The 50,801-nt window shown below is 39.6% G+C and overlaps 3 protein-coding genes across 4 annotated transcripts; 1 reads left to right on the top strand and 2 right to left on the bottom strand.

The window, feature by feature from the left end:
* Positions 1–1,630: 1,630 nt before the first annotated feature.
* On the bottom strand, positions 1,631–30,913 carry pacsin1b (protein kinase C and casein kinase substrate in neurons 1b). The gene is made up of 10 exons (XM_030728622.1): positions 30,740–30,913; positions 12,239–12,364; positions 7,259–7,415; positions 6,414–6,649; positions 6,148–6,303; positions 3,449–3,624; positions 3,241–3,361; positions 2,839–2,954; positions 2,383–2,579; positions 1,631–2,188 (listed from the first exon to the last, which is right to left on the bottom strand). The coding sequence occupies exons 2-10, from the start codon at positions 12,296–12,298 to the stop codon at positions 2,079–2,081; spliced, it is 1,329 nt and encodes a 442-aa protein (XP_030584482.1). The 5' UTR covers positions 12,299–12,364; positions 30,740–30,913; the 3' UTR covers positions 1,631–2,078.
* Positions 30,914–32,644: 1,731 nt separating this feature from the next.
* On the top strand, positions 32,645–37,044 carry rps10 (ribosomal protein S10). Its single transcript, XM_030728629.1, has 6 exons — positions 32,645–32,721; positions 33,178–33,327; positions 35,036–35,210; positions 35,636–35,713; positions 36,650–36,705; positions 36,961–37,044. Exons 2-6 carry the CDS (start codon positions 33,178–33,180, stop codon positions 37,000–37,002), a joined length of 501 nt encoding a protein of 166 aa, XP_030584489.1. The 5' UTR covers positions 32,645–32,721; the 3' UTR covers positions 37,003–37,044.
* A 4,468-nt stretch (positions 37,045–41,512) lies between these two features.
* On the bottom strand, positions 41,513–50,479 carry nudt3b (nudix (nucleoside diphosphate linked moiety X)-type motif 3b). Of its 2 annotated transcripts, none has more exons than XM_030728627.1 (5): positions 50,102–50,479; positions 48,787–48,897; positions 43,001–43,045; positions 42,810–42,894; positions 41,513–42,488 (listed from the first exon to the last, which is right to left on the bottom strand). In XM_030728627.1, the coding sequence occupies exons 1-5, from the start codon at positions 50,198–50,200 to the stop codon at positions 42,292–42,294; spliced, it is 537 nt and encodes a 178-aa protein (XP_030584487.1). In that variant the 5' UTR covers positions 50,201–50,479; the 3' UTR covers positions 41,513–42,291. The 2 variants fall into 2 exon arrangements, with proteins under 2 accessions (XP_030584487.1, XP_030584488.1); XM_030728628.1 differs by lacking the exon at positions 50,102–50,479 and adding an exon at positions 49,926–50,053.
* Between the last annotated feature and the right edge of the window lie 322 nt (positions 50,480–50,801).

The raw sequence follows: 50,801 nt of genomic DNA, 5'->3' as shown, positions 1-50,801 counted from the left end.
GGTTTGAAAATGCTAATTCAGAGACATGCTGTAGAGTGGCGCACGAAAACAAGTCAAGGCATTAAAGAATTAATTCAGCATTCTGGGAAAATATGCTTCTCGCTTTCTTGCAAACGGTAAGATGAGAAGACTGATACAACTCTGTTTGTATTCTACATTAACTCAAAACCTCTAAATAACCTCTTGTGCTATTACAACCCCTAAAGGGGATTTGTCCAGAGACACAAATCCCCTTTAGGGGAAAGTAGCTTTTACTATTTCAGATTTCCCATGTTTTAGTTTAGCTTCTGTGGTTTGAGTGTCCCAGTATCAGAAACTACCTGTTGCATGCACTAGCTGTGTGTTAAACCACTGCTGAAATCTGAAGCCACTGCAGAACTGCCAAAAAACTGTTTGTGCTGTTGGTGCCATTTATAATAGAATTATCTGACAAATAATATGACTTACTGTGTGGTTAAGTACACCAACAGCCTGTCAGAGAAGCCCACGCTCCTGTTTTGTTTTTTTTTTTGTTGTTGTCTTTTTCTTTTCTGGTAGGTTAGCAAGACAATACTAACCAAGATCGCTCATATTAGCTCAGGTAGAGCAGTAGCCACTGAAACAGCTATTACTGGGTTGTTTAGACACCCTGAGCTGAGATGAACCACATCGTGTTTGTAGCGTTCATGTTGTTCTGACTTAAAAAAAATACAACTCTGAATATACAATTCTTTAAATGGAGAAGGGACCATTGGCGGAGCAAAGAAGCGAAGGCAGATACAGCTGCTGCAATTTCTGACAATGTTGTTGCTGACAATGGCTGAGTCACATGAGCATAAACAGGACAGCAACTTTGTTATGATTATGAAAAAAAAAAAAAAAAAATCAGTGGTTGCCTGGTGATTGCATTTAAATTTTTTGCTGTCAGAAACTAACTGAAAGCAGGTATGGTGACCAACTGGTTTCCCAAAGCCTGAGCATGCAACACCGTCAGCTTCAGTGGGCGGCCACTTTCAGTCACATGGTGATTGCACAGGTCACCTGGTGGGAAGCAACCTGTCTGCAAACAATTGCAGTCTGACTTGGGTTGACTGCAATCACTCTCAGACAGCTTGGTGAAGGTTTGCAAATAACTGCCATCTAATTTATAAACACATTGCAAAAATGTTGCAATCAGTCTGAGAAGAATTGCCATCCTGCAGCAACTGTGTCACTATTTGTGGAGGAATTTCTGTTTCAGATCTTTGAGGTTCTGACTGGACTGTGAATGTTATTTTCTGTGTATGTAGACAGCAACAGATTTGCAATTTTTGCTGATTTATCATAACCACTGGCAACTGACTGCAAACGGTTGCAGACCTGGTCATGGTCTTCAGAGCAACAATTTTGAAGTCGACAAGATTGCAAGTTTATTGCACACAGTTCCAATACTTTTGGTCTCAAACCACTGTTTTCCCTACTGTGACTACAGCATAACTAAGACAACAAACTTGGTGAGAGTATTATTGTCTCGTCTCTCCGGATAAGACACAAAAGATATGCCTATGTCTTTGTTACCTTTGAATAACTAGCTGTAGACGCACATTCAAGCGGTATAAATCTTCTCATCTCATCAGTCAGGACAAAAGCGAACATACGCATTTCCCAAAATGTCCTCAAAGGCTAAATGTGTAAATACTAATAAAGAAAACACTCAATGAGGAAAAAAACTGTACAAGCATTCTGACTGTTAAAAAATATATACATGAAACGCACAATGCATAGCTCATTCTCACTATCCAGGCACAGCTGACAATACCATATCAATAATACAGTGAGAAAACATCCTGTATGGCGTGTTAGTGTCACAACTGGTGCCAAACACAGCTACACACAAAAGACACAATAATATTTTGCTTCAGTTGCAGTATCTGGAGGTGAAGTGATCCTGAACAGATTGAGCTTTCAGTCTTCTCCACGATGAGTGCAGAGATGAAGGCAGCTCACTGTGCCTGACAGGAAGAGAAGGCTTTGATTTACTTTGAAGTCTCTGGCAATGTGCAGTTATGACCGGATGGTTCAGTCCGGGTTTGACAAGGAAACGTCCTCAGCCTGAACGTTTAAACTGGCTCCACGTAATTGGCTGGGTAAAGGCCCAGCTGGCCGTTGTCTAGGCGACCTTTACACCAGCCCTGTTCGTCCTCATCCTCCAGTTTCGTCAGCTCGTCGCCTTTAACAGAGACAGAGATGTGCAGCAGGTGGAGATTTTGAGAAACAATGCCAGCACTATAAAATTACAAAAACACTGTTGAGCTCATGTGAAATAAAAAGTTATGGTATCACGCAGGCAGCAGATCCTCAGAAACCTTTCCAGTGAAAGCTTTATGAGTGTTTCTCACAACACCAGCAGTCTGTCTCACTCACCTACTCTGAAGCTGAGCTCGTCCTGCTCTTGGCCGTCGTAGTCGTACAGCGCTCTCACTCTCACACCTGTGCTCACATCTTCATCGAAGGGGTTTGTCCCTCCATTGGTGTCGCTGCCTGAGTTTGGGGCCATCTGGTCCTCATCTGACCACTCTGTGGAGGCCGTGTATGCCTGGTTTTTATCGTAGCTGCTTACACTAAAAGAAAATGTTTCAGAAACACATTTGACAATCAATTTTTCTAAAAACAATGGTATCAAGTGACAAATGCATATGTTTGGTGTGATAGAGAGATATTTTTTTGAAACATGTACAATGATATCATAAACCCAACAACAACAAAAATCAGACACCATATATTCAACAGCACAATAGGTATTTCGGAAACAGCACAATAGATGATAGATGATTTGTATAGGAGATACATTAAAAGCACTGCTAACTGGTAAAATGTTACCTTCCTCGGTCTCCAGTGTGCTCTGCTGCTGTAACATGAGTCAGCATGACTCCATCATTTCCTTTCTTTGATTTTTCTTTCTTAGTGATGTTATGGACAAGGTCTGGGTTGTATTCCTGCAAAACGGCACAGTGACTGTTGTTCAATTCAAGGTATAACTCAGGATGTTGCAATTGATTAGAACTTGATTTGAGCCCCATTAGTAACCATTAGTAGTATGTCCATCAAACCTGCAGACCTTTTACATTGCAACTTAGCAAAATGGCTCATCTCCATTTAGTGTTTTCAACACAATCATTTTTTCTCTGTAATCATCTATCAAATTAAAAATTTAGTATCAAAGCAACCGGTTGAATTCTGGTTGCCCAGCACACGTCCAGCCTGTTCTGGTATTTTTAGTACCTCAAACTGTGGCCAGTTCATGTGCATGCCGGGGCCATGAGTGTTACTGAACCACTTCAGATCTTCTTGTGGGCTGGCTGATGTGATGGTACGTTCAAGTTCTCTATACACTGTAGCGTAACTGTGAACAAAGAGTGGGGATTTTGTGAATGAGTAATGTTTAGCTGATGACTGTCTTATTATCTTAACAGTTTCAAACATGTCAAACCTTTGGTTCTCTGTGAGGTTGAGATGGCGTTTGATATCCAGCAGCACCTCCCTGAGGAAACTCAGCCTCTTCTCTTCAAACTGCTGGCACTGGTCGAACACCTGCTCCATATTCTCCATGTATGAAGGGGTGCACTTACTCAGCTCATCCAGAGCCTTCTCATACTTCTCCTTTGCCTAGGTTGTAACACACATGGGCATAACATGATTAAAGAATAATTCGAGAAGCACATGCTCCTCAGGGTCTCATGCTTACACTGTATAAGCCAGTGTGGTCCCTCAGGCCCTCTGCTAGTCATTCCAAAGTACAGGACAAAAACATCTGAGGAGGCAGCTTTCAGATTTTATGCCCTAAACTGCAGCATCAATCTGCTGGAGGACCTGAGAGCAGCTGCAAGTGTTAAAATGTTTAAACGTACCTCTTTGGTTTGGCTTTCGACTGAGTATACTTTATAGACATCACTGTATTTTTATGGACTTTATTCATTTGATCTACATTGTAGTTTCATTATATTTTGTTTTAAATATTTAAGCATTTTAATTTTTTATTGATCAATGCCTTATTGTATCCACTGATTAAATCTACTGATTAATTCAATTCAATAAAATTTTACATATATAGTGCCAAATTATAACTCGTAGTTGTCTCCAGGCGCTTTATATTTTTAAGGTAAAGACCCTACAATAATTACAGAGAAAATTATTGTCAAAATGACCCCCTATGAGCAAGCAATTGGCAACAGTGGGAAGGAAAAAAACTCCCTTTTAACAGGAAGGAACCTCTGGAAGAACCAGGCTCAGGGAGGGGCAGTCATCTGCTGTGACCGGCTGGGGGTGAAGGGAGGGAGACAGGACAAAAGCCAGAGATTAATAATAACTCATGCTTAAATGCAGTGTGGTGTATAAACACACAGAGAGTGAAAAGAGGTGAATAAAAAAACAAGCAAAAAAAAAAAAAAAACACTGCATCATTGGAACGCCCCAACAGACTCAGCCTATAGCAGCATAACTAAGGGATGGTTCAGGGTCACCTGATCCAGTCCTAACTATAAGCTGTGTCTACCTCCTGAATCCAAACTGGGAGCTGGTTCCACAGAAGAGGGGTCTGAAAGCTTAAGGCTCTGCCTCCCATTCTACTTTTAAGTATCCTAGGAACCACAAGTAAGCCAGCGGTCTGTGTGCAAAGTGCTCTATTGGGGTGATATGGTACTATGAGGTCTTTAAGATAAGATGGGGCCTGATTATTCAAGACCTTGTAAGTAGATGGATTTTAAATTCTATTCTGGATCTAACAGGGAGCCAATGAAGAGAAGCCAATATGGGAGAAATATGCTCTCTCTTTCTAGTCCCTGTCAGTACTCTAGCTGCAGCATTTTGTATTAGCTGAAGGCTTTTTAGGTAGCATGTATAGTGTAAATAGAATTGGTCCTAGCACAGAACCCTGTGGAACTCCACAATTAACCTTAGTGTATGAACAAGACTCCTCTGCAGGTGATCAGTTAGCTGTTTTACAACTACTCTTACAAGAATTTTTGAGATAAAAGGAAGGTTGGAGATTGGCCTATAATTAACTAAGACAGCTGGGTCGAGTGATGGCTTTTTAAGTAATGGTTTAATTACTGCCACATTAAAAGCCTGTGGCATATAGCCCATTAATAAGGATTGATCATATTTAAGAACGAACCATTAATTAACACTAGGACTTCTTTGAGCAGGCTTGTAGGATTGGGGTCTAATAGATACAATGATGGCTTGGAGGAAGTAACTATTGAAGAAAGATCAATCAGAGAAAGAGTCTACACAAATATCAGTGGTACTGAAAGTAGCCATGCACAAAGATATGTCTTTGAGATGGCTATGAATAATTTTATCTCTAATGGTTACAATTTTATTTGCGAAGAAATTCAGTGCTAGTTAAAGTTAAAGAAATACTTAGCTCAACAGAGCTCTGACTCTTTGTCAGCCTGGCTACAGTGCTGAAAAGAAACCTGTGGTTGTTCTTATTTTCTGCAATTAGTGATGAGTAGTAAGATGTCCTAGCTTTACGGAGGGCCTTTTTTTTTTCATAAGTCCTCCATGAATCAGTGAGTAAATCAGTTTCTTCTAAATCAGTGAGATGCCATATCAGTGGAAATGGATATTTAATTCTGCTTAACAGAAATGGTTCTGCTGAAAGAAATGTTTCAAGTTACTCCACTTTTGCTGTTGAAAACAGTCTGTCACTAATGTCAGCTTTACTCCTGTTTGAGCTGCATTTCTAAAAAAAAAAAATAGATAATGTGACTGAGCTGCTTTTAAAAAAATAAAAATAAAAGCATTTATATTTAAGTCTGTAATAAGATTCAAAGAGCCTGGGATGGCCATTGTTTTAATGATATTCATCAACCACATGTTCATATTTTTCATTTATGGAGCCAAATGTAATGAATAGCCTTGAGACGCAGTATAATGTCTTCCAGGACAGAAGAGAACCACGGTTCATGACAATGAAGGTTGTATGGCAGTAAAATGAGACTAGAGTCCACTTCAGGAGTAATGAATGAGAATTACTGAGTGAAGGAGTGGCATACTGTCACATATTAACAATGCTCCATGGGCTCCAACTGCATGGCCTTAAAATAGCCTTATTTGCCTTTGGTTTTAAAGGAGGAAATAGCTTTAGCATAATGATGTTGGCGCAGCAGCAGCTGATGTTCTCACCTTCTGTGAGTCCTGTTTGCACTTGTCCACTTTCTCATGTAGTTTCTTCTGCTGATCGGTTGTCACAGACGTCTCTCCCTTGCTGTTGGCCTCTCTGGTGGTAGCCAGTTTCTCCTCTTTGCAGGCCATGTGGTATGCCTTCTTGGCAGCCTCGAGCTGAAAAAGAAAGTACAACACAAACAGAAAAAAGAAGCATCTAATCAGACTCTTCTTGCCACAAACACCAGAGGGTTGGAACTTAAGATTTAAAATTCAAACTCACTCACCTCTTTCAGCTTTTTGGCCCAGGGTTTCTGAGCCTTCTTAAAACCTTCCTCTGCCTCTTTGGTTTCCTTGAATCCACCCATCATCTGTTTGTGATACGAGTCCTTCTGCCAATTCTTCACCTTCTCAAAGTCCTCATTCATCAGGTAGTTCTTTATGTCCTGATGAAGCTCGCTCACCTTCTCCGCCTCCGTCATCACCGCCATCCAAGCTCGTTCTACTGTGCCGTACTGAGGCCCTAGTGAAGGAATGAAGAGCGAGTAAGGCACCAAAACTTTATTAGAAAATAAAAATACCAAACCCTATATAGATCAATGTGCAAAAGTTTGTGGTACTTCAGATCTTATTATTTATGGCAATATTTATTCTATATGTTTATTCTGCATGACAGTGAGGCAAAACATGTACCTACAGCCATAAATAACTATCTTCATTGACAACAAGAACAAGCAGCCCTGCAGACCCTTTATATTGTAGGGTCTTTACCTTACAATATAAAGTGCCTTGAGGTGACTGTTTGTTGTGATTCAGCGCTATATAAATAAAATTGAATTGATTCCAATATCATGTAGTCAGTCTGGGACGTGAAAGACGGCTCAGTTCAAAATCCTGCAACTCTGATGGCATGTGGGTACATTAGTGCATATGGAATTGGCAGCTTGCATTATATATTATATACATTTGCAAATATACATTTTCAAAGTTTAAACATTTTGTATGTTTTCTGTGTTTTGTTGTGAATAAAATATGGATTCATGAGATCTGCAAATCACTGTATTCTGTATTTATTTACATTTTACACAACATCCCACCTTTGTTTATGAACTGTGCAAAATGATAGTCTTACCCTTGTCTACCAGCTGCCTCCATCTCTTAGACCACTCGGTCAGTTGTTGTGCGTAGGCTTTCTCGATTTTGGCACGCTCCTGGATGCAGTTCATCAGATCATTGCAGAGCCGATGACCATCGTCAATCCGTTTCACTGTGCGTTTGTAGTTCCCAACCTTATATAAAATACAAACGACCATCACAGTGAGAGTCAGGTTACACATTAGACACACCCACTACCACTTACAAATATCATTCCTACTACATATTATTATTAGTATCAGTATTTATTCTTATGTTCAAATATTTGTGCTCTGCCTCATCGGGGTTCTTGGACAGTTGGATTCTCGAAACATCACAATCATCAGCAAATTCATCATATGAGAATGTAGCTGAATCACAGTCGGTTCAGATCAATCAGTTTCCTATGAGAAACTGATTGATCTATCTAAAAGATTAGATAGTTGTTGTTTTTTTTTCTTTCACTGATTAGGTTCACTGACCAGCTGATGTTTGCCTGTAGTAGATAATGGCAAACATTTCTGAACAAGGATGGTTCAGTGTAACAAACCATTAAATAGGTAATAATCAGGAGTCATGAGTAGGCATTGCTTTGTTTAAAAATAGCAAACAAAATGATTAAAAATCACTGATTATTGTCTGTGGCCACTCACACAAAACCAGCTGTGTATAAAGTGAAAGTTGTGCCAAAGAGGTCTTACTGTGCTTTTCCTTATTTTCTGTCATATATATGTATTTCCCTTATTCCTTAATAACACTGGCAAATAGGACTGGCCTTGAGCACAGCAGCTCCACACACCTGCTGTTCAAACCTTCTGTTCGTGAGTGCCAGCCAATCAGACGAATGTTGACTTAAAGGGAGGGGGGCTAAAACAGCTGGTTTCAGTCAGAGGGTGGACAGAAGTGCAGCACAGAATAAATAAAGACTATTCTGAACTGTGTATCATGCAAAGTCATTCTGTTAGGGTCCAAGGTTAAATGGGGTATTTTAACTTATAACATGTCTTAAAATGTTCAAATCAGGACAGCAGAAGTCCTTTAGGACAGCAGAATCTTTAAGGTCTCGATCAGTGGGTCATTAGGACCCATACTCTGTGATTTCAGATAGTTTTCAGACTCCGTCTTTGTTTGTAAAGAAAAATGTTCTCTGACACTAGCTAAAGTCAAATATAGGCTTGGTATTATAGTGTTAAAGGACTTAAACTAGTGTCTACTTCTACTCTTATGTGAGGTGCCTGTTAAAAAAAAACACGTTTTCGCAGCCTGCAGGTGAAGCAGGAAGGATCAGCAGGGAAATGGCTGCTGCTGTTGTGTGAAGTTATGCAATGAAAGCAGGGGGTGGGTTAATGTCATATAATTTACAACTCTCCATGGATGCAGGAGCAGCAACCTCACACAGAGAGCTTTACCCAGAGACAGAGCCTCAGAGAGAGAGAGAGAGAGAGAGAGACAAAGAGAGCTACACAGAGGGTGAAACCCCAGTTTACGGATTTATTTCACACCTTTAGCGGAACTACATCTTTGCTGAATATGTAATAGATGTTTACCCTTAATGCACCCTGAAAGTAACACCCAACAAACCCCAAATCTGAACTAAATAAAAGCAGCTGGGGGTGCAAATGACTGTATTCCACACCAGGCCTCTGCTGGAACAGCAGTAAGCCGAGTCAGCAGGCAGCACTGCAGCAGCTCCACTGTAATGCAGTGGCTGACTGTGATAAAGTGACTTTCTGTTGGAAGCAAATACCTCTGCTCCTCCGCCTGACTCCTGAACACACCGCCAGGCTGAAGAGACACGATGAGGATAAAACTGAATCAAATCTGAGAGGAAATCGATTATAAAACCCGAATGTATGAAGTGACAATACCTCTGTTCTGTCTAAAGCACCTCCTGAGTACATTCATCATACATAATCCTGCATCTGAGCATAAAGCAGCACGACAGTCTCTACTGATGAGGTGAATGTTTTCAGTGTTAAAACACCGAATTGCCACCTCACCTGAGTCACCACATCTCATATATAATAAATGAGCTTCTTGGAGCTTGGAGCTCAAATTACTCAGGGCTGATTTTGCTCAGGATAGGTTTCTGTTGATGTAATCTTGTGGGGATAAGCCCAGAACAACACACTGCGATCGAAACAATAAGCAAACAGACATTTATACTTTGATAAACTACTAAAATTTTAAGCCATTTTCTAGCGGACATGCCAAAAATTGTCAACTTACAGCATTTCAGTTGTAACAAAATGCTGCTAACATTTGACTTTGCAGATGATATGCTGAAAATCTTTGGTCTGGGCAATTCCTGTTTTTCATATAGTATACTATTTGGGTCCTCTTTCTGCAAGTCCATGACTAAAAATTAATCAAATAAAATAAGACTGAGTTATAATGATAAACTATCAACCTGTTGGGACAAGTAACCACAGCATTTTTCACCAGCATGATGTGGAACTATGTGATGTGCCCCACAGATTACTCATGCCTGTGCCAGTCACACTGCACAATATTTTTTATTGTTGTACTAGATTCTGAGATCAGAAATTCTTACCCTCATTTGGCTGGAACACATGAAAGATTAGCCAGTCACAGCCTGCCATCATGTTAACAAAACAAAACAAAAAAGTAGAAAAAAATAAAAGTAAAATCTGCGAATGTTACTGTCATGGTCCTGGGCCTTTTGCCCAGTGTTCTGTGTTTTTTGGTCTTTGAAGTTCTGATATTGGTAACATTTATTCAGTTGTGTTTCGTAGTTTGCTTATAGTTTCGATTCTTCATCTTTGTATTTCTCTGTTTAATTTGTTCTTAGTTCTGGCCAGTTTGAGTTTTGTATTCTAGATTATTTCTCCATGATTTTGTTCTCAGTGTTGCCTCTGTCTCTGTTGTAAACTGCAGTTATGGTTAATTCCTTGAGTTTGTTTTCCGTCCCTCCTTTGCTCTGTGCCAAGTCTGCATTTCTGTTGTGTTTAGACATTTCCTGTTTTATTTTGCTAGTCTCTTGTCCCATGTGCCATCATGTTTTGCTTCCTTTGTCTTGTTTTCCCTGATTGGTTTCAGCCATGTATCCTTGTGTTTCTCATTTCCCTAATTACTCCTGTATATATTTAAACCCTGAGTTTTCCCTCTATTCTCATGTTGTCTCTCCTAGGTAGTGTGTTTTTTTTTTAATTCTGTGGCTTCCTTAGATGCCTAATCTGTTGGATTATTTGCTCCTGTTGAGCAACAACTGATAAAGCTGTGTGTTTCTGAGTTTACACTCAGTATCCCGAGTCCTGCATTTGGGTCCTATTTTGCCTGCCAAGTCCCATTGTTTACATCTTTTTGGCTGGGCTATTTTTGTGCCAATAGTGTGTATTCTTAACCCAGCATAACCCTTCTGTTATTTCAGATTCTGCCCTGCATTAAACCCAGTCTTTCCAGTCTTTCCCAGTCACGTGATAATTCACATCCACCAGCTCACCTTTTCCTCTTCCCTCATCAGCCTCTTAGCAAATATGCTGCTCAAATTCCACTAGCATTGACAGATTGTCCAAGATTAATTTACAGCGCCAGAAAGCTTTAATTTTTTTTTTTTGCTTCTGCCTGTTAAATTCACCCCTCATCTAACCCCTTCATTTTAATAGGTGAACTATTTACTTTTTATTGGTGTGTCTGAGCTGTAACAGATGGGGGCATTTCAAACTACTCACTACAGAAAGCAAACAGCACAAGCCAAAAGAGTGAGTGTCGAAGCAAAAGCGATGCCACTGCAGTGGTTGGAGGCGAAAACTCCAACCACTGCTTGTGCAACTTGAATCACAGAGAAAACAGCATAAAAACAGACAGTTTCACCTGCAGTAAGGCCGGTTGTCCTCAATAGCAGATAGGTGGCTCCACATTCATTGGTGTGTGTGTGTGTGTGTGTGTGCATGTTTGTGAAGTCTCTTGTGAAATGCAATGTAAAGTGCTTTTGACCACTAAGTTTAATTAATAAGTTAATTAACAAAGATAATCACATCCCAAGCAGTGTCCTCATGTTCTATGGACCTGGGGTGATCCAACCTTTGAGACCATGGCACCTGATCTGTTTCAGACTGAATATACCCCAAAGGTTTTGCTGTTTCTGTGGCTTGTTTTAAAAGCCAGCTAAAGACCCATTTGTTTACAGAGCCATTTAATTAATAGGATATGCAGTTTTAATTTAGATAGACAGATACTTTATTGATCCCGAAGGAAATTAGGGATTTTGTAGTTTTTGTGATGATTTTATCTGTAGTTTCATTTACTTTTCTAGCTCTTCATTTTCTGATCCTTTTAGTATATGGAACAATTTTACAGGCGGCACATTTCAGCTTCTCTCATCAGGGTTGCAGTTTGGCAATCAAACAGATAAATAGGCCGGCATTTATGCAGCACTTTTCTAGTCTAAATGACAACTCGAAGGGGTTCGAGAGCACTTCAGCATGCACAGTGGAGGATTCAGGTTTGAACTACCTTCTGATTAGTGGTGGACTAGGCCCACTTCCTGAGGCACAGCTATTTAGGTGACTTGTCCACAGATACACAGGACAAAAAAACTGCAGGTACTGATGACAAGTTCTTAATACACTGTGAGAGCAACCTGTGCACAGGTTGGACAAACAATGAAATTTGTCAGTCACAGTTTCCGACTAGAAGATGTAGCTTGATTAATCGACTCAATAAGGAATAGCGGCACCAACATGCAGCAATTTGTCATGCTGAGAAAATGTGTGAGTGTCGTTTACTGATCTGAGTGCGAAGCACCCGCAGCTCGGTGATCCAACCCTCTCAATAAGTCTGTTGCTATGCGTACTGGCACGTACATGTCTGATTTACTTGCAAATCTCCACACGGGTGATAAATAAGGCCCCATATCTTTCTCTCAGATGAAGTAGGTTCACTGACAGTTCATTACTAGGCAGTGTCACTTCCCAGTTAGTTTTAATCTGTCAAAAACTGCTCCTAGCTGTCTCACCTCCCAGAAAGTGTCTGTGGTCTCCTCCAGAATGGCTGACTCGTCGTAGGCTCCAGACATGGTCCCAGATTTGGCAGGGTGGCTTTAAGCTGTGGTGATCTGCAGCAAAGTAACTCTCCTCATGCACTGTAAGAGAAGATGAGCACAGAGGAATGTAAATGCTCTGAACAGCGGGATACGTGAGATGCATAAAAACTCAGATTAAAGCTCCTTCAGAATTTATAAATCTCATTAGAAGCTTCTGCTGTTAGATATCCAGCATCTACAGTTAGATTCATTAAAAAAAAAGCATAGTTTAAAACAAGATAATGCACATTTTATTTTCTGCTTATGTGATTACAATATTGTTGACTTACTCTAAAAGCTTTATTCAAGTTATTTCACATATTTCAAAGTGGAGGCAAAATATTGACCAGAAAACATTTATGTAAGATGCTTATTAACAATTAACTACACAGAATTAACACAAGAAAAGTTGCATTTTACCATGAGATGGAACAGTGGCTCTGTGGCGACAAATTCATATAATACAGTCCCAGGAATGTAGTAACAAAACAGTATATTGATATCTTCAAAATGCTTTTGTCTGATTTAACATTTCCTCTTCCAATTACATTTACTGACAAGTAACAAATACTTGCAGGTGACCAATGGCAGTGATATACTGTGCCAAACAAATTTATTAGACCACCTGTCATAAAAACATGAAAACACAAATATTTCAGCAATTTGTCAAAAATTGTTTAAAAATAAAAAATACATTGTTATTTATCAGGCAAATAACAAAGTGAATACACATTTTACACCCAAATTTCAACCGGCATGCTGAGGAGTCAGAAATTAATCAGGCATACCATTCAACCACTAAAACTAATTTTTCTTCTGCAAGTAAAAGTCCAAAATTTGGCATCTTAATCAAAAAATAATGTGCTTTCCTACTTTTTCAGCTTTTTTGTAAAACCATACATTTGAAAATTCATGGATAACAATAATAATTATATTTTAGCATTAAAAATATTATTTTAATTAGAAAGGTTGAACATACTGGTGGATTAACCATTACAGAAAAATAAAAATTATTTTGGCAATAACCAAAGTCATTAACCTGTTTGGCTGGTGGTCTAATAAAGTTGTTAAGCCCTGCACAATGAAAAATTGAGGCTGATTTAGCACCAGTTAAATCTTCCTTAAACCAAAGTGGAAAAACTATAATAATGAGCTAATACACCTTACACAAACCAAAGGAAAATGAGTGATTGCCATCAAGGAAAATCAAAGGTTAATGGACAGAGCATTTTACTTTGTCCAGCGCTGTCCACATGATGAAAGAAGGTGAGCTCAAGTACAATCACCTTCATAACCAGAGTGCTTCCAGCTATTTTCTCCCTGCTCCTCTGAGATGACTCTGTCAATAGATGTAATGACTAGCTATTCATTTTCAGTGCCATAGACTCAGGCAGCTATTATCAGAACACTTGTATAATTACTGGTAATCTTCACTCAATGTGGTCAGCTAACATTATCCAAGGCCTCACTGGAACACCTGCTGCAGGAGTTAATAGTTGTGACGTGACTGCTAATGACAGCACAAGATCTATTTACGTATCTAAAAATATCTAATATTTACATGTACACCTGACTGCAAACCTTCAGTATAACTAACCACACAGGCTAACAGTAATAATGCTAACACTATCCCAGTGTTGCTGCAGCCTCACACCCACCAGCTTCACTTCACAGCACAAATTGCAGTTTCAAAATGAACTGTGCTGTTAAACTGCCACACAGCGTACTAAAATTTGAATGGGCTCTCACTAAGGGCTAATTAGCAGAGCCAATGCTGTGTGTAAATATAGTGCAGTTATTAAAACCTACTCACAGAGAAACTCTGTGTTTTCGAGACGATATTTTTAGTAGTTTCCTTCCTGACTTTCGCTCCATCTGAACAAGTTAAATTAAACAGAGAGTAAACTGACTGATAGAAACTGAAAAATCCATTCAACCAGCAACAGCACCCCTACTGACAGCATCATGAGAATTTCATTTGAGCAGGCCCTGGGGAAGATTACATCTCTCAATGGATGGATGGATGGATATTTTACAAGAATTTGTCTGATTTTAGTTTTATATATAATGTGATATGCTTACAGTACTGGTTCTCAAACTGGAGGGGACCAGGGTAAAGTGAAAACTAAGTTAAATGAATATGGGTTTGTTTCTTGTTTTTGTTTGTTTTTATGGTAAAATAAACTGTCATTAGTGGTGCTGAGAGGACCCAAATGCAGGACACATAGGTAGTTTCAAATAAAAAGTCCAAACAGTCTATACAGAAAATCCAGGGCCAACAGAATGATAGAATGAGATGTAAGAAATCAACGTGGATTAAACAGGAGGAGATGAAAAGGGGAGAGACAGGACTGTATATACACAGAAAGATACTTTGGGAAGCAGGACAAAGATGAGAGGAGAACAGGAGGAAACAATTAACTGCATCTAAACTAAATGCAGGTAGCACAGATTTGGAGACAGTGAGAACTACCACTCCTACTAAAAAATAATAATCCTGCCACTGAATAAAAGCACAAGATTCCAAAACAGAAAGTGATCACTAGAATAACCAAACATTAAAAAAAAAAAAAAGCCAACAAAGACTTAACAATATAACATGAATCCAAAACTCAAGTAAAAACCAGAAGAATCTACTGAACTTAAAACAAGAGTCCCAAACTCAGAAGCCGCACAAACCCTGGCACCATGACATAAACAAAAAAGCCTTTAACTAAAATTCAACTTGGATCATTTTTTTAATTGTTGATAGATAAAGAATTTTTGAGAAAAAGTGTGTGTTTCACTGTGTTGTGTAACATCTGCAGGAAAATTAAGATATTTTTTCAAATAAGACGTAAAAGCATCTGCCATAGTACTGAGATATCAGTCTGGTACTGTAGGTATTTATAGTCAGATAAAATATGAAAGACAATATTTTTAGGAAATCAGAAGACAAGAACGCACTTCTAATCATGCTGATTAAATATCTAAATATTTAAATTTGATGGTCAAGAAAACTTATTTTGTTGGCAATGACTTGTTTTGCTGACACAAAAATGTTATTTTGAAACATAAATTGAGTTGCATCATTTACCAGGTTAGCTACAGTGTTCTGCTGCAGCTCCTTGAGCTCTTTTGGGAAATATATTTTCAGCGGTGAGAAATTCAATGATGTTTTGAGAAATGTGCCCAAGCAAGTGAGAGAAACTATAAGATCAATGCTCAGTTTTACTTTTGTAATACCTAAATTATCATAAGTGCTGGCTTGTGTAATGAGAAACTCTCATCTTTTGAGAAAATACATCACTTTACTGTTTGTTTGGGTTGGCTGTCTAACAACTCACGAGTCGTGCTTGGCACTCTTTCAGTCATCATTCTTCTAACTATGGAAGTTTGGGAATTTGGTAAGCTTCAGTTTTACAGACAGTCATTTAAATCTCTTCAGTCTGGATAAAAAGAAACATAAACAGAATTATGGATTAGATATTGTAGCAATAACTACAGAGTGATCTCCTCTGGGAGAAACTAGACTGCTGTCTAAGCATAGGCTGCTAGTTTCTTCCACTGCATAATACTGCCAAATCTAACTTGCTTTAGATATTTGCAAGCATCACAGATGCAAAGGCTTTTTAAAATAAATAGATGGAGGAAGACATGAATGTGTTGCATATGAGACAAGAGTACCAAGCCAAAAAAAACAAAACACACAAACAAACCACCATATGCAGACCAAGAACAAATGCAAATGATGCAAATGATATAAATATCAAATGAACGTGAAATGCCAGCTACAGCCACTGTTGGAAAACAAAACATCAACAGACAGATGACATTACTGTCAGAACATCTGTGATGCTGTACTGATGCACTGAGTATTTTAGGAATGCAGAGAAATGGGCCAGTGAACCTGTCACGAGCCACAAACTTTGTATGTTAAATGAACTGTTTGGCATTCTGAGAAATATTCTCATTTGCTCTCTTCCAAGAATTGGATAAAGATCAATGCTGCTTTAATAGCTCTTGCTAAACGTGAAGCCAATGGCTTGGCTTTGCAAAGGAGATTGGAAACAAGGTGAAACAGCGAGCATGGCTCTGTGCAAAAGGGAAAATCCATCCACTAAATCTAACTTTGGCTCCATCTAAAACAAATGATATCATGTTTGTTTAATCTTTACAAAAACTGACATGTGCAAGTTTATTGTTTTAAGAGGTGTTATTTGTGATTGCCAGCTAACAAGCAAAGAAACAGTCCTGCATTTAACTTCACATTTTACCACAGCTTGTCACATTTACACTTTGTTTTGTAAGGATTAGACAAACCTGATATATAATGTGGATGGATAATGTGTTTTGGAGAGAGCAGGCTGGCTGCTTCAATCTGCTTACAGTGTTTATGCAAACCTAAATGTTCAGTGACCACATACAAATGAAAGTGGCAAAAAATCTTCTCATGTAATGCCTGGCAAGAGCAAGCACTTTATTTTGTTCCACACACACCACACACTATGGAAACCACACAAAAACACATATTGGAAAACCAGAGACTAGAAGACAGATTATTGCTGTATTAAACAACAAAAACAACATGTGACATGTTTCATGCCTCAGAGAAAAATATGAAACAATGGAAAGAGATGCAGCAGTTATGTGTTTTGATAAGAGGTCAGGGGGAGGGGCAGAAGCTGCATGGTTATTTGGGTCAACCCCGGAGCAAAGGATAGAGGAACACCTTTGACAATGAAAGGCAGAGATGAAATGAGGGAGGAAAGTGGTTGGACACCCCCACCCCCTACCTATCCAACAATAATCAAATAATCAAGTGGAATTTCTACTATGATGTAACCTGGTAATTCTGGGCAAAACAAATGCACGGGCAGCAATGCAGCGTGGTGGGTGAGATAAAGAAGTGGGTGTTTATCATGCTTGGTTAATCCATTAGCTACATGCCGAGAGGGCTTTTGTTCAGGATAGCCCTTTGCTTCGCGTGCAGAAAGGCAGATCGTAGTGCAGGAAAACAACCGCTGACCAGCTTCTTCCACTTTTCATTAAAGCCAACAAGTAGAGATAAAACTGACACAGAAATTATTACATTATTATAACTGTTTCTAAATTAGAGAAACATGATGCATTGAGTCATTCATTGTAGACAGAAACAATACACTGATACCGACCCACATGCACACACACAACCTCAAATGGTGGCAGCAACCTCCAAGGTTTAATTACCACCACACTGCTTTGTTCCATTCTTCACTCTTTCTTAAGTACAACCTGCAGTCTCGGATTCACATCCTCACAAACAAGCAGGAGCATCAGGAATTCCCATCCCTCCATCGCAAGTGCACAGGCATCAAAAAGCACCACAACTCCCAGGACGCCGAGCCAGCGGCATCAACACGTCAAAAGAGTAAAACCCCCAGACAAAGGCCGTCAAGACACCCCAGAAGTGGGAGAGCACAGCCCCCCGAAAAGCAACAAAAGCTTACCACAAGTCCTCCATTAACAGCGGCTAACAGCTAGGAGAAAAAAAAGACACGTGGGCTCCTTCAGAAGGCAGCCCCTCTCCTCCTCGCCTCCCCTCCTATCTGTTTATTATTACTCAGTGCTGCCTCTCTGACAAAGCCACGGTGCATCAGCGTGCAGAGCAGGGAAAGAGGAGTCGGTAACTCAAATCTCTGATCTGATCAGCAAACTTTGTGTGTGCCTGCCGTGTGGAGTGAGGGATAATCCTGTGGTGTTGTCCCTGAGTGGCTCAGACAGAGGACAGAGATGAGGGAGAGAAAACACAGGGTGGGGGAGACGGGCTGCAAAGCTGGAGATGCTTTACTTTGGTGTGTCAGAGACCAAATTTACATGGAAATGATAATGAATATGCATAGAAAGAGAGAGACAGATCAAAATAAGATTACACACAAGAACACTGAGACATCTGAATAATGTAATAAAAGCAGGAAATGACTATAAAATTACTACTGAATCACATAATTATGGACTTTTTTTTGTTTCATGGGGCTTTACCATACTCCAGGTAGACACTTAAAGTCACATATCCTTCTGTAGTAGTGGGCCAATTTGGAGCAACTCTTTTGTTGGACAGAAGCCAAGCTTATGAAGCTCACAAAGTCCAGCTCTGAAGCAATCCTGGCAGATCAGCTGATCTCACTTCTGTACATACATCTAGCAAATATTTAAGCTGCCCACAGTTGCTGTGCATCTGCAAGCCACTTTTCAACCCACCTCCACTCCAGCTCCTCCTTTCATACTCTATATGGCTTAATCTGTTAAAATCAGTGGCTGCACTGTTATTTGATGTTAATCTGAGGTTCTGCCAGGTGGTGTTGTGGTCTCAGGTTTCTGTTTGTGGGTTGCTTGTTTAGACTGTTCCAGAGATGGAGCAGTCTAAACAAGAGAGATACATATGGATAAGATTTCAGTGACACCAATGCAATTATCAACTCCACAGGTGTAATTATTGATTGATTGCCATATTGATTCCTGATGAGTTTTCTATGTAAAAGTTCACCTATGGAGGTTTTGTTAAGCGAGTTTTCTGAACACAGTGGAAAAAGAGAAAAAAAGACTCGGGTCCACAAAAACGCCACTGCTGATGCTACTGTTTCTCAGTGTCTGTTAGAAACAACACTGATAAAATTGGAGGTATATAATGAATTAAACACTTTGAAACATGTCTAACAAGCCATGGGGAGGAGGATGCAAATGCAGGACGCACAGAGGCAGAGTGAAAAGCTAAGAGTTGAACAGATATGAAATCACGGCCTACGGACCAATCAATTCTCAGGAAAAAAAAAATCCTAGAAGATCCCTTGGACCACTGTGCATGGATAACAAGTCTTTCCGTGATGAGAATCAGTAATAAAGACAGCTTCTCAGATGCAACTTCATTCCTCGATATTTTTTTTTCCTGCTCGCTACAAACCATTTTCCAGCAATTTTACTGTTCTATAAGCATTAATATACAACCCTAAAACAGACTGCCTCTCTGTGCTTGTGAACAAACCAAATTTGTACATAGACTATGCCTACATGATATTTTTCTAATACTGCAGTTTTATCTTTCTAAGATCAGCCACTCTTCCACCAGTAGATCAAATGCTTTAGCGATGTTATCGATGCATGTGACCGATCAGATGCTGTCAATCGGAACACTTTCTTGTGAATGTACTCATAGATTGATTGAAAAAACCTGGGTTGACTTATCTAGTTGATAACCACCTTTATGTGCCTTTTGTATGACCTCACTTATAACATTATGGTACGCGAAGCCAGATAACACAAAGATATTCTGGGTATTTCATAGTACAAGGCCCTGGCGGGGAACATAGGTCAAATGCAGCATCTAAAAAAGAGAAGCACCACTGCCAATTAATTCTGCAAATCAAGTGTGAAACTGACATTAGTTCTCAACTGCTGGTTGGCATGTGTAGCACATGCTCTGGAGATTCATGTCAGAGGTAACACAAACTTTTTAATAGCCAGAATTACAATTTGGGAGTTGTGTTATTTTTCTGTTTTGTGGTTCTGTGATCTGTCATCATAAACAGACTAAGCAAAAAAAAAACAAAAACAAAAAAAATAAACCCAATGATTTAATCAGTTCATTGCTACTCCTACGCCAGTTCAGTGAGTCCTTAATCATAAATTGTCCAAGTGATCTGCTATTGACATTTAAAATGGGTGATCACAGTGTTAACTGAACTGCTCCACAGCCCACACGAAGGCATCATAGTTTCACAAAGGCTGAGAAGAGGATGCAACATAAAGTTAGTTTTTACTGACTTCTGAATAAAAGCAGGAGAGGAACATCAGAAGGAAAAGCTTCAGAATTAGAAAGAACCAAACTCTTTCAAGATTTGACTTAAACTGCTTGGAAAGTTTTTTCTTTAAAAAGAAAAAGGCTTAATTTTATTACACCCCAAATTCTTTTAGTAGGCTGCAGTAAAAGGAAAGTATTGATTGCGTAATGAGAGATTACAACGATATGAAGGGTGGAGGTGACTCTGAGATAGACAGACGTAAGCTGCTGGGAATTTACATGATGGCCAGAGAGCATTCCTGTGCTACTGACATGGAAGCCATAAAATGATTAATAATTAACAAAGCATTCAGAACAAAAGTTAAGCTATACAACTGTACAGTCGTTTATATTTTTGCTTATTAGTGGGTGGGTGGTTGCAGCTGGAGATGCCAGGCCTGTGAACCAAAGGAGTCCCAGCCCCCACATCCCAGATGTGCTTAACAGGCGTTTGCTGCTAACGGGGCTGCACCGTCTTATTCTGGCATTGGAGGTTGGAGGGGTAGTTAATAATTTAATTGGCCTTATTTTTTGTTAAGTAACAGCAATTGTTTAAATTACTTTTCTTTAATTATTCCTTAGTACAGTCTTGTTAGCTCACTTCTGTTGGTGCTTGAACTCAGTTTAAAATCACCTGTTTTATGTGCTAGAAGTCATTATCAAAATTGTTTTGTATTCATTTTTTATGTATATAAAGCTAAAACTCCATTGTGGGATAATGTAATGCAGGCTAACAGCTCGGTCCCTCACAATCTCTGTATGTAAGACCCGAGGCAGGAACAGAAAAACATTACAAATGGCTCCTTACAAAAAGTTGACAACAAAACTTTAAGAAAAGATCAGCAACATTGCATCTTGCCTTGAGAAGACAGTTAGTTGGACAAAGATCAATTAATGAGATCTACTATTTATGATATCTTCATGTACTCTCACACACATCCTCTGGTTCCTGTGCAGTCCACTTTATTCACATTCTGCGGCTCTTTTTCTTTCCCTCAGAACCAACCTGTTCATGCTGCCCTCATCACATTAAAGTCCTATTAATAGAACCACATTCATCAATAATTTACACTGCTGTGTAAACATTTGGAGGGGATGAAAACCCCACCTCACACGGAGAAACTCTGTGATCTCACAGCGCTGTGAAGACCAAAAGATCAATGTAACACAGGTGCACCTGGACAGGCCTGAGCACAATATTTGTGTAGAAATGTGTTTAACACCATGAATAAAGTTGGATATTTGCATCCAGGAGTCTCAGCGCAAACTACATCAACAGATCCCTTCAGTCTACAAACAACATCACCCCAGCTCTGCGAAATATCCTGGATTCACAGGGGACGTCTTGGCTGAAAACGTGAAAGTCTGCAGGTAAATAAAATGTGAATAAACACAGAATCTGGGCATCTCTTGCCTCCCTTAACAGCTGTTATTTCAAAAGAAGTCTTGATGAGAGGCACTTAAATCTCAGCTGCTCACATAATTTGGGTGTTATGCCATTCCCCGGTACAAACATGGAGAAAACAGTGTTTATGCTGTTGCAACGCATACTCCAAACCCAAAGAGTGCTAAAAGAATGAACTTAAACATCTGAAAATCAATCAGAACAAGGCAGGCTGGCAGCTCAAATCTCATAGCCCTAGGTTTGAAGCATATCTATTATGCTCATTTCCACCTCTGCATTTTTATACTTGCACTTTACTATAGCAGCTTTGCATGATTCACAATTCGAAATAATCCACATTTATTTTGTGAAACCCTTCGCTTCATCCTCTGTCTAAAACAAGCAGTTTTAGCTCCACTCCCTTTAAGGCCACCTTTCTTTTAAGCCCATTTTCTTCTGATTGGCTGCCCCTCCCAACAGCAGGTGGGAGAGCTTCTGAGCTCAACCAGAGCTGGGTGTACCAGATATTAAGGATTAACCATAATAAGGATGTTCACTCACACTGACATTAAACAGAGCCTAGAGTAGAAAAAAATTGTCTGAAGCCTGAGCATCTGGCTCATTTGTGCCACTGACTGACATCATATTTGAAACTTAAACCATGTTTAATATGAGCATCCACCTTTATAACAGTGCATATACGACAGGAAATAAGGAAAAGCATAATAGGTCTACTTTTCAGGCGTGATCAATAAGACACAGACTGTTTATAGCAGCTACAGCCCTTCTACAGTACAGTCAAGGTCTAATTGATGAGTGGAACAAAAAGGTGTTTTTTAACTCCGAGGTCAGTTATCCACAAAGGGAATATGGCTACAGATGGTCAACAACAGAGCCAGAAAATAAACAAAATGAGACATGAGTCATGCAGCAGCTGGAAGCACCTTATTCACACTAATCTGTCTATTCCCTTTAATTTAATATTGAGATCATCCAAGGTTATGCCACTGAGAAGCCACTGTGAATACTTAAAGAGGAGCTTCAGATCAAAGTCTGGTTATAGGCATTTTATATAGAAAAAAGTTATAGAGCCTCTTTTGGCTCCAGTGGTGGCTGTGTGCAGTCTGATATCACTCTAGTGGGTATAGAGTCAGAAAGAAAGGAGTTTACCAGATATTTCTGCCATAGGCTACACTAGCCACAAGTAGCAAATAGTAACAAACATATTAAAGTCAAAATTATAAACACAAAGTTGCATTATGTAATAAGAACTATGAACAAAATTGTAAAAACAACAGCAACGGCAAAAACTGTTCTCTGACAATGTTACAAGTTTCAATTTGATTAGTTAATACTTATATTTCTAAAATACACAAAAACCCCCTATTCATTCCTTTGAGTCAGAAGTCATAATTTAGGCTTGACACAAAATCATGAGCTTAAACTTGACACAAGAGCAGTCATAAAAACCATGGAACAAACCCCCCCAACTGTAATTTGAAAAGCGGCAGACTGAAAGGAGCTACTAAACCTGGCCTGTCCTCTCTGTGGCCTCTCGGTCCTCGACAGCGCTGCTCCGAGAAATTCTGACAGACTTCAAGAGAACTGGCACCTGAGACCGAAAGACCGAAGAGTCTCTGTTTACCTGCAACACTGACACATCCTGCAGTCTACCACGCCTTTTCCACACACACACACACACACACACACACACTGCAAGAGTGAACTTTGACGTATGACTGAGAAGGCACATTAGGCCATCAATAATTAGCTGACTGCGGGAAGGGGGGGGCTGTCATTCCCTAAAATGCACCTTGTAGCCAGACGCAAGAGATACTGCATATCTAAAGCAAGGCTGACTGATAGAGAGAAGGCAGAAAGAGGCATAAAATTACTCATTGCAGGGATTAAAACGGGCAGAAAGGACAAAGGGAGGAGACAGTCGCACAGGTGGTCAGATAAAGCCTGATCTGCAGAGCACAGACAGGAATGAGTCAACATCGGGATATCATTTCAGCCTTGCTGCATCCACTTAATCAATACAGATTTGCTGATGTGAATGCTACAGTCTGAGCCACAACATTTTTTTCAAAGGGTGCGTGAAAAATGAAAGTATAACGAATGACTCGGGAAAATTTTACAAAGCTCTTTTGTCATTGACGGTGATGCTGAGAATAAGAGGACTCAGAGCGGGTGTGCGTGTGTGCTTTAACAACAGACAGAAGAGTGTTAGACATCAGCCACACACAGCCATGGACAACAGCACGCAGGGATGCCTGAAATCCTTCAGGTCATCAGAGTCAAAGAAAGCCAACTGCCTATCCGCACAGGCAGACGCTTATCTCCCCTGTATGTGCCATCTGTGCATCATCTAGTCATGCTTCTCCCAGGGGGTGTTTGCTCTGTTTGACCCCAGTGTTATGTCCCATTACTGCACAAAGTAATTTACGACCAGTGTGCTGGCAAATGAAAACTGAAAGGGCTACAGGTCTGGCTTTATTCCCCTGTACAAAAAACACAATCTTATAATGGAGTTTTTTTTTTCCTGCTGTAATTTGTGATTTCCTTTTTATTGTTGTGCTGGGACATGGACAAGTGCGAAGCACTGCTAGTGGTGATGAAGGTGTAAAACTCTTTTAATGTTTTGGTTTTATTGATTCATTGAATACATAAAAGTAGCCTACTAAAGTCTGGCTAGAATGAGAGTCACAGAACATTTACTTTCACCATAATACCCAGGAGCTAGTTCCTCTTTACTGTGAAAAAAAAACATGTTTTAATAACAAGCAGTAAAAAAAATAGTATGCAACTTTGTGATTTTAAATACCATTTAGTGCTCAGAGCAGAGCCAATTTCTGAGACTCAAAGAATTCAATCAATAATCTCGGGCAAGTGTGGAAGACCTCACTTTGCAATGAATATATATATATATTTTTTTCACCATCCACAGCAGAGAGGCAGTGTGGGCTTTTTATTGAAGCCTCTGGTTCAGCTGCTGGGGTTAAAGTGTGCACTACACATACTGAAGTCTGAATCAAGCAAAGCTGATGCTGGGCGGGAAAATGGAAGTTACCGATTCAGTGCCGCGGACAGTGCAGCTGCTAAAAGCTATGAGATGTACACGCAAAAGCCTCTGTTGTTGCTCTCATGAATAAATGTGTCAGCCAGTTACAAGTGAGAGCAACTCAGAAGAAACACCATCAATGATGCAATCAGGTGAGTGCAAGCTACGCAGGCTGCTGTTCAACTAGCAACTTTGGAGCGATCAAGTTGGGATGTTTTCCACAACATGCCCACTTCCACGGTGGCAACAGGTGGCATCGAGGATTCTGAGGGAGGTTCAGGGCTGCAGTGCACAAATGGTTTATGATATACTGAACAAGATTTGCAGGTGTAACTAATATTGTTGTTTCTTTGATGCAGAAAAAAACATCTTTTTCAAATGCACGCACATAGCCTGACCAGCCGAGGAGCCACTTAGGATTAATGTTAATATCAGTGTATTTGCAGAAACTGTCTTGATGAACATTTAATCAGCTGTAAGCTTCTCTCTGTCACAAACCCCTTTTTGAGACTGGTAAAACTCTGAATTCACCATTTTTTGGTTTTTCAGCAAGCTGTGTTGAAAGCTCATTCTTGGCCTTGGAGCATCTGACAAATAATGCAACTTTTTGGTCATTTTTTAGTTACTGTTGTGCTTTGATCATTTTACATGATGTTAACTATAGCTGGCTCTTACAAATAAAGTCTGAAACTCAACTTCAATGCGATGTGGAAAAGAAGAGGTGAAATCAAGGTGTACTCATTTATTGATAAAGCTCATATGACATGACAGAAAACACCTGCTCTGTGTTATGTAACCGCAAAGTGAATATTTCTGTGTTGCTGTTTGGACAAAATGCCAGTTTGGAGGCTTCGTCCTGGAATCTGGGAAATTGTTATGAGCAACTGAGTATTTTCTGATGTTTTATGTCATTAAATTAACTGTTGTAGTCGCAATCCATACAAAGGTGTACATTTTCATGCACACGTGCACACAGACCCAATCTTTCAGAAACCCAGTCACTATGGCAACATCAAGCCCTCTTCCTTCCTCCTCATTTGGCTCTTAAGCTCTTCACTGACGCTATAAATCTGATGGCTGCAGCCTCAGAGGACCAAAGCAAACCTCCGGCCAACAACCTCTAATAGCCTCTTCTTGTTCCCCTAAAGCTGTGAGATGCTTTTGTAACATAACACTTACAATAAAGATGCCCCGGAGATACGCACTGATATATTACACTCCGGTAAGCGGAAGCATGCACGTCACACAATGTCTATCGCATCAACTTATCCAAGTGCATTTGCTCAATGAAGTTCTCAGTGATAGTTATGCAAAGCTGACTTATGATAAATTATGGCCAAAGAATGTCTTCTAAGGAATCATACTGTCATTCTGGTACCTCATGAACTCATCAGATATCAGAGCCATTTGACTAAAATACTGACTGAAAGACTGTACTGCCCTAATGGGTAAAGACAATTTGCAATTCAAATTACAATTTGAAGAAGAGCCTGTCTTTAATTATCTTTAGATCCATTTAACTTGGGACTGCTTTCAATAAACAAAAAACAGAAAATATATCTATCTATGAAGTCACTCATTCACCTTTAAAATGTCCAAAAAAAATCCCATCACAATCCCTTAAACCTAAAGTTGCTTGTTAGACAAAAGAAGCAAAAATTCTCAAAATTCAGAAATGAGAAAAAGGGCACATCTGCCAATTGCTGATTACAAAATTAACTGATTATCAAGCAGGCTGCATTAATACTCACTTCTAACGTTCACGTCGTGAAAGAACAGCTGAAGAGAAGTTAAGGGAGTTTACTGTAAAGCGGACCTACAGTATTCTGCAGATGCAATTTTATCTCATGTTGAACACACACTACAAATAAACAACTGCATAACAAAATGACACAACTCGTGTACAGGAATTTAATGACAAGTCAAAATACTTCATCAGCTGTATGGAAATGGTAGAAGATGCAAGCCGTTAAGGGCCTTTAAGGAAAAACAGCCTGCATTTCTCTCATGATCCCCTGTGAGGATCCTATCTGAGGCACCAATTACCTTCCAGTTCAAAGCCGAATCTCAAGCCCCTGCTCTCTCAACCATTCACCCTGCAGGCCTGAGCCACTAAAAATGTATTGAGGTAGCTCTAAGTGGATCCCTTCCATTTGTCAGTGGAAATTATTACCCAGAGTGTTCTTCCAAACATGCAGCAGTTTTCAAAATATGCAACAAACCCACTCATCTGTTTTGCAAGAGAGGAAATGTGCAGCTCGGAGACAATTACATGTACAACCTATCTAATGTTGGGGTAATTCTCAGAGCAACTCAGATAAAATTAAAATTTTAATTGCATTCATCCAAAGCCAGGCATAGATAGAAGAGCTTAGAATGTCTGAAGACATATTCTGGGTTACAAAGGCTAAAGGGACAAATAGAAAGACATACTCAAGTTTAATTGCTTTCTTCCAATTGTCTAACATTGGGAAGGGTGCACCAGATGTGACATGCCAATCTTGTAAAGTACAATTGAAAATTCGAAGCAAACTGTTGTCTATTCCCACTGGGAATAACGTGTCCATAATTATTCATACAGAGAGAAAAGATGGGTTAGGCTTTAGTCTAATTGATTACATTAACAGTGGCACTTCATCTGTCATCCGTCCTACAAAGAGGGAGAGGGGCTGAACCAACGGCAGCAAATCAAATGAGTGTCACTAATTCGTCAGATAAATTAATCCAAGCTGGCACTCAAATGAAAGCTCTTTAACATGTGTGCACTCGAGCCTCTCCCTTTAAATCTGCGCTCCTCAAACTGTGGGGTTGGCCCCACTGGTAGGGCAAAGCATCAGCAATTCAGAACATATTACACTCGCTGGCCACACCTTGCTAGATCTGCCTTAATTCTTCTTGGTATAGATTCAGCAAAATTATGGAAACATTCCTCAGAGATTTTGGTCCACACTGACATGATAGCGTCACATAGTTGCTACAGATTTCTTGGCTGCACATCCATGATGTGAATTTACTGTTCCACCACATCCCAAAAGTGCTCTGTTGGATTGAGATCTGGAGACTATGGAGGCCATTTGAGTACTGAACTCACTGTCATGTTCAAGAAACCAGCATGAGATGATTTGAGCTTTGTGACACGGTGTGTTATCCTGCTGGAAGTGGATGAACATGGTCAACATCAATATTCAGGCAGGCTGTAGCATTTACACGATGCTCAATTGGTATTACGAGCCAAGAATCCCCCATATCATTTCACCAACACTGTGAGCCTAAACTGTTGATGCAAGCCAGAATGGATCCATGCTTTCATGTTGTTTACACCAAATTCTGACCCTATCATCCAAATGTCAAGGCAGAATTTAATTCATTAAATTGATCAGACCATGCAACACTTTTCCAATCTTCTGTCATCCAAGGTTGGTTAGCGAATTGTTTTCTGTTCATATCTAACATGAGTGGCACCGGGCATGGTCTTCTACTGCTGTAGCCCTGTGACATCAACAGAACATCTTCACCCAGAGAACTGCTGCTAACTGGATAAAACCTAGACATGGTCAGGTTGGAAAATCCCAGTAGATGAAATACTCAAACCAGCCTGCCTGGCACCAACAAGCATGCCACGTTCAAAGTAATTTAAATCGCCTTTCGTCACCATTCTTATGTTCAGTTTGTACTCCAGCAGGTCACCCTGACCGTGTCATTGCCTGATGAGATATTTATGTTAATAAGCAGTTGGCAGTGAGTGCATACAAAGCAGCACAGAATGAGCCCAAAAGAGTACTTCTCTTCAGAATTTTCTTTTCTCTTCTAGCCATCATAGCTGACTAAACCTTCCTAACATTCAAATAATAAGATAGCATACAATAAACTTTATTTTTTCCAAAAGTTGGGAAATTCCGTTGGTACAACAACTAGAAGAATAGAATTTTAAAAATGACAAAATAGAAAACTAATTTCAAATTTTAAAAAAATAAATAGAATAAAGTAAAAACAAAAACATAAACAGCTGGTGTCAAGAAATTCCACCTGCAATGATTTTACATAAATTAAAAAATGGAAAATCATACTCTTCCTGGAATTGATGATAAAGAAATGAGAGCAGCAACCTCCTCATAGTGTTTCTTTGTGGAAATGATGCCTGTTAGAACAGAGCAGTGTTTGTTTAAGCCTTGTAATAGCAGGCTGATGGTCTGATCAGAAATGTGCTGTGATGACTTCCTCATAACAAACACCACGCGAGGCAAAGGATTTCGAGGAAATGTTTGTGACAAATGAATTACAAGGTCCACCAGAAAACTCTTATAAATGTTGTGTATCATCCAACTGTTAGAACCCAAATGTTTACAATTATGGAGAAGAGAAAACATCAGATCCCCACAATGACACATAACATGAATAATTAATGGACAGCTGACACTATTGTCACCTAATTATTAGTTAATTAACCGACCAGTTTAACATTTACAATTCTCTGCATAGTAGATACAGAGAATAAACTTTTCTACAGGCTTCAGCAAAAGTTTTCAACATGTACATGGTGAGTTTTCTCAAGTATGCAAGAAGTGTGTTGAACTTAAAAGCCCAAGGGTAAATAAAGTGAGTATTCTGAGAAATTACTACTTTAGGCAGTTGGGTTCAAAATCAAAGTAGCAGTACTCCCTCAATATCTTTGGATTAGAGCTACAGGCTAACCCAGTTTTCAGCTTATTACACTACTATTCAGCCAGATATTAAAGCACACAGTAAATGGTAAAATGGACTGGTATGTATGTACATAGTGCCTTTCTATTCAATTTGAGCACTCAAAAGTATTTTCAACTACAAATCTCATTCGCCCAATCACACACACATTCATACAGCACTTTTATCTGTACTGTATGAATGTGTGTTGTATAAATGTGTTTATCTAACATTCACTCATACTCCAATGGATGTATCAGGGGCAGCTCTGGGTTTAGTATCTTGCCTTCTCAAGGATGCTTCGACACATGGACTGGAGGAGCCGGGGATCGATCCACTGACCTTCTGATTGATAGACAACCCACTCTACCACCTTAGCCACAGCCTCCCCCCTCACATGAATAACATCAAAGAGAGAGCGAGAGAGAGGCTTTCTGGAAACACTGGCAGGCATTCATAGTGAGAGCCAGATTTTCAGAATAACATAATGCACAAACCAGTTCTGTTTTTCAATCGTAACCTGTTCTTAGTCCATCAAAAAGTGTGATTGCTATGCTCCCCATAATGCAAGACAGGAGCAAAATTTCTTCTGGCTGTGGGGACCGTGTCTTCAGGGCTCCTTGTAAAAAGACAGACTTTGGAGTTTGCGAGATCAAACTGGGAAGGTTTCTGATGCTTCCTTGAGAACCACAAGAAACATCCGACAAATGTTTTCACAGGCTGAAATACTTCAACTGAGTGGGCTGTTAATGTTTCTTATTTTATCCCATATGAAACGGATGTATGAGGCATAATTTAATCTATAGTTCTTACACAACTTTTCCCCTTTAATTATAGATGCACAGACTCCAGCAGACTGATCCCTCATGGACTGCCTGCACAGCAGAGTCTAGCAAGGAGCTGAGTTCAGAACCGTGGACAGAGCTCACTTACAGATGAGAGCCTCTGCTCAGAGGGAGGTCAGCAGCCCTGTCTGGCCTGATGTACCACCAGCTGATCCCCAGCTATAAATCAAAGAAATTTGCTGGTCTGGAGGAAGCACAGGCTTTTGCCCAGAGACAAGCTTTTCACTTCAGACCTTAATGCCTGTCTTCTGCCCGCACACGCTGCTGCCAACCGGCTCTCCAACGCTTGATGAAATTTACTTCAGAGTAACTCCAAATTCAGATTATAAATGTGCAGATCTGTGTTCATTTTTAAGTGTCAGGAAGCAGCAGAAGACAGTGGCAGTGTTACATACAAACTGGAGGGTTTTAGGCATAGATCAGGGAGGCAAATATTTAAAAAAAAAAAAAATCTGACTTTTCTTTTTCTTTTATAAAAATTTACTTTGAATTCTATGGACTTTAATATTATTTCAGTGAGACAATGGTTGCAGCCGCTGCATGTATCTCGTTATCGCCGCCAGCAGAAATATTTGCTCTAAATTAAGCTACTTCACCATAAAAACCAACCCCCGGCTAGCTGTTGATAGCAGACACACGGTTATGAAACAAATCACGAATAACTCACCGAAACGAATTTATACTCCAGCCTCCTTTGAGATCTCAAAATGTAATCATGCTGTTCATCACCGGGTCTGCCTCCTTTCTGCCGCCGGTAAATGCACCGCTGAAAGGAGCCGCCAGATGGGGGATGGTCCGACGGTTCAGGTCAAGAGAACCGTAACGGACGGTTTGACTTCCGGGAAGCGCTTTCAAAATAAATGCTGCGTAGTTACGGAACAGACCATGTACCTCCTATTTAATAAGATAAAATCCTTATATTTGAGAAGCTGAATCCACATATTTTCCGTATTTCGCTGCACTAAGAATAACATTTTGGTTTTTGGTTATTCATTTACGTGACCGCTGTTATCTAAATGCTTTTTTGCCACACTTATTTTCTTATGAAGGCATGACTGCCAAATAATGAAAATTCATATATAACATGATTTTTAATGTAACTAAATTGCAGTTTTAATGAGTGGTTGCTCTGTTAAAATGTGTCTTTGTGGGAACAGTGACAACAGACAAATGTAACTCCACTTCTATGCATTTATTAAAATTTAGTCTGTGGTGACCCAGTGGTGGTTGGGTGTAAAGTAAGAATGGCCCATAAGAACCAGTTTTTCTAAAAGGAAAATTATGGGTAGTATGAAATACAACAAATGAACCACTTTCAGCACATTTGACAGTTTTTTATTTGTTTGTTTTAATACAGTTTTATAGGATTTCCACTTCTTTCCAGTGAAATAATTTCACAGTATGTCAAAAATGCAAATAAAGCAGTTTTTGCTGAGTTCTCTGAAATATATTGTGGAATTGTGTATTTGAAGTTATTACAGGTGACCTATGGAACTTCAGAGGCTTGAGGTACTCTTTTAGATGTTAATGAAAACCCATCTGTCATTCCTGCTGCACACCTCATCACTGTCTCACTATCCTCACATATGTCCTGCACCATCCTCACATACTTCTACACCACTCCTGACTTCCTCATGCAGTACCACAGTTCTTCTCTTGGCATCCTATCATATGCTTTCTCCACAAAGACAGTGCAAGTTCTTCTGATCTTCTCTATACTTCTTCACCAACATTCTCAAAGCAAACATTTCATCTGCAGTGCTCTTTCTTGGCATACTGCTGCTCGTTGACTGTCACCTCTTTTCTTAACCTAGCTTCAACAGCTCTTTCCTATATCTTCATGCTCATCAACTTTACAGCTCTGCAAATCACCCTTGCTCTCAAAAATCTGTACCAGTAAACTTCTTCTCCATTCCTCAGGCGTCTTCTCACTCTCCAAGATTGCGTTAAACATTCTGGTTTAAAAGTCCACTGCCCTCTCTCCTAGACACCTCCATACTTCCTCAGCACGTATGGCACCTGGAACAACCACCTATTCACTTGTCATCTTCTTAATAGCTCTCATCACATCTTCCTTACTAATCCTCTGCACTTCCTAATTCAACAGCAGTCCTCCAACTATCTTCCTCTCTCTAATTTATCTAAAATAATCTGAAATCTGAAAGTAAATGCAACAAAAATATAAGCCCACAAATTCCAAAGGGTTAAATTAAAATGACCTATTCCTTAACATGCCCATGCACTCCAGGAGGAATGGGACAACATCCCACAGTCCACTACTGACAGTCTGGTGATGTCTATGCGCTGCAGATGTGTGACCCCAATGGTGGACACACTCGTTACTGAGTGCTCTGATCACAGACCATGCTGTGTTCGCTTTGATCTGAAACACTGGCTGCTATTGAAGCCTGAAATTATACTGAGTGTATACACAAATTTTTGTGCTTATACATTGTTGATTAGTTATGAAATTAAATAGAGAAACTTTATATTTTTGAGTGGCAAACAATTTCCATGTGACCACAGGATGCGCTTCCCCTCCATACCAGCAGGGGGAGACGCTTTCCAGCAAGCCCGCACCAGCAGCATAAATCTTCCGGAACGGTAAAATACTTTCCTTCCGGCTCCGGTCCCTTAACAAGTGGAAAGGTAAAGTGCGAGCCGGCGTAATAATCCAAAAATATCTTCATCATCTTTCATTCTGTAAAATAATAATGTTCGGTGTTTGATTGGTGTTAGAGTAACAGTGGGAGATGTATACGTATTTTAGGGTTAAACGCGTCTCAATCGTAGATATTCGGCTTAGAAGTGCAGAGGTAACCCCGGCTCCGGCGTTCACGAACGACTGCCATTTTTCTGCTGTGACGCGGTCTGCCGATATCAGCTTTTAATGGCTCTAAAACAGAGTGACTGCTGATGCGAATTTCTCCAAACATTCCTGATGTGTTGAATTGTTAAAGCGTCAGCTGGCTGTCTTTTCACTGCTTTGATTTTCATCAGTAGATGTATCTTAGCATGCTAGCCAGTTAGCATGCTATCATGGAGTCTGCTGCAAGTATCGCTGCTGTTCGTGGGAACTGATACACCGCTTGTCTCTTAACGCAGATGCTGATGCCCAAGAAGAACCGCATTGCTATCTACGAGCTCCTCTTCAAGGAGGGAGTCATGGTGGCCAAGAAAGACGTCCACCTGGCCAAGCATCCCGAGCTTGCTGACAAGAATGTGCCCAACCTTCACGTGATGAAAGCGATGCAGGTGAGGAAGGAAAGGATGAAGGTCCAGCATTCAGAGTTCTTAACGAGAATAGAATAAACTGAGCTGTAGGGCCAGTAAATCCGCGCAGGTGATCATGAATGCGTTAGGCCATCTTATACTGGATCTGGCGGTATGTGTTCTTTAACAGGAAAATGACATTTCTCAGTCTGGATGTCCAGTCCTGGTTGTGTACTAGTTGTACAGTAGTCTTTTACTGTCTGCTCAATGTCGTCTTTGGACTTTTGCGTTAGAGGAAGTTTATGGATAAAAGTTGTTAAATTTCTCATCAATTACATTAAAACTGCAACTCCACCACATCAAAATGAACCAGTTTAGATGGTTTAGTCATGCAGTTGGGATGACTCTCAGGTGAGGTGTCAGGCATAGTCCTGGGGGCAGACCCAGTACACACTAGTCTGGGAATTGTTAGGTATCATCTCAGAGCTGATTTAGAAGCAGGGGAGGGAGTAAGGGAACACGCACTGCAAAGGGACTCGTGTGGGCTGCTGTGTTTAGCCTTGCGATATATGGTTCCCTGCTCAATCTGTGAGTCTGGGATTCAGACTTCTGCAGTGAATTTTTGTAGAGCTTATAATGTAAACTACGTAAGTGGCTTGTGTGGAGGTGCACATCAGGTTACGATGTAGGGTTTCAGAGCATTTTGCAGTTACTACATAACACGGCAGCATAAATCCCCTGTGAGACTGTTGCCCCAGTTACCTGGCCTATTGGCAAATGGCATCTACACTAGGATGTGACCGACGTGTATCTGTTGTCCTCTCAAGTTTGGTAAGTTTGGATGACTGATTATTGTCTCTTCCAAAGGTAATGACTGAAGACTGAAATGGTTATTTTTTTTATGGAAGATGTTTTTGATTTCATGGCACAAAATAGGAAGAACATTCAGAAAGAGAAGTTTGTGTGCCAAATTTTTTCACAGGGTTGTGAAAAACTTGGCAGGGTGTCGGCCGTAAACTCATCGTACCTGTTTGTTATATCTTCTGGAGTATTATGTAACATAGAGTAGCAATAAATAAATAAAAATCTAGTAACTTTATAAAGCACTTTTCAGAAGTCAAGTTCACTTTACTTCAGTTGTACCCTTGGGTAGATTGGTCTGCCATTTGGTGTGTGTGCAAAAGTCAGCTGAACACGTGTGTGATAAACAGACAGCTCTTTCTCATTGTTACCATTTGTTAGTAACATGGCATGATGTATTGAAGGTCGGGTGCACCTTGCCTAGTTTCAGAGTAAAATATTAGAGAGCTGTGTCGTAGCAATGCAGTTGAATCAGGGTTTTATTAAGATTTATCAGAACATGTTGAGGACAAACTGATTTTTGACAGATTAAGAGAAAATGACTGCTTTTCTAGATAATCTAGTGGTTAAATCTTGAATTAACTAAATCCAGTACTATCCAGTCAGTTTTCTTTCTTCACAACAAAACCTTGTGTATTCTTGAAAAGTCTCACTCCTTGTGTTATTGATGTTTTATTGATGTAAACTCTGGTTAGCTTTTTGGTGAGTTCCCTAATTCATTCAGTTGGCTTGATTAACACATCAACTTCCAAAGCTAGACATGGCAAGGCTTTGAGCCTTTAAGCTTTAAGATACTTACTATATAGTATCTTCCATCATGTAGATCAAGTAGATTTTGTACAGATTTATTGTGGTAATCAACATAATGTGGTTGTGCTTTTCCTTGCAGTCTCTGAAGTCCTGTGGGTACGTCAAGGAGCAATTTGCCTGGCGTCATTTCTACTGGTACCTCACCAATGAGGGTATCCAGTACCTGAGAGAGTTCCTCCACCTTCCCCCTGAGATCGTGCCAGCTACCCTGCGTCGCCAGACCCGCCCTGAGACCGCAAGGCCCAGGCCCAAGGGTAAGACGTCTATCATGCATGCTTGTGTTTAAATGGAACATTTTGTCTGGTGAACTGGATCACATGATGGGGGAAAAAACTCATTTCATATTTTCTTTGCATTTCTTTAAAGTGCATGTTGCAGAATTGATATTTTCAGTTGGATCTTACAAAAATATGCTCAAGAGTTTCCAGCAATTAAATGCAAAACAAAATGTTGCAGTCTCCTCTCCTGTGAAAGTTGGTTTAAGTGTGGTTCATGAATAAACTCAAAAGGGGAACCCCAGAGGCCAAAGAGTTGTATTTAGTGAGGACTGTTGGTGTTAAAATTAAACAACTTTCGTTTTAAAGCATATTGAATTTCCTTTTTAATCCTTTTGGAAACCTGGGAAAACCCTGATCATAGGAATACTGGAGCATAATGTTTTGTCATCTTTTTTTTCCAGGAGTGGAAGGAGAGAGGCCCGCCCGCCTTAACCGTGGGGAGGCTGACAGAGATGCCTACAGGCGATCTGCTGCACCCCGTAAGTATAGCATTAACTACACACTTCACATTATGATTTGCTCACGTGGTCTTCTGCTGTTTAGGTGAAATTAACTAAAGACTGAAACATTATCTGAATGTGACCCGCTATCAAAGACACTGTAGGACATGCACTGTGAATCTGAGTGTGTCGGATTATTGTTTGAATGAGCACCGCAGTCCAAATCCTACTAGGGTGGTCATGGAAATATTAACGCGCTAATAGTTTTAACACCACAAAAATCTTAGCTGCATGCAGACACATTGTTACACAAAATTACCAGCCTCCAAAAAGTACAGGCATCTGTAGGCATCCAAGCACCTGCATATAGACTGTCTGGCTACTGTGAATAGATCAGAATAAAAGAAGCTTTAAGAATTCAGGAGCAAAGAGAAGAGGAGGCTTAGAAACCAGCACCACAACAACAGCATCAACACTCCAGTTGAGACTGCGCTCACATAAAACAACCCTGTAGGACCTTTTTGTATGCTGCTTTTACAACCTTGTAGTTGCATTTTAAAGTTAGGTGAGATCTACTGGCTTTTTGAATCAGTGGGTGTGGAAATGTACAATGTCACAATTCGATGTATGTAGAAATTGGCACCCTGGTAAAAAGTTAACACTTAATAGAAAGATAAAATTGTGTATTTTAACCCAAACAACAGCATTTTTCCAGACTAGTAATGTTTGTGCCAAGCAGCAAGGGAAAGCCAATGTGTAAAAGTGTTCTTGGATGAGAATCTAAATCCAGTTTTCCTTACAGAAATTTGGGTGTGTTTGTGCAATCATTTGGTTGTAGATTAGACCAGATAATAATTTTTTATATATATAAAAAATAATTTAGTAGGCATGTGACATGTTGTAGAAAATGTTTCAAAAAGACACAAATCTATGAAAGTTATTGGCTGACCTCTTAATTCATAACTTCTCCTTTAGCCGGTGCTGATAAGAAAGCGGAGGCTGGTGCTGGAGCCGCCACAGAGTTCCAGTTCGTAAGTACATTTCCTTTGTTTGATGTGGGTATTTGGGAAAATAGACTGGCATCAAGAACATCTTGATCTTGAATGTTTTTCTGTTATAAGGCTTGTTTTCTTCAGCCGCACAACAAAAGCATTCCTCTAAAACATTATTTGTGGGTGCGGTTTTACATGGGTTTCAAAAAGGAATGTCAGCAAGCTGAATGTGGTTCATACAGTGCAGAACTTGTGTTGAAATTTAAGTCGACTGACAAAATGTTTCTATTGCAGAGAGGTGGTTTTGGACGTGGCAGAGGACAGCAGCCTCAGTAAATTTCACTGTCTTTGTTGTACAATAAAGAAAATCCAAACACAGCGGTCTGTCTGCGCCTTTCTTTTTAGTGAAATATTTTGTATGCCGAGCAGAACAAAGTCACATATTTTGGTTATGAAGCTGAGCCATATGATGGTGACCAGATCAAAAGGATCAATTAAGTGAGGCTTAAAGTGCTTCTTTGATCACTGAGTGTACCGAGAGGTTAAGAAGCTGCTGTCCAACAGTGAGACTTTGATATAGTACCAACTAAAAGTTGTATGCTATAATTTGTAAGGAAACCAAACTGCCATTTAGAGCTTTTTCAGAGAACAATACTTGAGTGTCAATATTAGAAATGTCAAAACTCTTGTGTTAAGTGTGATGCAGGCAAAAGGCCAGGAAACTAAATTGAATTTAGCTATTTTATAGATTGGCCTGCATTTTTATGTGGAAAAATTCCTTTATTTTGGGCAGGAAATCTGGTGGGGAGATTGTGTGGAGGGTCATTTTTAGTCTCTCAGTTCATACTGGAAACATTAAGTGGTTTTGGTAACTTACCAACTTGAAATGATCTAAGACTTAACGATACATCTGCTTTTAATACTAGATTAGGCTTACTGAGTGAAACTTTATTCCCTCTCAAGGTTGTAGTTAACTAAAATAAAATGGGTGTAGAAAAACAAACTAGATTCTAGAAAAATGTTAAGCAATATTGTGTAGTTACAATAAAGACTAAAATGAGTAAAGTCACTCTGAAAACTGGAAGATGAACAAAGCTATGATAAATTTATCCATAAGAATCATTGGTAATACGGGAATAACACCTGACAGAAAACTGCTCAACCATGAGAAACCCAAACCCAGCTGTTGCTGTAGAATCAGCTGCCATTCAGCCTTCACAAAATGTTCTCCGCTTTCTATTTTGTATCCCCGACACTTTTTTGAAGCATTTCACCACCATCCACAAATAACATGGTTTCAGTTCTAAGCACTTCATCCATCCTCCTCTGTGCTGCATTGTATTAGAACAGTGTACATCAGTAGCACAGATTTGGGGCAGAGTTGAGTTACTAATACTTTAATCAAATTGGGGATTAGGATATTTATATGTGCAATTGTGATACCTAATTGAAAAGTCTTGAAAGTAACCTTAAGCTAATTATTCTGGCGTATAAGCTTTAATTCCACTAAGGAAAAAAAAAAAATCCTGTATAAAATATAAATGACCCCAAACTATTTACCAAGTTAGCTGAAGATCTAAAAAGTATTTGCTATGTATTTTAGAATTTCCTGTTATGTTGACTTAAGTGTAAAAATACCTACTGTAAATATTTCTATACTGTACATGTCTCCCCCCCCCAATGAACACAAAGACACTGGCCTGAATGTGAAATACTGGTGTTTATTTGTTGGCACATTTATATTACAATCTTCAGTCTCCTCACACTGGTCTTATTCCACAGTCCCAAATGACAGAAGAGGAAAAAAAAACAAAACAGAAAAACTAAAAACACATTCCAGTGACACAAACCTTGGAGAACACAAACACAGGTATGTAACTTCAAGGCTGAGGTCAACGGCTCAAAAGGTGAAGGTATCCAATTCAGAATTTTCTTTTGTGAGAGGTGGTGGCTGTCTTTTGAAAATTAATTTACATATATAGCTTCCCCCCCAGTCGTACAGCTGGTGAAAGTCATCATTGCGCTTAAGGAAAACTGAATGTTACAATCCTCAGCTGCCAAGTCATGTGCTTTTAATACTTTTGCTTTGGCCACAAGATGGAGCCAGCTAACTGACATGGCAACACATTATTAAACCATCCACTTTGGTAAATTAAATCAACTGACTTTGTCTGAAGCTCCAGCTGTTTCACGTTAGGCAGCTTCAACATTTTAAAGAGTCAATTTTATAGCAGAAAAGCTCAAGTATGGGTGAATGTGTTTGTACCATCTAATGATACCAGCTGTCTAATGTGGAATTTAAGTGGAAACATTTACTTCATAAGTTCCCATCAGCACTTCAATTTGTGACAGAAACTGTCTGAATTTTAGTAAGAAGGGTTAAAAAAAAAAAAATGACAATACTCCTTAGTGACCAACACCAAAGTGCATCCTCTGACTATCAGGTTGCCGTGTTAGCTATGTATAAGACATCAGGTTGTCAATAACAGCAGAAGAACAAAAAAAAAACAAAAACAAGGATAAGGACCAAGTGGTTACTAATCATTAAAATCACTGGCTGTTTACATGTGGAAATCCTCCTCACATTCATTTTGACAGTACCTGTCACTCACGTCAGACTAGAGAGCCATTACAAATCATCAATTTCTCAGGCTTTTGTTTTTCTGCCATACCTAATTGTACCTTTAGATGATGACTGAAAGGTCTAATCGACACAAAATCCAATTTCAAGTGGCAGGTAGGGCATCATAAAGCAAGACTTTGGCCACCACACCTGTCTAAAACAGCAGTAAAAACCCGTTCAAAGTCTGAGACTGGACGAGACTTTAGACCTTTTCACCCTAACCGGCATTCAGAAAACAATCCTGGATTATCGCAGGCCAGTGTTAGCAAACCATTCCAGCATGTGGTGTTTTCTACCATAAAACATATGGTAGGAAAGACAAGCCACCACTCAAAGCCGCCCGCTCCTTTTTCAGATAAAATTTCCTCCACTAGCTTTCAGTTCTCATTTCCTATTAAGGGTTTCTCATCAGTTTGCTAATCATAAGACTGGAGTTTCCTGTGCATATTCATTGTTAAATACATAAGTATCGCCGAGTCCTTTTCCAACAGAAACCCAAATAAAATCTCTTTAAATCTAGATTTAATTATTTATGGCCACATTACGGGATTTAATCATATTTTGTTAACAAGACATTTTTTTGTATGTAAATGGGGTTTCTCTTTTGTGAGAATCAAAGAATTATTGCCATTGTATTATTCTATTCTATTCTATTATTTACACTATTCAGCATCTTTTAGCTCCTTGTTGTGGTTTTCCAGCCTGCAGTCCTACACTCACCGCACTTATGCAGCCGTAGTGTGGTTTTCAGCTGCAGCTACCGCACAAAGGGAGACAACGTAACCAGCTGGTGAATGCAGTGGAGGGTTTACAGACTCAGAAAGAGATAAGGGAGAGGAAAAACAGAAGTGACTTAAATTCACTAGCTAGATGGATAACTTCAAACAAATGCAAATTTTTTATATGTTGGATATGCAAAATTTTTGCCCTATCAAATTAAAAAGGTAATGTACCAGATTTGTTTTTGTAATTGTTTTCAAATCTAAACCATTTTTTTTTTTTTAATTATCTTAGGTTTTAATATGGACAGAATACCACAGTGGAGAGACCAATGAAAGAAACCCTCTATGGGAAAAACTCACTGATTAGACCTAGTGGTACAGCTGAGAGCAGGAAAAGACCCCAGGCTTTCCAACCAAGACTTCATTTTATAGTTTGACTAAAGATGATTAAAAAAATCCCTTGCCATTACAATTTGTTTTGGTCTGTAACAAAAAAAAAAAAAAATAAGGGTTTTAAGAATTTTCAATTATAAATAGGCTCTTTAATCTCACCCACAACCACATTCCTTGTTCTTTAGCCTCTGATGTACTGAATGCTATCTCAAGAGAAAATTCCCCACAGCTTCAAAGCCAACACAATGAGTTCAATCAGGTTTTCCAGCCTCAATTGAAATTACATGTAGCACTCACAGATGTGTAAGAGGTGTTTTGTCATTTGTAGTCTCACCTTTGATCTATACAGAAATAAACAATTTACAATAAAAACCTCTTACATGCTATCTACAGCGCCTCCAGTTTCACAGTATTGAGCCAGCTGCTTCACGCCACGTCGTGGCCAAGTGATGCAGCTCAGCTAAAGATACTTTTGCCAAAGGTTAGAGAAGAAAGAAAGAAAAAGGAAAGAAAAAACAAAAAGTAGTATCCAAAAAGCATTTTACATGTTAAAAACAAGGTCTCAAACTGTACAAGGCTTGTTTGTTCTGCATCTTGCCAAAGACAGCATTAAAGATCCATTATGTTCAATGTCAAGCAGGTGTTCTGGGTGTTTTGGGGGGGATGCAGAATAAATAATAAAAGAGGGAAGGGTTCCTCCAAAAAAAAAAAAAAAAAAAAGTCACGACCACAATGAAAAGTGTTCAGTCACCTGTGCCATGTTACAAATACAATGTAAACAATTGCTTTTAACCAAACTGAATGTGAGGAGTAAAATATGGAAATGGGTTTTAATAACTTAAGTGATATGTGCTGCATTTTGAAATTACAAGTCCATGATTCTAAAATCTACTTTTTCCTACCCTCTCAGTGTTTGGAGGAAGACTGTAGTCAGTCACATGAAAGCAATTTCAAAACAAAACAAAAAAGGGATGAAAAGAGAAGACACTGAGGAGAAAGGTGTTTTTTTTTTTACATTGTATGCTGACATTCCTTCACTCACTTATATATATATATATATATATATATATATATATATATATATATATATATATATATATATAGTGAAACCTGTAGTGCTTGGCTAGCTTCCCAAATAGGACACAAACACAGTTGACAAATGAAATTTAAAGAGGACTAAAATTGAATAACTGCTAAAATTGAGTAACTGCTTAAGGGGCCATATCCTTCTGATTAAAAAGACATCAACAACCACAACAGGGAGAAGAGTGCAGAAAAGCCAAAAGACCTTACCACAAGTCTGTTGCACAGTCAGCATCAGGTCACTCCAGTGACTGAAAAGCAACATAACAGTGCTCATGCAAGACAACTCACTTCCCACAATTCTGTTCATTCAGATACAGACAATATTTCCTATCCTTACAACAGGGGAGGCAGTACACTTAATATGAGCACATTCATTCACAGGAAAAAATAAAAATAAAAAATGGAGACGTTAAAAAGACCACCAAAAGCCTTCAGCTTAAGCACTAAGTATACACTTTTACATTACAACAGTAAAAAGTAGTTCTTGCATTCAATAAACAGCACGCTAAGGGCGTGTTAAGGAAAAGGGAATGAGGGGACACTTCATGCAGTTGTCAGTAAAAAGAGAAAAAAGAAGGAGGGGTCAAAAATTACATTTACATTTACAAAGTGTTTAGACTGTGCATCCAACACTTGTTGAGTCTGCGCCAGATTTCTGGCACAAAGGAGTTGGCAAGGCAAATCATGTTACTGGAAAAAAAAAGAAGAAGAAGAAGAAGAAAAAAAGAAGAGAAGAGAAATGACACGTAAGAGCGCAGGTGGTGGCGAAAGCTCCTGGGGTATTCAGAGTTGTGGTTTTAGTTATCTGATCCCCGAGACAGAGCTCTGATTGATGCTGTAGGTAGGGGAGAGGTCCCCGCCTATCGTGGTCACCAGTGGTGTTCCATTACTGGTCAGGCAACTCTCCTGGAGAGCCTCGAAGTAGGTGGCCTGCACAGGCTTGTGACACTGCAACACTTGTATGGCATCGTCTATTTTAAACCATTCCCTTTTTCTCCCTGTTTTAGAGAACAAGACAGCATTGGGGAGAAGGTTAACGTGCTAGAAAACCAACACATGAAGGAAAAATATGGCATTATGAAAAATAGATTTTGACTGAGTATCAGTACTGTACACAGAGCTAAAGTGAAAATCACAAGGGCAGGAACAAAGCTGGTTTTATAATCTGCCCCAGTAAACATGCACTAAAATCTCTGAACTGTAATATCACTAAGGCCTGGGAAAAAAATAAATAAATAAAGCTATAGCCAAGTATGTGACTGCCTGAGAACTTTGCCCGTATGATCCCCATTCTGACAAGTAAACAAACAGTGCTTTACCAATGTTGACTGAGTCCTCCCAGTCCTCCAGCACCTCTGTTACAATAAGAACGTACACGTAGGTCCTGTGTTTTCTCTCCTGATTCTGCGAAAGAAAACATTTGCATACTTTTACTTTTCAATCACAAACATACCAAACAACATGTTGACACTTGAAGACAAAAAATAACTCAAGTCAGACAGCAGCTCACCTCAAATATTCCCACTAAGCGACCTAAAGTCCCCTTCACACCAGCCTGTAAAATGAATTTTAAAAAAAATGATGAAATGGTGAGCAAATACTGTCACAGGATAAAGTCGCAACAGATGATTAAAGGCTTTTTGTTCAATATGAAGAGATTGAGGTCTATGCAAAAACACTTGTGTAATTTAATGCACTCTAACAGTCTAACAATAAACACTCATTTGAACCTCAGAATTTAGTTGAGATAGTTTCAAAGAGATGCTGATTTAATTTGTATGGTAATTGGAAATGGTCTTTGTTCTGCACTGGATTACATTACATCATAAGACTGTGTTTATCCCCAGCACATTCACTCCATCTAAATCCTGGATTGTTGTTTTTGAGTCCTCAGAATAAAAACAAGAATATGCAGCATATACAAAGACTGAAGTCATGCTCTGCATGTGGTGATTCTTTCACACCACACCTTACTGCTGTAAAAGGTGCAAGTTTGTTTTACAGCCCTAAATGAAAGATTACGGATGTTCTTGGAGACTCATTTACTAGGTTATTATATGGACAACAAAAAGCACAGTAACATTTAATCAGTGGTTTTCAAACTTTCTGTGGCAAGGTACACCAACTAGCTCTTTAAATGGGAGAAAAGAGACAAAAGTAAAAAATATATTCAATTGCTATAAAAGTAAGAAAATAGACATCAACATGAGGCAAACACTGCATGCATATGTAAAAGCTGTTTGAAAGCATTCATCACATTTAAAAAAATAAATAAATAAAGCTGTACTTTAAATGTTGCTAAAAACGTGTGGCACTTCACTGTGCAAAAGCACCGCACACGCGATGTCAGATTATTAGTTTGCAGGCACATTAGTAGTGCTTGCAGCAGCAGCAGCAGCCATCTTATGGGATTCGTGGTACTGCGTTTGTGTAGGTATTTGGCTACACAGAGTGAAGAATTCTGGGCATGCAAAATTAGTGTCCACTGGCACTTGTGTTGCATGTTGTGCATCGTTTTGGCTGAGTGGTTACAGTCTACATACAGCTGGCCATTTTCAATATCAAAGTACTGCAGAAACATGCTGGTCTGCATGGCCCTGTTCCACGGCCACCCCAACTAATGGCATCGTTTTCAGGAACAACAGTGAAGTGGTGCTGTACATGAAATATTAGCTAGCATTTTCACTGCCGACATGCCAGGGAAGCAACGTTTAACTGTCTAGTCAACTGGTTATGCACATCCCTACAAAATACAGTCACATGAGTCCCGTGAAAACCAAAGTACAACCTTACTGCCGCTAAAGGAATTAAGAGGGTAAGTATTAACCAAAAATTGAACAAGTATGGCTTGTTTGGAAGAGCTGCCAGGGCCAACTGTCAACACGGTGCTAGAGGGGTGATGGCTTGGGCTTGTTTTGCTGCCACAGGACTTGGGCACCTTGCAGTCATTGAGTTGGCCATAAACTCCTCTGTATACTAAAGTATTCTAGAATCAAATGTGAGGCCATCTGTCTGACAGCTAAAGCTGGGCTGAAACTGGGTCATACAACAGGTCAATGATCCCAAGCATACCAGCAGATCTATAACAATCAACAACAAATCTGTAAAGAAAAGAATCATGGTGTTGCAATGGCCCAGTCAAAGTCCAGACCTCAACCTGACTGAAATGCTGTGGTGGGCCTATAAGAGAGCTGTGCAGAAACAAATACCCACAAACCTCAATGAACTGAAACAATATTGTAAAGAAGAGCGAGGCAATATGTAAAAGACTGATAGTCATACAGAAAGTGATTACTTCCAGTTATTTCAGCTAAAGGTGGTTCCACAAGCTACTGAATCATGTGGTGTACTTAAGTTTATCACACGAATGCATTGAGTCTTCTATAAACTTTCGTTTTCACATTACTGTAGGTCATCTGACATGTTGTTAGTTCTTCTTTTGATTACACTGTAAAGCAAATATACTTCTGACAGCCAGTTTGCTGCGTAACAGTGTTGAGATTCCACTAGCATATATCATGCCTCCTTTGGCTTCAACGTAAGCCACCAAAAGATTTTTGGTGCCTCAGCTGCAAAACCAGTGAAGCAGGCAAAGTTTTTTTTTTTTTTTTTTTTCCCCAGGAGTGCTTGGTTTCTAAGTGCTTCTATCTTGATACAGATATCTTTCATCATCAGGCAACTTCTACCAACAGATACCAGATTTGGGCCGAGAGTTGTTGACATCCCTTTTCCAGCCAAAGCTCTGTGGCAGTTTTTGTTAGGCTGTGCGCCATCTGATTTAAACTGTGGTTTGCCCCACAAAATAAAGTGATTCATTTTTTTCCTTTATTAACCTCCTATCAATCAGGGCCTTAAATGAGTCATAGTGCATCTTACCCACTGGCATACATGCAAACATCCTATTTTAGAAGGGTTTTTTTTGTTTTTTTAAGGATTTAAGTTACATACAAGGTATTTATGCATAATGTTTTTGATCCTCACAAAAATCCCATGACACACAGAGTGCCTTGGTGCACCATTTGGAAACCACTGGTCTAGTTGAAAAGGCTCGCATATCCCTAAAAATGGTTTAAATTCACAAGAGCGTAGGTCGATATCAGATTCCCCCCACAGTCACTAATAGTGACAAAAACTACATATCCTGTAACAACCAGGGTTATAATAGTTTTGGATTTTACATTATAGTTTAGTTTTAGTTAATTTTTACTTTTTTTTCTCTAATTCAGTTAGTTTTAATTAGTTTTCAGAGTGGTTTTGCTCATTTTTATTAGGTTTTATTTTTGGTTTTATGCTTAGTTTTAGTTAGTTTCAGTATTAGTTTTAGTATTTTTATACTTAATCAGGTACCCTTTAAAGATACCCTTTAAAGAAATATATTCAGCAACCAACTGTTCACAGACAGCAGAACTACATGCTAAATGTGTGTAATATTAAGGACACACATGAACATCAACAGGGAGAAACTGCTAACAATATGAACTCCAAAACTCGATAAATTCTACAATAAACTCCCAATAAAGTTCAGCCTCAGTGCAGCAGATTAATAACAGCTACATGTGGTGTTTGACAAAAACAAACTCCTTGAAGGAGTCAAAGCTCAAATCCAGCTGCATCCTGATGTTCTCTCCACCTGATGCTGCTTCTGTTTTGGAGCTAGCTTGGTTAGATGCTCGCTGATTAGACTTGCAGGGTCTTTGCGGCCTATGTAGCCTACGGAAGTGTCCGACCTCATGTCCGCATTTATGCATGTATAGCTGGATTGCGTGTGTTAATTACCTTGTGGTTGTGTGCTGGGGGTTTTTTGGTCCTTGCTCTTTGTGCTCAGTTTTTAGGGTGCAAACATATTTGTCCCTGTTTTTTCACTTTCTTCAATCATCCACAACAAGACACTCGCTGCTATCTGTGCTATCATAGTAAAAAAAAACAAAAACACTCCACATGGGACTCTCTGAGGAGCAGCGCGGTGTGCGCACGCACGCACATGCGCACCCATTTGCCCGACGGCGTTCCGAGCTTAAACTCGGAGAGAGGAAAAAAATGATTTCATATCAATCCACAAGACTTTTGAAAAAATAACATCTATAATTTCAGTTAGTTTTGTAAACTCACAATTCAGTTTTAGTTAGTTGTCGTTTCTTCCTTTTAATTTTAGTTTTTATTTATTTCAGTTAACGACAATGTTTTTTCAATTTCAGTTTTCGTTATTTCGTTCGTTTTCGTTAACTATAATAACCCTAGTAACAACATAAATAAAAATAATAATAATAATAATAGTGGGGAAAAAAATTCACAATTTCTCAAGTCTCAAATGTTTCAGTTTGTCCAACTAACAATCAAAACCACAAAAATATTTAAACTACAAATTATATAAAAATCAACAAAAGCAGCAAGCCATAATTTTTCAGAGGCTGAAGCCACCATTTTTTTGGCATTTTAATTAGAATCATTTATCAGATTACTGGCAAATAATTTCCTGATATTCAATAAATTGACTGTTAAAAATATATATTATAAATCTGAAAAGCAACCTTTGTTCAGCTATTGTGGGCACATTCTAGCAGTCCCTCTCTCAAAATCATTTGAGTGTCGTCATGTATATGGTCAGAAAAAAAAGCAGACGAATAAAAACTTTGCTGTGAGTTATTATATCTCTTCTCACCATCCTAAAAATCAAAGCTATCTAAATGTCACAACCTTTCCTTTCAGAGAGGAATTTTAAGGCCTCTCTGAGCTCAATATCTTTGAGAAGATTCTAACACTAAAAATCTTCTCCAAGATTTTAACTCCCAGAGGTGAACAGTAGGTCAGGTTTCGATACAGCGCCAGGCCTCTCACTGACATCTCTGCAGCTTCTTCCTCAGGTTCCAGTTTCAGTCTATAAATAAATGTTGACTCCACACACTGTACCAACACCTCGGTGTTGCACTCCCGAGGCCTTCAGCTAGATCGTACGTAAAGAGCAGGCACACCACTAGAAACCCCAAAGACGAGTCAGGGATTAAGTAATAGGCCAAAGGTTACCCTGTTTGTTTTTATGAGATGGAAAAAGTCTCCCAGCGCTGGCATTCATGTAACTCAAGACTACTGGGCATCACTTGGGAAGAGGATGTACAGCTGAGATTTCATTACAAGTTATGCAATATGTCTTCGTGGTTCAGGATTAAGGTGTATCTCCAAGATACAAGGATAAGCTGAGGTAGTGAACAGAAAAACAAAGGAACCCTCTGTAACCTTTGGCTTGCTACTGAGTGCTTTGCCTTCAGTCTCATCCCTGGAGAGACTCCAAACCAATAAGCATAAGAAATCACTCACCATTCATATGGTAATCAGAACAGGCTCACTAGGATTAGGATATGTCCTGTTACACCACCGTCCAATAAGAGGCTTAGAATGCCAGAGTAGTTGGTGATGTATCAAGCAGCACTCAGTCACCATAAATTTTCTGAATGCAGCCTTTTGGCACATGAGGAGCCTGAGTAGTGATGTGACATTGCTTTTGACCCTGTGGAAATTTGCTGGCAGGCCTCAGTGTGCTGTAACCACCAAAGCTACCAAACAGCAGGAGCCAGGTTAAGGGATATCAGCATCCATCAGTGTGATGGATCACACAGAGAGAATAGGCTTTATAAGGTCAACCCCCTGTCAGGAGCCAGCAGCCGGGCGAGATTCAGTGACTTTGGTGCCCTGTGTCCGTTTTGATCAAAAATATCCAAAAGATGAACAGCATGCGGAGTGGAAGAACACCTGATTTAACAGACATAGGTGGTATTACTAGGATTATGATTTCCAGTTTACTATTTACAAATTATTGCCTATCATTTGTGTGACTGTACCGTAGTGAAACTCCTGGACAACCAGTGTTCAAGCTCAGCATGACCTCCTTTGACACCTAAAGACTGCTTTGTAACATGATGCTATGATACAGCTTACATGTTGCTGGGCTCTCTCTTTCTGTCCATGCAAACAGGATGACTGCATCGACAGAATAGATTTTGTGAACAACGTATCAGGCTCAGTGTTAAATACAGACATGAGTTAACAGAATTGTAATACAATACATCTTATGAGCCTATACTCAAACAAATTTGCCGTACTTTAAATGGAAATCCATTCTCAGAATTATATTTTCAGCTATGGACTATGACTAGAAAGGCATGTTTCAGAAAGGATCAAGTTAAGGTTCCCTGTACACAGTATACATAGGGACCACATCTGTCACTTCGAAAGTAAGAACGATAAGGTCCCCACGCTACAGGTTTAAATAAAATAATTTTGAGAAAGCATGACACAACCAACCTCTTCACACACTTCTCGAGCTGCGGCAACATTGGGCTCCTCCTCGGGCTCCATCCCCCCACCGGGAACTATCCACTTGTCAGGATGTCGACTACTGCTCACCAGTAGCACCTGCAACACACCCCATACAACACGGACCAGGCATTACAGTCTAACTCTGTATTGCTGTTCACATAATATAAACTGTTAAGTGACGACTATATTAATGCAGTGTAAAATAACTAATATCGGTATCATTGTCAATAAATCGCAGATACTGAAATAGTTTGTATTGATAATGAGTTGGGAACAGCTGGGTGCCGATCACAAACTACATTTTGGGTAAAAGTTTCTAGCTTCGTGCGGGTGATGCTGATGCGTTTCCTGTACTCAAGAACTCATGCCGTTCACAGTCCGGCCTTTAACCAAAATGAGGAATTGGTCTGGTCCTATTTCCTCCCCTAGTAAAATGTTTTAAGTACAAAGACATCTTTGTGCTTCCTCTTGACTCCTCATCAGCTTCCCAAAGCGCATCTTATCTCAAATAACCCACAGCATGGGATTTTTTTATTTTTATTTTTTTAACTGGATCGAAAGGGACGAGAGGTACAAAGACAGCTACATTAATAAGCGATGTTGTAAAACATGCATACAGCTCTCGACGCAGTTGTTAAGCTGGTGCTTCAAATATCAAACACTGCAAATTTCAGGTCCTAAACAAACAACGCAAAATACACAAGTGATACAAACAAGCCGGGCATCACTGCCAGTTATCTTCTGACTTAAACTAGCCTAGCTACTACTAGCTACATAGCAGTGCAATGTTTGGCTAATAATACCAGTTGCATTAACACAATACACTTAGCTCGCCAAACTATCTGTAACGCGAGCAGATGCATATCTCAGCCTGGCGCTTTAAATACTAAATATTCTCTGTCCATCCTGCGGCTGGTTGTGATAGAGTCAGCACTCACCACAGCCTGTGCTGTGGGCTGTGGTTGCTGGCCGAGAGCCGGCTGCCCACGGCAGCAACCCGGGTAGTTAGCAAGCTAACGTTAGCATTAGCGCGGCGCTAGTAAGGCTGATTATAACAGAGGCTGCTATCTGCACTGCTAAAGAGGCTTACATAACACTTGGGTAAGTAGCAGCCGAAAACTAACCATTAATGAAAACCTCAGGAGACGACACGAGAATATAAGAAATCGTTTCCGGCTGGGTTAAAACCAAAGCCGTGCTGATAAACGTGTCGATCTCCACACAAGAGAAGAGGCTAAAATAAACCTACAGATGCTAATATTAGCTTGGCCCTCCCGACAGTTAACATCACCGGACTCACCTCCTCCTCGGTCTCGCTCCTGAAACACAGGCAGGCGGCCCGCTTCTTGTAACCATCCCCGTCGTACGTCCGGGTTTGGTTTGACTTGAGCTTCATCATTTCGGGAGCGCAAAAGTTCAAAAGTACAGCTAAGTTTTCCACTTATAAAGACGATAATTGGAGACGCAAAGTCCTCCTGCGGGGAACCTCGGCGTTTTACTTAAAAGAAATAACTTCTTCTTCGCTTCATTTTCACAAACCTGGGAACATCTACGGCACGGTCGCCATTACAAGGAGCCGTTACGCCCACGACGTAGTTTAACCATTAATAGCTTGACGAGCGTAAGAAAAGTACCTACCATGGGTTGAAGAATTAGGGCAACGAAACGTGGGGGGGAAACGCAACACCACGCTCTGACTGGAGTGAGCCGGTAAAGGGAACTGGCACTTTTGGCTCCAACTAGATGGCCCAGTCCACTTATCTGAGGTCGATATTAATTTGTAAGACTTTTACGTACAAATTAATTTGTACGACATATTTGGCGCTATCGAATTATTTTATTGTGCAGATTAGAAAATGAGACACCAGGGGAATTCATCAGTTTCAGCACCGCAGGTAATGGACAGCGCAGGAATGGTTCACAAAATAGATCCAACGATGTGAGAGTATAATGTGAGTATAGCCACTGTTTGAAGGCAAACACAAAATTCAAGAAAGGTC

Source organism: Archocentrus centrarchus, chromosome 5 (genome assembly GCF_007364275.1).
Source record: "Archocentrus centrarchus isolate MPI-CPG fArcCen1 chromosome 5, fArcCen1, whole genome shotgun sequence".
Lineage (NCBI taxonomy): Eukaryota > Metazoa > Chordata > Actinopteri > Cichliformes > Cichlidae > Archocentrus > Archocentrus centrarchus.
This window is presented reverse-complemented; position numbering and strand designations above follow the sequence as displayed.

Excerpts from the sequence above, each read along its gene's own strand:
- pacsin1b (XM_030728622.1), bottom strand. The coding sequence starts at position 12,298 with ATGTCTGGAGCCTACGACGAGTCAGCCATTCTGGAGGAGACCACAGAC. Across the intron at positions 3,625-6,147 it reads GCAAACAGGACTCACAGAAG|GCAAAGGAGAAGTATGAGAA; the intron begins GTGAGAACATCA and ends GTTACAACCTAG. Across the intron at positions 3,362-3,448 it reads AACCTCACAGAGAACCAAAG|TTACGCTACAGTGTATAGAG; the intron begins GTTTGACATGTT and ends CTTTGTTCACAG.
- rps10 (XM_030728629.1), top strand. The coding sequence starts at position 33,178 with ATGCTGATGCCCAAGAAGAACCGCATTGCTATCTACGAGCTCCTCTTC. Across the intron at positions 33,328-35,035 it reads ACGTGATGAAAGCGATGCAG|TCTCTGAAGTCCTGTGGGTA; the intron begins GTGAGGAAGGAA and ends TTTTCCTTGCAG. Across the intron at positions 35,211-35,635 it reads CGCAAGGCCCAGGCCCAAGG|GAGTGGAAGGAGAGAGGCCC; the intron begins GTAAGACGTCTA and ends TTTTTTTTCCAG.
- nudt3b (XM_030728627.1), bottom strand. The coding sequence starts at position 50,200 with ATGATGAAGCTCAAGTCAAACCAAACCCGGACGTACGACGGGGATGGT. Across the intron at positions 48,898-50,101 it reads GGAGCGAGACCGAGGAGGAG|GTGCTACTGGTGAGCAGTAG; the intron begins GTGAGTCCGGTG and ends GGTGTGTTGCAG. Across the intron at positions 42,895-43,000 it reads GCTTAGTGGGAATATTTGAG|AATCAGGAGAGAAAACACAG; the intron begins GTGAGCTGCTGT and ends TTTCTTTCGCAG.